We start from the raw sequence: 72,089 nt of genomic DNA on the forward strand, positions 1-72,089 counted from the left end.
ATTTATAATTGTGTCTACAACTTATATGGTAGTTTATATGCATACATTTGAAGATTATTTATTAATAAAGAGCTTTAAATAATAATGTACAAGATATTATTTATATTCTTTCTTGTGGTATATTTTTGGTACCTAACGTTTCTTAATTAACTGAATATTTCTCTTAGATTAAATAGAAAAGGAAATTTTATATAAATAATACATTGCGGCAAAAGGATAAGTTTTTCAAAAAATGCGAAACGTGTTTCTAAAATAGTGTCTAATGGTAGAAAAATTTAACCAAATAATTGGAGTACAAATCAATTAGGCAAAACTTAATTTGTTCAAACATTCAAGATAATTAATAAATACACTAAAAGATAAATCAAATATCTATTAGGATATCTAAGTTAAAATAATTTTCGTATATTTTTCGCGTATATAGTACTGACTGACTTACTGACATTTCTGTCAAACTAATCAGTGAAATAAATATGTCAATACCTATAGTGATCATACGGAATTTAGTGTAATTTTAAATAAAATTGGAATTATGATATTTATTTCCTTATTTAGTATAATATAATTCTAACGATTTGATAGCTTTTACATTAAATGATGTTAAAGTTAAACCATCATTTTCATGTTTATTTTGATTTTGAAAACAATGGTACTATACAGTACCTAGCAATATAAGATTTAACAATCAATTCAATTCATTAACAAATTCGTATTTTTAAATAGGTATATCTATTGTATCTATTGCTATAATACTTTTCGAGATATATTGAAAAAGCCGTCAAATTAAGGTTTTGAAACTTGTTACTTGCTGTAAATGTAGCTCTCGGCAAGCAAAAGAGAGGACCTTTTCATAATTGAAAAATATTAAAAATTTTTCGAGTTATATCGATTTTTCGAAGAAAAGGTCATTTCGAAAATCGGCTCTTCTTGCTCGACGAATAATCGTAGAAAAATGAATCACGGCTCATTTTTTTCTTTAAGAGTTGTAAAGAAGAGTGATAACGATTTTATTCATTTCAAGCCTCCAAAAATGACTGAAAAAAAGTAAAAATTTTTTGGTCGCGTTTTTCTTGAATATTTTTTTCGATTTTCATTTCTCGATTATGTTTATTACAGGAATTGATTGCTGGCATTTTTACACGATTTAAAAAAAAACTGTGGTTCATTTTAGCCACTTCTGCATTTATGAGGGGGATATTTTTTGTTATAAATAATTATTAAAATGTTAAGAAGACGTGAGAGAATTTCAGACTAAAGGAAAATTCCATTTTTCAAAGCTAATTATGCTTTTGAGACCGTCGTAAACGTCATATTTTGGTTTATCTCGACGAGCTAACTCGAAAAGTTTTTAATATTTTTTTATTATAAAAAAGCCCCTTTTTTGCTTACCGAGGGCTACATTTACAGCAAGTAACAAGTTTCAAAACCTTAATTTGCAAGAGATACAGCAAAAACAAAATAAATCGATTTTTGATTTTTTCGATATATCTCGAAAAGTATTATATCAATAGATACATTTATACGAATCGATAGGTTTTTTAATAGCTACAACTACCTCATTTAACTTCTTTCGATTGGAGTTCAAATTTTTTTTATTAGCGAAAAACTTTTTTTTTATAACATGTATTTTTTAGGTTAACTTCACCGTCTATGCGTCACAGGAAAAAACACTATCTTAGAATTTTTTTTCTTATATCACCATATTTTTTATTTCCAGGTGGTATTTTTTGTAAGCTCGTCTAATCTATTGATTGTAAAATTCAATCTGAAAAATGAAGTAAGTTACTCATGACAGAAAATGTTGAAGTGACATCTTTAATATCTATAATATTTTTAGGTAAAATCTTATTTATACAGTTGTGGTGAAAAGAACGTCTTTTCATGCTTAAAAGATAACAAATACGGTATATTTTTATAAGATTTGGTTTTGAAGATATCCGAAATTTTTTATTTAGTCAGAAAATCAAGAATAATGCGTTTTTCATTTGAAAGAATCGAAGAAAAATGGGAATAAGTATCGACTACAATAAATGCTTAATTTGTGTTTTCAATTAATAACTGATACCTATCATGTCAATATGGGGAGATGTACCTGGATTTGTTGAAGAACAACATTGATCCAGCGTTGAATTAACTCGAAGACCAGTTGATATTCCAACAGGATGAAGCTCCCCCACACTACGCCCTGCCTGTTCTACAGTATCTTGATCGTAGGTTTGCGAATCAGTGGATTGTGTCATAGAATGACCAGCACGATAACCGGATTTGTCTGCTTTGGACTGTTTCTTGTGGGGTCACTTAAAGTCCCAAATTTATTTCAGTCCACCTACTTCCCTTCAAGATCTGCGCCAACGCGTTGTCACCTGTAGTCATTTGCAAATAAAATTAACAACCTGTATCTCCGAAACTAGTAGGTGAAATTAAAATAAAACACGATTGTGTAGAGAGTTAGATGTGTTACTTAACCCGGAAAAATAATTTTCCTGAATGTTATTCGCTCTGTTTCATTTTCAAGAGCCCACCCTGTATATACATTGATTAAATATGCAGGAGTATATGCCAATGTGGAAATAACTGGCATGTATTTCATGTTAGGTAGACGAAATTCCTCACGATATAGTTGTCGTGATGTAAAAATTGATTTTCGTTAAAAATTTAATCTTATCGGAACAGTATCTCCCCTTAAATCGTTTAAATGATGAAGTTTAAGTACCTTTCGTAGAAATTACTTACCATTTTTGAAAATGTATACCTTCTTGATGTATCGCCTATGGCTCATGCATGATAGAGCAAGGAAGCAACAATTTTTAAGTCAACATTTCATCATAGGATAGGAAGAGCTGGTCCCACTCTGTGACCACCTGGTTTTCCCGATCTGACCCTACTCGACACATTATTTCGTTTATAGACATTAAAGCTGTGGTATATACAAAAGCTGTTAACGACTTGACTTGAATCAGGTAACAGGTGAAAAACGGTACTCAAACGATTCGCGATAAGTTCGTTTATAAAGTGTGGTTTGTCCAGAATTTGCTGGTGGACATATTTACGTTAATTACGATTATTTGTCAGTTATTTGCCATAGAATTGGCATCAAATCCAATTTATCCTCAGCGAAATATAAAATCAAGCATATCTCTGAAATAATTAAGTTATAGAACATATTATTAAGAGCTATTTGTTTGTTTCAATTAGTATTTGCTATAAATGAGTGAAGTGCATTAAATCATAATTTTTGAAACCTTGTATACAAACATTATTTAAAAATTACTAAAGTGACTTTGACTTATTTGAAAAATCTTTTAATATATTGTCCAAACCCTTTTTCCACTCACAAAAGCTTGGAAATTTTCAGTCAATTCCCTTGCATATTCAATAGATGATTAATGATACTACCGTAGAAACCGTAAAAGATGGTAATTACTTTTTAATTCCAAACTTTAATATCAAATGAATTATAAAAACGATTACCTATAAAAGTCTTTTCGAAGCTATCTAAAAATCATATGAAATATGAGTTGTATAATTGCAGTGGTAATAATAAAAGAAACATTTCCATTTTAGTATTTCAATGATTCTACTTTATGTTAATGTACTTACGTCGAATTGCCCAAACCACTTAACATTGTCTACTTATATACTCGTTTTAGATGAAATATTCGAGACACAGGAAATATTTAACTCACTGCGAGTCAAGTACATTTGTACGCAATGTTTTGGCGAAATTAGTGCAAGGTAACCCACAATGTGATGTTTTCCCATCAGTTCGGCTTCAATTGCTGAAAGTAATAATTTAAGGAGAAACTGATATTTTATAGAGCCCGTTGTGTAAGAAATAAGTGTCTTATTATGACACAAAGGCATTTACACAATACAATATAAGTAGATCTAGTTTTGTCAAGAGTTTTACTGACCTCAATACGTTTCGTCAGTATAATGACACGCGTAATAAACTACATTAATAATTAAGTACATGAACCGCTCGTGAAAAAATATATTTCATGATTTGAAAAAAAAAATCATTTTCAAGCGCCGCAATGTACAACACCATGTCTGGTCTTCTTGGAAAGGTAATAACTATAATTTTCTAGCGCGTGACCCTCACGCGATGCTAGACGGACAGCGTGATGGTGATTTATTTCTGACCATTCTAAAATTATATTGAGCTCTGATCTTGAACGTTTTCCTATAAGGCTATTATATGACCCTGTTATCCCACATAGGCAGGTATTTTGTTATATTTCAGCAGAACCATTTACACACATTGGTTTCATATTCAACAAAATAAATATGTTTCTATTATTCAATAAGGTCCTGAAATTTGAATGCTTATGTAGTATATGTTCCAGTATGAATATATTCATGAAAGTATTACATTTTCAGATGAATGTTTAAAAGAGGAATTATGAAAATATTTTTAGTTCTAGAATCTAGTAGGTACCTATGTTCTTTCCGTCAGTTGAACATGTATAAAAACGCCTAGCAATAAAATTTAATGAGTTTCATAGGCGTCCCTAAAAAAGTTTTCTGCGAAAGGTAAAAGCTATAATAATTTGTATATAATGTGCAGAAAATTTCTATTATAGTTCATTTGACCAACAACATATTTTAATTAATTATGTCTTCAAACAATTTTATTATATTCACGACCCGTGACAATTTATGGTAAATCTCGTTTTGTTCTGTTTCAAAAGGTCTCCAAAATCCCATGTTGTAATAATATTAGTAAACAACATATCCCTCTTATTTCTCCCTTTCTCAATTGTGATGAATGATTAATAGTCAGATGAAGATGCCTATAATTAATTAAAATTACCTCAATCACACCATATTCCGCATTGCTGCACTGCACTGCTAGGCCATTTATTGACAACTGAATTTATGGCCACCGTCACTCAGTGCGACTGTGTTTGTGCCGCGTTTGCCCGCACGCTCATTCTTCAACTGGGCGACTATACCTGTAAATGGGTATGGCTAAATAAAAATATTGGAATAAGTTTTGAAAATGTTTCAATGCTGCGTCAGCGACCGAATCTGATACATACTGCCAACCTCCTGGTTCTTCAGTTGAGATCGGAAAGACTATACAATTTGATTGTTTTATCCTCCGCTTTGAATTTTTCCGCGAAAACGCCAGGATTACCACAAAATTCGAATTGGGACACAAAACTGAGTTGCCTTACATAAATCTACAATAACAACTAGATTCCACGATGGGCAAGTCGACAGCTATGAAGCACCCGAATCTGAAGAGGTCAGATATCAAAATCCGAACCTAACAGCAATGCCCAAGAAAGTGTGATCCAAAGATGACTCTGGATATTGCAGTTCAATAACCAGAGGATAAACCTCTGGCTAATATGAGTACACGACCCAAATTCAAGAATATTTATTAATTAATAATATTGCAGGATACAACCATTCTAGGTTAGATATGGGTGAGATTATAATATTTTTACTAGATATTGTAGACATAATGTATGAGACGTTAACCCGCTAACTAGTTGTCTCCTATAATATTATTAGTTATTAATTAATAGCGTATTTTTGAGGTTGCCTTATGACATACGCAGATGTAGTTGTGAAAGAGATTTCGTTTAAAATTTCCGTGTAATCTGAGAATAACCCTATTTGAAAGATTTTGTTAATTGTTGTAATTGTTGAAACTGTTTTCGATTGCTCAACTTTTTTGGTCGTCAAAATTTTCATTTGCCAGTTTTGAATTAATAAGTACCACGGTTTTGAACAATAAAAAAAATTTCCCACAATAAAAGCTCCATATTTTAATGGCACACGTGTTTATCACTTCTTATCCCTAACTTTTAGTAAAGCGCAAGTTCCTGTGTTATATATTTTTATTGCCCAGTGTAGTTGTAGTTGAGTTAATCATTACGTACGTTTCTGAAAATCTGTTCAAAACTAATAACTTATGGGATTCACTCTATTCCCTTGTTTACTCGATTGCAATAACCTTTCCACAAAATTTCCAGTTCACACAAAATGAAATAACAAAAGAATATTTATAGTACTTACGTTTTGATTGGATCAAAACAATGTATCTGTATTAAATAAATATAGTTCTTAAAATCGGTTCAAATTACCGCTAGATTATATAAAGTTGATAAGCAATAAACTGTTACAAATTATTATTTTTTATGATACATCTGTGGGTAAGGTTACTTACTGTGCACCGAATTGGTAACACAACAAATAAATTATTTTGCAACTCAGTATTAAGGCAAACCGTGATATACAAAAAGAAATCGATGATAGCAGATAACGAACTGTACTCTGCAAAGGCGCCATGAGAAGAGTACTACAACACTTCGCTATCTCACATTGTATATCCCAAGAATTACCTGCCCGAGTGTAAATTCCAGTGATTTTGGTCATTATTCCCGGATTTAAGGCTTAATTACACCGACAATGCAGGAAAATATGCAAATGTGCAATGCGGCAATTATGAATATTATTCAAACTGATTTAAATATACCTAAATATTTACATCGAGATACTAAGCTTTTAACTGACTTCGACTATTACTTTATTATTTCCGTAAAAACACATCACCTTTGGCATTATAATGTCTAGCGAAATAATTTTACTTCATACAAGATTTTATTAGCAACAGGTAGTAAATATAAATCAAACTTTCACTCTACGACTGAATGGAGTCAGAATGTTGGACATAGGAAAGTGGTATACAGCTCGAGCCCTTCGAGTTTGTAAGGGAGTGTACAAGATAAGCGAGAAGGATATTCATTCGTTCATTGTGCAACGCATCATTATTAAATTCTTAACAAAATTTAGGTTTTGATAAAAGTGCGTAAACGGTTCAAGAAAGGGTCTCCTTCAGTTATATAACGATCCGGAAGTAGCTGGCATATTTCACGATGTACCTTTTTTTTTGTCCTCCTTGGGAAGATGTAAAACTCAAGAGCTTAAACTCTGCTGTTTCCAAGCTCATCCTGAATGTTTTGAATACTACCATAACTGATACGAAGTTGTGTAGTGGTTTCGGTGATTGTTGAGGAACGGTCGGTGTGTAAAAGATGACCAACTACAAAAATGTTGTCGTCGATCAGACTCGTCGTTTATGCTTATCGTTTTCCACTCCTTCCTATAAAGTGTTTTGCCTAAAATAAAGAATACATGGGACTGCCAAGCGATTGCGTAATAATCGCAACATTTCTGCTAACCAAACCTTTACTTCATGAGGAATTTGATAATGTCAATGTAACAGTACAACTGAAAAGTCTTTATTTCCATTCTTCGTCAGAGTAATAAAACTTGAATGTTAGTGTTTATTTTGTTGCTACAAATAACAAAGCAACTTAGACAATTACAAATAATTTACCAATTAATTATTGATTAGTAGAAGGAAATAGATTTTCCTTACAAATTCTAAGAAACATTGAACAAATCAAACGTTATGTTGGCTGTTTATCTAAACTAAAACAATTGCGATTATTAACGTTACTTTTTGTTGGAACCAAAAAATTGATAAACAAATAAGGAAACTGTAAAGCATTCTTAGCATTTTCAAATTAAAACAGCGATACCCAGCGGCAATATGCTTTGAACGTTAAAACATGGCTCCCACAAGTTTAATCAACAATCATGTGTTAGCACAATGTAACCTTATCTTTCATCCTTGAGCATCTAAATATAGGAAAAATGAGAATCACGACTGAGTAAATAATAAATAGATATCTATGCAATGTCAAAGTTTAACAATTAATTATTTTAATAATCTTGACTTTTTAAGTTTGATGTTCAAGGCTATTTTTATATTTTTTCAGAATTTAAAAAATTTTCTAGTTTCAAAGTAGGTAGGTACTTATCAAAAAACTTCCTCATAATCTTAAAAAGGTCCAAATATATGAGGATATTCACGTATTATGTTTATACTACAAGAGATATGTAGGGATAATTCTGGTATTTTTTTATTGGCCACAATAAACCTTGGATATTGTTACATATTTCTCATAAGCTTTTATTTAGATTACAGTGATATACAGTTTGCTAGACATACAAGGTACGTTTCAAAGTAAACATGACTTTTTAAATATAAGAAAAACAAAATCGTTTTATTTTATTCAAAATAGTCCCCTTCCGACACAATACAGCACGGTCTAAAAGCATGTCGAATAAGTTTAGTTGGACCTTGGCGTTTTAGATGTCTTCTACGTCCACAAAATGCTTTCCTTTCATTCGGCAAATGCATTTTTCCGAAAAGGTGAAAGTTGCGCGTTGCCAAATCAGGCGAATACAGGGAGTCGAATACGATGCACCAAATACTTCAAACCGACAAGATAGAATTGTGCATTAAGGGTGGTACAACGAACTCTTTGTAGACAATGCCCTTGAAATCGTAAAAGCAAATCAACATTGTCTTCACTTTTGACTTCTCCAAGCGAGATTTTTTCGGTTTTGGCTCATCTGACGTTTTCCGGTCGGCATTTTGGCTATATTGAAAACATCACATTTCATCACCAGTCACAATGTTGCAAAGGAAGTTTTTGTTCTTTTTGGTCTCTTTGATAATGTCCTAATTCTGAGCAATGTTTGGTTGTCAGTTAACCGGAATAAACGGTACACACTCTTTTGGGTAGCCCAAATGTTCGGCCAAAATGCGATAAATTTTTTAACCGGGTATACCACTCACAAACTCTGCCACGGGATTAACAATCACTTAAAAAATACTTAGTATTAGCTCTTTGTTTGTAGCTCATTTTTGTACCGATGCAATTGCTCCTCTTCTATTCGTCCAAATCCAAATGTCACGAAATTTTGACAGTACATCAGTGAAGGACGATGGGTGTTTTGCCGAGGCATTTTGGTGTACACATTGCCGGTATTTCGAGGCATTTTCTCGAATTCTGAGGCATTTTGAGATATTTGGAGGCATTCTGTGGTATTTCAGGGCATTTTGAGGCATTTTCTGGAATTTCGAGGAAATTTGGTGCATTTTCGAGGCATTTTGAAGGAAGTTTTGTATTGTGCGCATGCGCGTAATAGTTTCTATACGAGGTTCTCGATGAGATGCATTTTATCATTCGCCATCAGGGCGTCAGGGTGGCCAATTAGGCTCATGGGTGTTGAAAATTGTAACTTAATACCTCAGTGGAATTTCCTTGACTCAAGTCAAGAATCAGGTAAGTAAGTAACCACTTATTTGTTTATAATACAATAATAATAAGACATATCGAAGTATTTCCTGGCATTTAGAGGCATTTTCTGGTATATCTGGCATTTCGGAGGTATTTCGGAAATTTTTTATCGTATCGAGGCAATTTTTGGAATTTCAGAGGCATTTTATTTTAGTGCATTTTTCTCGGGAAGGCATTTTGGTGTACAAAATCTGGACCCTCGGTGAAGGATCTACCTTTCCGATACCTACATAATACGTAATTGCCAATCGATGGAGGTCATCTAGAAATAAATACCTATTTTTGAAAAGTCGAGTTCGTTTGGACCGCTCATTATATATCCAATAATATAAGAAAGGTATGGTCAAAACAGTCTGCCATAAGCTAAATGAGTTACAAAGAGATAATTTTTGGTTGACCGGCGACCAAGTCTTTGTTTAAAGCTACGGTCTAGCTAGAGCAGCGTGCTCAAGTTTAGCTGGGCAGTCTATAATTAATCTAGACTGATCCAATAGTTGCAAAGTATCGTCTAGTTAGATTACAGTGGAACACATTAACCCTAGTGGTCATATTTCCTTTACAAATTGCAATTAAACCTTTTGTCACTGTACACCTAACAAAACATTCTACCCAATGTATCCAATGTACAAGGCATGCAACATTCAAATGTTTTTCTAAATCTTGTTTCGAAATAACAAGGAAATGCACCTACTACAATTTTAGCCCAAACAATATTTTTTTACTTAGTATAAAACTAAACGACATAAAAAAGTAGATGTCAAGTGAATATTCCTGTTTATAAATTTTGAGAATTATTTTTAACAGAGGTAGAACCTTATAAAAAAGACAACTGCTAAAAATGTAAGTAGAAATTCGTAGAAATGGTACAAACATATTTTTTAATTATCTATATTATACCATTCTTCCGCTTATCTATTTAAAAACTAGCACCATAGTGCCACCTATTTCTATTTAGTCCAATATCTGAATCAGTTTGACTGATAGGCTAGATATTTTGTGGAATGTTTTATTTTTCAACAGCACTTCTAATACGTGTTTAATATACTGTTTCTTCAAATCTAAACGTCTCTTCAGTGTTAGTATAGTGTGAGAAAAATTGCAATTGCATGTTATTTTTGTTAATGATTAGTATTTTATTATTATTACGCATAGTTACCGCAATCGTGGATTGATAGATATGCTATTGATATACGGAGAATGTTGACAAACCGATATGCCACAGGATAATTATACACAAATCGTTTTAAACTCGCTATGCATAAAGCAAAATCTTTAGTATTCATTAAACAGTACTGACCAAATTCAACTCCAGATAGCAACATCAACATTTACCGTCATGTCATTCCCTCTCAGTTCCAGAAGTTCTTAATATGTTCGCACTCTCTTGTCTAGTAAATTTGATATTTATTTAGTTTTATTACTTTTTTGTGTCATATACCTAACTTCATATAACAAGAGGTTGTCTTTAAAAATTATTCATAAATATTTAAACTGTTATTTTCTATGGAAAATTATTTTTTTATTAACAATTTCAGTACAATTTTGAAATTATTTCGACATAAATAAAAATGGGAAAAATTAATAATTAATGTTTATTTACAAAGGTTTGTTTTAGCACTAACAGACATAAATTAATGGATATGTGCAATTGGAACATGCGCTGTCTTTACTACAAGAGGGGCAGCAACAATGGGGGCAGAGTGAACTAGGGGAGCAGCGTGTACCACTGGAGCGGCATGTACGACTGGAGCAGCGTGCACTACTGGGGCAGCATGTACCACTGGAGCGGCGTGTACGACTGGAACTAATGGGGAACCATGGTTCACTACGGTAGAGTGGGCAGAGATCGATTTGACTGCAGGGGCAGTGTGGACGGCTACTACGGGGGCGGCTTTTACAACTGGCACTACAGGGGCAGCTACAATTGAGGCAGAGTGTGCAACCAAGGCAGGGCTAGCGATTAAACCGGCAGAGGCGTACGCCAAGGTGGCGGCGAGAACAACCTGGAAAAATAAATTTAGGATTACATCGGAAAACCAACTAAAACGAACACATCATTGGTGAAGAATGAAAAGAATTATATTTACATATTTTAATTTAATTTTATTTTAATTTTCTTTAAATACCTCCTCAATACGAAATCTTTTAATTTAATGTTGGATACACTATTTCTATAATATGTAAAATAAATTGATATAAAAACTAAATTTAAATAATTTTTACTTTATGTATGTTTCCTCTATTCGTAGTTTCTTGTTCCTTCCAATAATACGTCTACAAAACAAATTTATGGATATTTCAGATAGTACTGGAGCTAAATTTTGATTTTTTTAAATTGATTTTAGCTCCATTTTACAATTTATATTATTGTAACTATTATTATTACTACTATTATTATGTTTTCAAAGAAGATTTGCCGTATTAAGAATTGAAGTATCTGATGCAAGAAGACCAATATGTAAATTGCGAGAATGACAATATGCGAATGTGTTGTTATTTTTTTTATATTTGGACCAGGTGGAACAAGTGGTTAAGTAGTACTCAAAAAGTTTTTCTGTATGCAAGACATTATTTCTGACAAAAATAAAAACTTTAAACAAAGTATCTGATTAGAACAAATATAAATTGCACATATGTGACGCAAGGAAAGATTGGAATAAGTGACGTAACTTATCCCACTATTGCACCACTCTCTAGCAGGATGTAAGTGATTTTATTTTATAATTCAGTTTCAATTAAACCCGCAAGTTTTATATTTGCATCAAAACAGTTGGTAAAACTAATAAATAAGTTCAATTTGCTTTGGAAAGATTTATTCCGGGCGTAACTAAAATGCTTAGTAAAACTTTACTGTGAGATTTTTACATTACAAATTTAAAATAAAAACGAAAAATATGAATCCACAAACTCTGTGTTTGAATTATAGGAAGTTGAAAATATTTGATATGTAATAGTTTATTTCAAAAGTTGCAAACAACAATCGGGAAAGATCATGCAAATAATATTCTATTTTATTCATGGATAGTGTACCTAATTACTTAAATTATTATTATCATCATTATTGAAATTTAGAATATCTTACTTACTTAAAAATTATACCTCTGAATATAAAATAATATCATATATTTGCCTACAATCAAATTTGTAATTAAAAAAGACACACATTTTTTTCAGAACCTTTAACACACTGTATATTAGGGTGGGCCAAAAATCCGCTTTTTTGAATTTTTATTATTAATATCGAAAATATTGTTCATTAAAAAAAACTATGCGAAAGGAAAAAATTTTAGGTCGGTATCTTAGGCTCGTCAAATTTCGTTAGGTGTCAGATTTTTTTGTATTTGCCTTTATAGGAAATTTAATTCTCTACAAAAAAGGTCCTTAGACGAAATTTGCCGAATTAATAATAATTAGTTTGACATGATTTCTTCTAAGGACCTTTTTTTGTAGAGAATTAAATTTCCTATAAAGGCAAGTACAAAAACATTTTCTTATAAGTACCTACTTTAAACTTTGACGAAATTTGGCGAACCTAAGATATCGACCTAAAATTTTTTCCTTTTCCATAAATATTTATGTATAATAAACAATATTTTCGGTATTAATAATAAACATTCAAAAAAGGCGGATTTTCGGCCCACTCTACTGTATATTGACAATTACCTAGACGTCTTAGAACACGTATTTCTAAGAACTTATTTCGTTAACTTGTAGGCACATAATTTACAATTATCACGAGGATTATAGATGCCGTTTGTAACATAGAGTCAAACATTTAATACCCAAAAATACAAAAAAATATGTTATATAAGTTTATTTAGTTTTGAAGATGAAACGATAAAAGTCCAAAAATTTCGAGGGGCAATTTCGCCTAGGGTAGGTACCAAGAGAAAAATAAAAAAAATAAATTTCTTGATTGCAATGAAATTTTCAAGATAATTAATTTAATTTCCTGATTTTGATGAAGATTAGCATATCTTAATCCTACACCATGTACAGAGAAAGTTAATTTTCAAACAGTTAAACAAGTCGTAATATAAGGAACAAAAATACTTACAAATTTGTACATTTTGAAATAGGTTGGTCAGTTGGTTATTGCTGAACGTTTGGTAAAGCTGTACTGATTTTTTTCGGCGGTGTGAATTTATAGGCAGCTTTACTCTTAGATTTGTTATTACGACCCCTACTTTCCACCCGGCGCACCTAAATCTAGCCTTGGTGTTGAAATCAAATTTAATAATTCCTTTAGTTGGGAGAAGAACGAGTGCTGTAAAATTCGCGAGCGCTGCTGTTTGTGTTTAGTCAATAAAATATTAACCTTTTGAACCTTCCGGCGCCTTGTAAAATTAATCGAGTTAAAAATTTTTTGTTCTCGTAACGCAGAAGTTTGTTCATTTATAAATTCGTTGTTGAAACAATTTGGATAATGAATCACATTCATAATGAAGTTGGAAAAAGTACATATATTTTTTTTAAATTATGCTATATTATATAAATATGAATTAAAGTATTAAGAATAATGATGTTTAAAGTTCAGAATATTTATTTTATTCAATGTTAAAATAGGTGATCCCGAGATTAGGTACATAAAAAGGGAGAAATTTAATATTTTAGAAACTTGGAGATATGATTGTAAACGTGTATACAATTCAAAGAGTTTCGGCCAAAATTGTAGAAAAAGATAGTACTCTTTGAAGCAACATAAAACAAAAAATGGAAAACATGAAAAGATATATTAAAATTTTTCTGTGAATTTTGATTTTTGTTGGCTGTCAGTACTAAAAGATGTACGTACTCATTAGTAATAATAAAATAGGTATATTTCAAAAAAAGCACAAACTATTGGAAGCTAATAAACGAAATATAAACATTTATTTAAATACAACTGTCAATTATGTTAAAAAACTTATGTTAAATGTAGACAGGAAAAAGATTATGCTTTTCAGATCAAAACTTTGTAATATATCTTTATTTGACGGAATAACAATAGCGAATAATTATATGTAATTTTCTCACTCAGCAAAATTCCTCGGTATGTATCTTGATGACAAACTCGATTGGTCTTCTCAAATTAATTATCTGTGTCAATAATTAACTTCATCTTGTTTTGGCTTGAAATCCGTTTCTAAACAATGTAGCCAATATGTTTTGATCTCATTATAGGTATTATGCAAGTTTTTATTCTTATTTACGTTACGGCATTATTCACTGGGGATTATGTGGATCCATTAATAGGGTATTCGTTATACAGAAATATGCCGTTCGTATTCTCGCAAATTTAAGGTACATAGATTCTTGCAGAGAAGCTTTCAAAATTCTTACTGTTACCGGCGTTTATATATTGGAGGTGGTATGTTTTGTTTTTCGTCATTTAGACTTATTTACGAGAAACAACTTAAACCGTTTATATTGCACGCGAAATAAGCAAATTCTGTGTTCCGAACGGCATCATTCGCAGTTATATCAGAAAGGGGCTTACTTTAATGGTTGTCGCCTATACAACTCCTTATCAATCGATATTCGTAATGCAAAGAATATATACACATTTAAAAAAAAAGTTAGAGAATATCTAGTTGCTATCTGCTCCTACAATTTAGAGGAATATTTACAGAATAATGCTGTACAATAATTTATTAATCTATTATTTTAGTTATACAGATTATATCTCTCTGTTTTTTTCTTTTTTCTCCATCCAGGATTTTGTATTTGATTTTGTATTTGTATATGTATTGTACTGTACTGATGTTTTTTATATTTAACTTTGACCTGTGTTTTTGACCTGTTTTCTATGTATGTAATGCATATGAAAATAAAGCTTTATTATTATTATTATTATTACTAATTATCAAAAAAAAATTGATTTTCGAAACGTAAGGTAACTTAAACTGAGCCATAAGTGATGTTCTATTTATCAAATATTTTCAGAGTGAAATATTTGGTTAAGCAAAAATAATCCCATTAAAACAAAACTGTTTCTATATTAACAAATATTGAATTCTATTAAAAACTTATATTATGCCATATTTCAAACCTAAGTATTTATTTTTCTAAGAATAAATAATTGGATTCTAATAATAATAATACACTAAAGTTAACAGAAATAATTGAATGCTTCGACTAAATATAAAAATAAAAATGTAACTGGATATTAATTTTATAACTGCTCTGCTTAGTGAAGTAAATTTTTTATGTTAATTGTGAACATTGCAGATATTACCAAAATAAATAACAGAAAATACAATAAATTAAGGAGAACTTATCAATTTTGGGTTATGTATGGACGAGATGAGGTTCTTCCTAAATCACGAAATAGACGAAAATTAGCACCTTTGTAACTTCAAACATAGAGTATAAGTGGCTCTTCCCCCATCAATCTGCGTAATGCGGGCAGCATTGTGGTGTGTAAACAGATAGATTTTCTGGCCACAGCATAATGTATTTCTGCTACTATCAAAATTGGGCACATACAGTAATTGAATAAGATAGATAAATTATTGTGGAAAAAAGATTTTTTTTTACTACGGTCATTTTCAGAAATACGTTTTTCCGCACCGCTTGCTCTGCGCAAACTAGTTCACTTTTCTCTAAACTTAAAACACGACGAAAAACAAGTGTGCCTCAAAATGTCATAAGTCTGCCACAAAGTTCTTCTGCTCGTTTCTATATCCAATTTTTGTAAATGTCATCATAACTCAGACAAATGTCAATTTGCGTCAAATTAATATACGCAAAAATGGATAGCAATTATTCTGATATGAAAAATACAGCAATTAAGTAAGTATGAATTTCTGTAAACGTGAAAGAGTATGACCATAGAAAAACTATAGTGTACAATTTGTTCAGAAATGTTTATTTCTCACACTTTTCTGCATTTATTACACACTTTTAATATATACAGTGAAAAATATATTTATATACCTTAAAATAAAAAAATATATATCAATACAATAAGTTAATTTCTATTTATTTAAAATATCTTATATTTGACCATTGACAAGATGCTCAGTTTTTGCAAATAACAATCTCGAATTAATTTTGTCATCAGATTTCGTTATAACTGACTCTGAGTATATCTGCGAGGTCTGTTGACCTACTAACACTGTTTGGAAATTATGAGGTGATCTTGCCCAGAAAACTTTGCGTGCCATAGAGTGGCCAATCCGATCACCAGTCTTAACACCTATCGATTTTTTCTTGGGATGATGTTCAAAAGGCAAATTTGACGACATCTTTTCGACGACATAGGATATGACATCAATGCTGAGGTAAGACAGATTACTTTCGAAACGATTAGTAATTAATAATTTGTTCACCGCTTAAATTACATCCTAATGGCAAATATTGGCCAATTTACACATTTGTTATAATTATTCTTGTCAATTAATGTTTCTTTGTAAGGTTACATTCAATTAGAATGAAATTTTTCTGAAATTCCTCACTACAATTACTGAAAAAAAAATCTAGAAAATTACTCGATAATTTCCACTTTCTAATAAGTGGAGTCACCGTACTCAAAAAAAAGCAAACTCTAATGAACTCTGATGAAAAATTTGAGCTTGCTATTTAAAGAAATTATCATGTAATAGTGCAAAAACCATTGATCATCAAATTTAACAAAATTGTTTTGTTCTTCACATAATTCAACATAAAATATTTTTTCTGTATAATCTAGGTATATTAATGTACATTTCTACTGTGCAGACAAATTTCTAAGGCAGAATTACGCCATAATAGAACTTTTGAATATATTTCAAAATAAAAATTGTTCACATCAGTATGTCCATGTCTTCAACGGATGTAAGGGATACCAGGATACCATGTAACAAAACCAATATTAATATAATTAAAGTCTACAAACATATCTATGCGTTAGTATCTGAAAGGGACTGACATTTTTTTTAAGAAAATGGTAATTCGTATAGAAGCCGTGGTAGGAGAACTCATTACAAGTGAGGGTTTTTTAGCGTATGATAATATATTTAAGAGTTTGAACTGTTAATTTGTTGTATATGATGCAACAAAGAGGATAATAATGACGGTTACCTATTATAAAAGAACATTTTAGGAATTTTGTATTGTTTATCTTACATACAGTAAGTAATGATACTGTTCTAAAGGCGCCTTTCCAAGACGCGAGGTTCGACAAGTATACTGGCTCATAAATCAAACTGTTATAGTTCTACTGTGACTCCACCACAACTAGCGGAACCTCAAGCCTCTTTTCGAGCTAGAATGGAAACATTCAGAAAAAGCTGAACAAATAAACAGTTCTATACTTTTTGGAATACACTAGATGCCCGACGTCCTTCTCGAAAACATATATTTGCATTGCAATAAATCTCCTGCTCTTCATATGGTGTTTGAGTTCTTGTATGCATGCATTGTTGTGCTAATCATCATGTCTTTGGACTTTTAAAAGTCATTTTAGAGATTACCGATTTAGAATAATGCGAAAGTTATAGAAACTAGTATGTTTCTATTTGGAGCACATCAAAACCATTTCTTTCTGATTTAATAAAGAGTTGTACAAAGTCGTGAATATATTGAAAAAGAGGGTGACAACTAGAATGACATTGTAGGTATAAAAATATCGTACCCGAAATTTACTATTATCTTCTGAAATGCCATTGTAGTTATTTAAAATATGTTGTTATTTTAATTTCCTTCAAAACTATTTGCTTAGAACAAAGCATTAAATAAACTTAAGTTTGTTTATTCATTATGAAGAAGATATAATTACCAGAGTCACAGTTACTTTTTCTTTAAACAACATTTAGCTATATTTTCGTATATATTATAGAAAAACCATTTAGACAACATATCTATAAATCATATTATGGTATACGTATGTGAAACTAACATATGTCCCGTATTTGCCATGGTCTAAAATTATTCTTACTCATAACGTCTGATACTTACTACTCGAGATATTGATCTGTAAGTTGTAAAAGGAAACGAACATTTGTGAAATAAATATTATATTCCTGAATAGTATGTCAAGGCTAAAGGGTCACAATGCCTTACCTTAGATGTAAATAATTTGGTCTACGCATGATTGATCATCTCATCATATTCAGCATAAAAGATTGCGTAATATGCATTCCAGAGACACGGAAGGTCTATAATACGTTTCATTTGATTTTGAAATTGAAGTAATCATTATTCAAATCTAATAACGGCGAAGAGTGTTTCATCGATACTAGAATGCACTATTTATACCTAACATTTAAATTATATCTACAAAGGAAGTTTATATCTAAAGCAAGACACTGAATTGCATAAAAAAAATGAAATGCATTTTATTTTCTAATTTGAATTTATAAAAATAATATAATTTTGTATAAGGAAATTGCCTGTCTAATACGAAGCATCTGTTTACAGTAGAAGCATAAGCAGTTAAAAAAATGTGACAGGTTTAATTATTATTAATTCATATAACAGAAAAGATTAGGTTTTGTTAACATTTTAATTGTTAAAACACTGAAAATACACGGATTTACACTCAATTACAGAACAGGAGGGTGGAAAAATAATAATTAAGTGAGAATACCACCTAAGTAGTTTAGTTTTAAAATGTAATAGTTTCAAATAATTTTCGTTCACCATTTTCTAGAATGTTTATATGAATGCCATAATTGAATACCATACAGGTAATGTATATTCAAGTTTGCTCCTAACAAAAGCATAGTAAAGAATTTTCGAAGTGTTTATGTTAATAAAATAGCGAATACTTTGTCCAATGAAACCCAGTTCAAAATGCCTCACCGGCAATAGTTACGATATCTGAGGAAAAAACTAGTTTCAGATTAAATATAACACTGAAATCACAAAACGTGGCTGGTCTTTGTAAGTTTATGTTATTTAAATTTTATTTAAAATTTAGAAGAGGTAATTTGCTAATAAATTAGATAACGCTGTAAGGATATTGCAGAAGTTGTAAATTGTACAAACAGGCCTAAAATTAGATATGTCTGATTTATGGACTTTTTTATACAGGTGTTTCTAAAGTAGAGGTTAAAAATCCAGGGACGTATTCTGTGGTCAAAAATAAGGGTTTTTTATTATATAAATGGGGTCTTAGGACAGCCATTGTCCAGCATGTTAAAAATTAAAAAAAAAAAAACAGTTTTTAATATTGATTCCGAAAGACGTTGAATACCATTTCTGAACATTCTTGGATTTGGAGTTGGATGATTTGGACATCTTTCCATCAAAATTCGCCTAGCCTCAGCACAATTTCAGCATCCCATGATTAAAACTTAATCTTTTTAAAGAATAAGCTTAATTTGACAATACACAATGATGACGACTTCTTATTATTATTGTTTTGCGTGACCTCTCTAAGATATGTTTAAGTAATTTAAGTACCCATGTAAAAATGCACTTGATCGAATAAATCATTTTTGTTGTTAATCGGTTTGGAATACAAAGCAGTGTAAAGAAACAAAAAGTGAAGATAATACAATGGCGCATATGATCACTTGTTTTATTTGTAATATTATACAGGGTGATATAAATTTTTTTGACAAATAATGATCGATAATACCCACACCTCCACCACTGGTAAGTTTCCAAAACTGGTAATTTCTTATTTCAGATATCTAATATCATACTAATTATGCATACCGAATTAGGTTAAATTATTTCAAGCGGTTTAGAAATTAAGAAATTAAAAACTATTTATTTTTTATTTTTGACACACTGTAGCTGGACAATCGCTGTCCTAAGACCCTACATTTATATAACAGAAAAAAAACTTACTTTTGGCCACAGAATACTCCCCTGGATATTTAACCTCTGCTTAAGAAATACCCTGTATATCACACAAAACTTGATATATATTCGATAATTAATTTAATTAAATTACTGAAAAACTTACATTTCGCACAACGATAAATTTCACGTCATTTCTACACATAATGTATATTTAAAAATGAAAATGCTATTCTCATAAAATCAAGATTTTGATGAATTTCTTTTTTTTGTCAATCTTGTAAAATAAAAACATTACGACGATAACCTAGTTGTATATCTAAAAGAAATACTGATATACCTAAAATAATTCGAACTAAACTTAGTTTTTATGTGTATCTTCTTGTTTCTACGATGTTTGAAAATTGTATGATTGGAGCGACCATTAGTAAAAACTACACAGTAGAAAAAAACCTTTTTTCTACGTGACTGTTTCGATTTCAGCCAATCGTGAGCTATTACAATAACATAAGAACAGATCCTGCATAGAAAAATTCACCTTTCTTGCGCATTAAATTCAGAAACTCCTAAATCCCAAGGCACACAGCACTCGTGGAGGCTCTATATCCACCACCTAAATATATAAGAGAAGAGATTAGGTAAACTGTGAAAGATATACGATTTTATTATACGCTGTTCTCTCCTGAATTACAACACTAGAGAATTGTACTCTTATAGTGAGGAAAGGGCAGGAGAGTTTATATCATAGCCGACACGTTTTATTTGCTTACTTGTATTCCGAATTTCTCAAAAATATTAATAAAATGAGAGCAACTTTAATTATAACTATATTGGTGTTTATATTATATCTTATTACGTCTTTAAGTTGACAGTAATGGTGACTAATCTCTTATATATTAATTTATAGTACGTTGAAATGAATCGCAACCAAATATCACAACTTAAATTTGTCACATTAAAATGTACATCAAAAGGTTTACAATAGTTTGATTTAATTAAGACATCGAATTAGAACACAATCTGACTTCGAGATTGACAGAATTTCAAGTTTCTTTGTTAAAAACTATTGTATAGTACCAATGCAACTGTTATTTTTTAACAGTTTGACATTAAAGTCTTACATTTCTTAATATATATAAAGTTGCTAGAAGCATACCTATTTTCAAGAAAGATTATCTAAATGTTGTGGAATTATAGAATCATATCAAGTTTTTTAAAATTATGATGTATCCTCAGTATGTCTATGTACTAAGATTTATGTCAAGCCTGATCAACAGGGATTTTTAAAAAATGATCCACTAATTTATGTTCATTAAGGTTGCTGTGTACACGTATAGTCAAATAACATTTAATCAAACTGATCTATAACTATTATTATTATTATAGTGCCCGACAAAGATCTAGTTGGGACCATTTTATCATATTTATCAATAATATTACTGTACTACTTTCACTTTACATATTCCAACTAACTAAGTAAATAATGAACAAGCATGATATTGGATCGAGAAATACCGATCGATCCGTTTCCACCAATAGTTTTCCAGCTTCGTTATTATCACGAATGAAGCATATTCGATTAATGTTTACTTCGTTAAATTATGTAAAGTGGTAGTAATACAGTACTACTGTCATAAATTCATATTTGCCTATATTTAAATTTATAGTGTAATTACTTCCATGTCATTCAGTTGTTGAATGGTGTGCAGAATAGTTATTTGCACGTCAAGCCTAGAGTATTCAGGTTTCAGAAGAATAAGAGTTCTTTAAATACATTTTCTGAGTGTGTCATGTACCATATTTTTTACTAATAACAGAACTACAACACAGAATATTTACTGGTGATAAATTTACATGAAAAATATAGTTTATTAGTTATTAATATTTATGTTGAAAGTGCTTTATGTAAAGTACAATTATTAAATGATGATTATCCAGTCAATAGATGAATTATGGCTTTGCATATTTTCCATATTAGCAATGTTACATGCTGTGTTTATTTTATTCTCAATAGACATAACTTTCTGCCACAGTAAATTTCCATCCCCATGATGCTTCAAACTTCTGAAATTTCCACTTATGTCTATCAGTAATGTGGTTGAAGTCCTGTGGTAACAGTGGCCGTTGGATAGAATAATTTTAGATATTGCACGGAATATTTCCTATTGAATGCATTCCAATGGATTGGGTAGTAAATTTATTGTTTTTAAATAATGTAAATAATCTATGTGTGATGTTTTTTGGACGTAAGGCCAAATATTTATTTCTATATGATGCTAAACTAAATTTGTCGATAACGACAAATATTCTGTGCGTATTTGTTTTTGTATTATATTAGAAATCCGCCCACGTCAATTGTATAATCTACAACCACCAAAAATTATCGAAGAAATCTTTATGGTAATGTACTTCTTGTCTATTCAAAACTTTAGAGTTATTTACGCTATATCCTACAATTTTTTTCTTCAGAAATGTTATTAATTTCGAAATTTAATTGTAAGAGTTTTTGGGTACTGACATTGTTTTTAGCATTTAATACAGACTCCATACACTTGATGACTTAAGCTTGTTTGGTTTTTCAGCTAAATAAGCTAACAGAACAGCTATATTCACTATCATTGCCTTTTTTGTTTCCATGCCATTTTTTGAAAAATTTATTTGCTTTTTCCTAACTTTTCCTGGATTTTATTGGTGGCAGCAGTAGTTACTGAAATATCGATTTGGATGGTTTTTTCGTCACTTTCATCACTCTTTGAACGACTTGGAGATTTGTAAAAATATAAGCGTCAAAACATCAAAAACTTCGGCAAACAGACAATTGTGATACGCATCTACTTTGATTTTTAATGCGTTTTGACGTAATAGCTCGGGAAAGTCCCTTTACTGAGCTACAGGAACGATGCTCTTTCCGTGCTAAAAAGTGATGGGAAGCAGACATTTTCTAGAGCAGCAACACAAAAAATCATTTACAAGATAATATTTCAAAGTGTACTGTAATTTATTATACGAAGAACAATATTATTTGACTTCACAATTAATTGATGGAAGCGATGGACAATGAAAGACCAAGGTATTCATATTGTAAAAAAAAATTATTCACGTAAAGTGTAATAATTATAATACAATTTCTAATTATGATATTAGTTATTCATCTTTAAGAGAGTTTATAGATTTTATACTATATTATTTAATTTTTGTCTATTTTTTAAAGTTTTCTGTGCATGGATTATTATTAAAGTTAAAGTCACTATTTACATGGCATGTAATAATATTATTATATTCGTTCGGAAATCTAAAAACACCAAAATAGTTACAATAGTCATGAAAAACAGTTTGATTCTAGGAGTGTAATTTGACTTTTATCTAACTGACATGCAATCTAAAAGTTAGTACTAACTATGCTAGCTTTCGACATCTTAATCCTAGTAGTAGTGTGTCCTGGATTAAACAAATTAAAAAAAATGATCTACTTTCTCATCACCTTAGTAAATTTTTAAAAACAAACCTTGTGTATCAAAAGCGATAAACTATCCAAATACATACAGGGTGTAACGGATGCTGATGGCCAAACTTCAGGAGGTTATTATACAAGTATTTTTCAACAAAAAAGTATTATAAGATTCTTTTGGAAAATTGATAGTTGCACTTTTATTTAACATTTTTTGATTTCAAAAAATTTTGCTCCTTTTTTCATAAAAACAAAAATATCTCTGTTATTCTTACAGCCACATCAAATTTAGACATACCATCGGAAAGAGCATTAAATTTACTACAAGACGAGCATATATGAGTGTTTAAAAAATCTTCTATACCAGGTGCTGTAAAAAGTTAAATGTAATAATTGTGAAATGAGCAAAATTAGTGGTATCTCCTTATTGGTGGTAACGCCAAAAATTTGTTAATGAGGACGTGTTTTTTCTTCAGCAAAAACTACTGTATTTAGTAAGCTCTTCAACGATATATCAACTTTTGAGTTTGCTATTTTTTTTTGGCAACAATATCGAGGGCAAAGGTAATAAAACCGTAAAAATTGAAAATACACAAACTTTATAATACATTATTTTTATTTTAAATCTGTTCGTATTACTCCATGCGTGTAGTTTTTGTGGGAGTTTCTTCAAAAAGCTGTTTTTTAACTCTCCCTCTTTCTTCTGTAATCCGCAATATTGTTACAAATGTGTTTTTGTTTAGAATGCGTCTTTCATGATAGATAAATGCCAAGGCGGCTGTGAAAAACAATATTGACACAACTGTCAAAGTCATAAAATTACTTTAGTGTTCTTGTTAATTACCTACTTAAGTATCTAAATTGAAGATGCCACGTTTTTTCACAAATAACGAGTATCGAGATATTTTATTTGTGTATGGTGTTTGCAATGGAAATTCTAGAGCAGCAGTTGCAGAATATTCTCGCCGCTATCCTGAAAGACGCATTCCAAACAGAAAAACTTTTGTAACTACATTTCGGGTTTTGGGAGAAACAGGCAGTGTTCCAGGACCTCATCGTCTAAATGCCGATCGAGTAAATCGTCATCAAGACCAAATTATAACAGCGCTTTTTGAAGAAACTCCCACATTAAGTACACGCAGGGCAGCAATACAACTTGGGAGAATTTCGCATACGTCAGTTCACAGAAGTCTCAGAAGGAACAACCTTCACCCTTATCATTTGACCCCTGTTCAAAGTTTACTGGATCGTGATAGGGCAGAATGTGTTCAGTTTTGTCAGTGGTATATCCAACAAACTAACAGAGATCCGCAATTTTACAAGCATATAATTTGGACTGACGAGTCAACATTTACCAAAGATGGCATATTTATTTGTCATAATGACCACACGTGGGCACCTGTGAATCCTCATGCTGTCAGGCCCTCCAATAATCAATACAGATTCAAAGTTAACGTATGGATGTGTATAATTGGAAATTACGTTCTTAGACCAATTAATTATACTAGAAAAGACATTAAATGCAGAGGCATTTCTTGATTTTAAGAACGAACTGCATAATATATTAGAAGAGGTTCCTTTAAATTTTCGGATTAATTCTTGGCTTCAAATGGATGGTTGCCCTGCACATAACAGCAGGAAGATTCGGACATGGCTAAACGAGCATTATGAAGATGATGGATAAGACGCTTTGGTATAGTTAGGTGACCTCCTCGAAGCCCTGATCTTCTTTTGGTGGGGGAGATTAAAATCTTTGGTATATGAACTACCAATTGAAACTCGAGAATAGCTCGAACAAAGGATTTTTGCTTGTTGGGAGCTACTTCGACAGCAAAATGGAGAAGTGCGTCGCACAGTTGCTTCCGTGCGGAGAACGTGCGCTCTATGTATCCGTCAAGGGGGAGGCTACATCGAAAATTATTGTAAATATGTTACTATGTTATAAATAATTTTTTCGACAATTTTGTTACTTTAATTTAAAAAAATCTTAAAATAAAAATAAAGTACTATAAAGTGTATTTTCGATTTTTACGGTTTTATTACCTTTGCCCTTGATATTGTTGCCAAAAAAAAGCAAACTCAAAAGTTGATACATATATCTTTGAAAAGCTTACTAAATATATTAGATTTTGCTGAAGAAAAAACACGTCCTCATTAACAAATTTTTGGCGTTACCACTAATAAGGAGATACCACTAGTTTTGCTCATTTCACAATTATTACATTTAACTTTCTACAGCACCTGGTATAGAAGATTTTTTAAACACTCATATATGCTCGTCTTGTAGTAAATTTAACGCTCTTTCCGACGGTATGTCTAAATTTGATGTGGTTGTAAGAATAACAGAGATATTTTTGTTTTTATAAAAAAAGGCACAAAATTGTTTGAAATCATAAAATGTTAAATAAAAGAGCAACTATCAACTTTCCAAAAAAATCTTATAATACTTTTTTGTTGAAAATTACTTGTATAATAACCCCCTGAAGTTTGGCCATCAGCACCCGTTACACCCTGTATAATTATACATATTAATCATGCCAGAGACTTCTATAAAATGATCCTACTTGGCTACATTTAGAATATTTTACTTACGACATATGTATGGAGATACTTTGAACTTGATTCAGTTTACAAGTATCTTGTAATAATCATTGATTTGAATAAATAGGTAATATACTGGGTGTAACGTAAAGGTTGGGAATAAATTAAACGGTAGATTTTTTGGTTTAAAAAATAAATATTTGTCATATAAAGTTATGCTCTACGGTTTTTCTTTTTCAAGCTACAGGGCGCTAAAAAGTTTCAAAAAATTTAGTTTTTCTCCAATAACTTTCGAACATTATAAGACAATGGAACGAAATTTTAGCCTTAGCTTAATTTGATAATCCCCTAGTAACAGGAAAATGATTGACTTTGAAATGATCCACTTTTTATTTTAAACAAAATTATCCTCTCGCGTTTTATTTCTAGCTCTTGTAATTTTTCCGTAAACAAAACTTTTGTAAATACTACTGACATAGGAAAATAAAAATAACAAAAACATTCTGAAGTATGCTTTGACTCAACCACCGAACATAGTCAAATAATCATTGAAAAAAGATCATTGCAGATTGGAAAAGAAAACCCGTAGAGCATAACTTTATATGATAAATATTTATTTTTTTAAATAAAAAATCCACTGTTCCATTTATTCCCAATCTTTACGTTACACCCTGTAGTTATTATTCCATAATAAATTCATAACAGTAAAGTGTAATTTGAAAGTGTTCCTAACTTTTTAAATATTGCCCCGTGAAGCATAAATAATATGCTTAGTTTGTTTAGGCAATATTCATCTTTCAAAGTTTCCACTGAATTTATAATTTTCTCATGGGATTAATTGTTGAGACTCTTTTGCCAACAAATTTATGTCTATATTAACATATTCCTACCAGAGTAAAAATACGAAAGTTACCTTGATGTATTTATTAAATTAAACTTTCTCATCTAAACAAATATTTCGCTAATGAATATCTTAACATAGAGAAAATAACAAATATGTTTGTATAACCGATCTTTTAAATTTAAAAAATACAATAATTTAGACTGGATTATCATTTTTATGTTAACATGTCAATTTGCATTGTTGATCTTTCTATTTTATTAGAGTTTAATTTCAAATTGACAAAATGCTAAAATAAATCAATTAATCAGGAAGAAATGAGTAATTGTCGTAGTTAATATTGCAGTTGTAAGAAAATATTTTTGATAAACTTCTAAAAAATACTTCTTAAGCCGGCTCCAGATGATGCGTTCACTTGCCGAATATTTGCCAAATATAGCAAATGCAGTACGGTGTGGACGACTGAATAGTCGAGAATGCGAACTTCTGTGTAGATTTGCTGAGTATACATATTTATTAAACGCAAATCAGTGCTGTATTGTGTGGATGGTGCATGTCGATTCATTCGAGATATTATCTTCGTTTGTTAAACGTTCGCCAAAGCTGCACAAATGACACACTGTTACATTACTTCGCGTAATGTTTCGCCCGGGGGTAAATAAAATATATCGAAGAAAACGAATTTGCCTGAATGCACGAACATCACTGTCAACACTTTAAACAGGAGTCCCAATTTTTTTTGGATAAGTTCTGAATCACCCTGTATATGTCCTCCTTAATTTTATACGTAAATTGTTTACTATTTTGGTTAATGTTTAGAAAGGAAAATTTATAATTCAGTACTTGATAAGTTTCTGACAAATAACTTAACTGTTATAAGCAAAAACAGAATTGCAAGGAACTAACCTTCGAATAAAATAGTATAGTATTTGTACTTAGACAATTCAAGTATAACTACTTAATAAAGTGTCATTGGCACAATTGTTAGTTAAAAGATAAAATCTTTGCTTACAAATAGCTCAAATTTTCCTTCAAATAAATATGAATAAAACAAATTTCCTGTAAAACTAATTTAAACAATCAAAATAAAGAAATAATAGCAAGCAATCATAAAAGTATAATAACCAGTTTCTAATTATGGTATAGTATTAATATCTACATAATGACGGTCACTTACACCATTATTCATAATCAGTATTATATGTCATTAATCACACCACTTGCCATTGAAATTTAAAACCGATTGATTGACGCTTATAAAGAAGTATTTTTCTCTACGTATTTGAATTAAAAATCATCGCTGAATTTACTAGGTGTACAATGCAGCAGACCTCGTTGACCCAGATCTTAATAGCTATGTTAATCAACTGAATAATACCAAGATGATAACTAAACCACTTATGAAATAATCCGTTTGCAAAAACTGGTTCTCATAATTTTGTACGATAAAAATCTGCCAGAGGGAAATTTACTATTTCTGAATAATTTAAACCAAAAATAAAAACAAAATGAAATGAAAATACTATCTTTATTTACTTCATCGCACATACATTCAATAAACACTCATGAGTAAGTATAATAAGGAGCAAGTGGTTCGAAAACCAGACAACTTTAAATTAGTGATTACCTACATTAATTACTATTTGTGATATAGGACAGTACTAAAATATTTTTAGTGTCGAAAAATTACATAGATGAAATTATACTTTACAGACAAATTGTTTGCTGTACATGATTGTAAAATCTTACGTTCAGATATTATATCACATCATACCATTTGTCTTTCATCGTATTGCTCTTAGTGAATATGTGATTGTGAAAACAATGTTGTCAAGAATTTAATAGTTGTAAGTTTTGCGTCACTGATGAAGTGATTTAAAAATGTGTTAAAACTAGTTCTACCTGATTTTCTTTCATTTATATAGCCACGTTTCTGCAACTACTGTAATTGCTGTAAAGAATACAGTACTGCCTTGACTTCATTTAGGCATCTCTCAAAAGTCATGACATGATTTCGATCACCCGATGTAGGTACCGACACTAAATGTATCGATGAAATAAAATATATGCAAATAAGTCATGTGAACAACTTACTTAAAATTAATTGACATTTCACCGATCCAATGACCTAATAACAGTATTAAGAGCGATTAAACTGATAACCATCACCTGATTGACCGAAATGCAAGATATGAAAATTGGTATTCCAATATATAACACTTAGATAGGCATGTAAATTGAAGGTCTGGTTGTCAATTCCTCAATAGTAGGTAGTAATAGCAATTAAACAAAATAAATATTAAGGTATGAAGCAAACATTTATATGATCTTGTTGAACAGTCATTCAACGATGCGTCTTTATTTATTAAAGTGTAATACTAGAATATGTAGAAAATGACATATAGAGTGTTATTTTATTTTTTTGGATGCGCAGCCCCTTGACAACTTTTTTGTATGCTCGTCTGTGACATCTAAATTTATTTTCCAATAGAAAATTCTTTAAAAAACATATGCCTTGTATAATTTGGTGTCTGCTTTAAATTTTGATTAAAACAGAAAAATCTTCAGTCTTAAATAATAATAATAATAATAATAAAAATAATAATAATAATAATAATAATAATAATAATAATAATAATAATAATAATAATAATATCTCTACTCCTCATTCTAACTACGAGAATTAGCCCAGAAGTCGGAGACTTGTGCGGGAGAGGAGGCGGCATATTATTATTACGCAGGCCGCATTTGCGCCCAGGAACGACTTATGTTGGTAGGCCCTAACCACCATTCAGTGCAGGAATGAGGGAAACCTGGAAAACCTCATTAATTAGGGGGGTGGTCAAATGCCAACCGGTATCAATCTCTCACATTGACCCAAGCCAACACTCTTCCACCCTACCATACCTACACAGAGGGTGCCAATCCTCCGTAAAACCATAGCTAATCTACGGTCTAGCGGCCGCGGGAATCGAACCCGGGCAGAAATTTGCACACAATTAAAGGACTGACGCCTTAAACCATGCGGCTATCGACCGCATGAAATGAACTGAAATACAGAATATCCCAAAATTTTGTTTTTATATTTTTGAATTTCATGCAAAACTAATGGTAATTCGGTTATTTTAAGGATGCAATTTAAAATCCATATTTGACCTTAAGAAAGATTTTTATGAACTGTTTTATTAACTCAATTCATATTATTATGTATAGAATCGGTCCTTCAAATATGAGAAGGGATTGTCGAACACTCTGTATTTCAGTGTATTCGGCAGTAGCCAAATCGTTTTTTATTCAATATGTATAAAAAATTCACGAGAGTCAAAAATACTTTAACAATGAATAATTGGAAATGCAATTTAAATAATCTCGCGTATATATAAAAAAAATTAGAGGCCACAAAACAGCGGTAATCCCAAAAAAATGACACCCTGTGTTAAAAATCGTAGTTCGCTTGGTTTTGTGGTTGAAATTAGAAAAAAATTTTAGGTGCATTTTTTAAATATTTCTCAGATGTTTAATCACAGACTGATGAAACTTTGGCACTAATTTTTTTAAAATTACCTTGAAAGTATCCCCAAGTAATTTCACATATTTGTATGAGTTGAGCCAGTGTTGGATTTTACAACTACTCTGTTGACTCTTTCCAGCGATAATCGACCATCTGTACTTTTAGAATCATAGGGACCATCATATGGACATAAAAGTCAATTTAACTGCGTTTAACGACGGGAAACTCCATGGCGACTTAGTTATAACAGAGCTTTAAACAATTTATTTGGCTGATGTGTCAATTTTGAAAAGCTGAAGAGACCGCTCATAAAAATTAAAGAAAATTAAAAAAAAAGTCTTTCTTCCAAATCGAAATTAAGAATAAACTAGGTGGAAGAAGAAAAACTCATTTGGACATTTTTTATATGTATTTTTTATAAGAACTGAAATACAAGAGCTAATAAAGCCAAATTAGAGGAATTCTCTGTATAACGAAAACCAATCAAGTTAGTCAAAATTTAATGTATTTTAGAAGTTTTAAATATAGCTTTAATAATAAAATTGACCGATACAAAATCTAAAACTCCCAGAAATTTTAGTAGCCAGTAGCTCAGGCGAAGTAGGTATTTATCAAATTATTGAATGACGAAGTTAAATCTAAACAAAAATTTATTGTATCATTCGAATAGACAGGGTTAGAATTCTGTGTTTCAAGTAACCCTTTTATGGAACCAGAACCGTCAGTACGCCGCCGGTGATCCAATCCCAAAGGTTTAATCCAGTTTCTCCGGGAGAAATTAAACTTGAACCTTCTGACCTATAGAAAGTCTTATTGACACAAGCACGGTTTGGAATTTTCAACGTCTATTAACGTGTAGCCAATCTGATTAAATTTGCTGAACGAAATCAGACGGGCACAAAGGAAAGTAAGTTTAAGGTAAGGGACAAATTGATGCGTCGAGTTAAATTTTCCTGCAGGTAAATGACACGGAAAATGAGGCGCGGCTTCCTTCGATTTGAAATTGGATGTCGATAAGTGAGAAAGTCTAATGGCCTTTAAGCTGCGCCTTTAGAAATAATTTCAGTTATATTTTCTGCTCCCTAATATTTTCTTCTAGATGTGCAATGTTACATAAATAATCTGAAAATCTTTAATGAATTGATCTTCAGAAGTAACGATATTTTACGTTTTTCTGAAGTAAGATAATACATTTATTATAGAAATAATTTAGAATGATGACAGCAGCACATTGTATGTATGTATGTCGGAGGGTGGTGGAATTGTTTTTCCACCGCGGCACTTAGGCCTTATTAGGCCCCTTGTACACCCTCCTTCATTACTCGAGTACTTTTCTTCAAACCATCTTATTTACTACACGGGTGGTTTGATGGCAAAGTCTCGTACAGTTTATGTATGATAGCATGGTCTTGAGTTACAGAGATGTTCTTTGCTCTGTTCTCATTGCCATTTATCGGGGACCACACGCATGCGGAAAATGTTGCGCGACCCAGGTCTCTGGTAGGCTGCCACAGCCACGTCCCCGAGCCTGCCTTAGGTCACCCATCCAAATTCTAGCCTGCGTCCGTGATGCTTACCTCGGCAGATCGAAATCCACCGGCCAAGACACCCGGCTAGGCGGTCCCCTCAGCAGCACAATATTGACAGTAACATGTTTCAAATATGCATAATATGAACAACAAAAAAGGAATCATATGTTATACTAGTTTATAGTTACCTTATATGTGTTGACACGTATTGCTTGTTTGTAACGAGTGTTCCAAAAGTAACGTAGGATTTGAATTGTGCGCCATTTTCATTCCGAAGAGTTGGCAGCATTGCACAAGTCACATAAAGTTAACACGTTGGGGTTAGACAAAATGGAGCGCTATACGACGGATGAGCGAATGAAGATTGTGAAAATTCATTCATTACAAAAAAGAACGAACCAATCGGCGTAAAATCCACACCACACTGTCACTCTATGGGTATACAGTCGTCATGCTCCGAGGATTGTCTCTGCCTCACATTCGACAGCTTTGCTGGTTCACTAACCTTCTAAGATGGAACTGCACTTCATCGCTAAAGACGATTTTCTTAGCAAAATCACCGTCCACTTGTTAATTCTCCAACATCGAATCATCGAATGTCCCGCTCATTAAACGGTCCTCGAGTTTCAATTTATGGGTTAGCTGAGTCTTGAATGGATGCAGATGCAGATCTTTTGTTAAAATCCGATGCTTTGGGGTTTTTGAAATGTTTGATTGCAGTGACTGACGGCGCACTGATATTATGGGAATTTCCACCACACTATCACTCACCGTAGTAATATTTTTGGCTCAATGGCCAGTACAAGGCCGGCATGTTTTTTTCATTTTCTGCAACCGAACCAGTTTGTGCATATTTGGCAACTAATCTTTTCACAGTTGTTTTATTATCAGCATTATTTCTACCGAAGGTTTCACGTAATTTTCGCACAGTCGCAGCTACATACTCTCCGTACGTATAATTAATACAATCTTCACTAATTCATCTGTCATATAGCGCTCCATTTTATCTAACTGCAAAATGTGATCTTGCACAATGCTGCCAACTCTTCGGAACACCCTTTAATTGTGTCTACATAAATAATCTTAGGCAATATACAAAAAATATACCAGTTGAAAAGTGGAACTATGACTATGCCACATGTTTTTGATCTTTGTTTGTAATAATTCAGTGATGGGAATAACATACGAATTTCTGGAAAATATGTGTACAACATAAGATTAGATTCCTTTGTTCAAAGTCAGTGTAGACCAACTCAACTATGGAGGGAAACTTTACTGGGTGATAGAACACATCATTTTAAGTAAAAAGTTTATATGAACTAGGTCTTACTTCACTTCGTTTTTTAGATACGGGGTGTTGGATTTAGAAAAAAAAATCCCCTTTTCTAAAAAATAGCTGTAAACCAATGAAACTTTGGCGAATTGATTTATGTAAGTAGAACTAAAAACCAGCTAAGTTGACTTACAAATATGTCAACCAGTAGCTAAAAAACGAGGAGTGAGTACTACTAGGAGCCTTAGAATTTCGACACCAATAGGTATTATACAAATGACCCCGCAGGTTCCTTATGGAAAATGGCTTCCAGCCGATAGTTCTGAAAATTTAGATTTGAATAGTCCTCGAAGCGTAGATACAAAGTTGTCATAGGCACTAAGCTGAGAAAATTATATTTTTCGAAATATAGTCGCCGAAAGGTAGGAGTCATAGTACCGCGAGATATAAATTGAAGAAGACTCATTTTATGGTCAAATGAAGAGAAGCCGTGCAATCTGTCCAAAACACAAATTTCTTAGATTGTCGGGGTTACTGAATCCGAATCAGCCATCCATTCGGGTATACAGATGCTGTACAGGGTATAGAGTATACAGAAGGTGCTTAGGGAAAATTATGATGAATTTCAATTGGATAAACATATAGATGAACCAGGACTTCTAAGAGTACGAATTTTCTCAAGATTCCAAAATGCTGCAAGACATCAAATATTCATTAGTTATGTCGACGTGGATGAAGACTTAGATAATTATGGTGGTGATCAAGATAATGGTCCAATACAACATATTATTGCACGTGTTACTCAGGGGCGATAGTAGTAGGAACTTGTGCTCATGTGGCCAATGTTTTTTGGTTTTATTGCTATGCCCGCCATCAACCACATGTGAAGTACCCAGATGATTCGCTATTAAATACTACAATGAATGCAAATAATTCATTGATAAATTGAATTGCTTAAATTATAATTTATGTTATACCTTTTATTTCAGACAATATTGTATGTATGTATGTTTGTATGTATGTATGTATGTCGGAGGGGTGGTGGAATTATCTTCCACCACGGCACTTAGGCCTTATTAGGCCCCTTGTACACCCTCCTTCATTACTCGAGTACTTTTCTTCAAACCACCTTATTTACTACACGGATGGCTTGGTGGCAAAGTCTTGTACAGTTTATATATGATAGCATGATCTTGAGTTACAGAGATTTCTTGCTCTGCTCTTATTACCATTTATCGGGGACCACACGCATGCGGAAAATGTTGGGCGACCCAGGTCTCTGGTAGGCTGCCACAGCCACGTCCCCGAGCCTGCCTTAGGTCACCCATCCAAATTCCAGCCCACGTCCGTGATGCTTGACTCGGCAGATCGAAATCCGCCGGCCAATACACCCGGCTAGGCGGTCCCCTTTCAGACAATATTATTTCTCATTTGAAAATGATTCAATTCATTACGATGTATAGTAAAGTCAAAAACATATGTATTCATCAACGATGTTTGATAGGTGTGTAGTACATACAACAAAAATAAATAATGTACTTTAGTTAAAAAAACCAGGTTGGCCGTGGAACATCTTATAACCTGTTATCCTCTTAAGACTTCTCACTGTATGCTTTATATTATATAATATTACTTAATATTATTATAATATGACATAATTATATTTGGGACAGATTACATTTACAATGATCTTACAATGACCTTCACCTGATCTTGATGTGACCTTGAAACCCATCCGCAAAGTCGAATGGATGGCAGATTCGGATTGAGTGACCCCGATAACGTAAGGAACATGTGTTTGGGACAGATTGCACGGCTTCTTTTCATTTGATCTTACAAGCTAAGAGTCTCTAATTTATACCTCGCGGTGCTATAACTCCTAGCTTTCATCGACTATATCTCGGAAAATATAATTTTCTCAGCTTAGTGCCTATGATATTTTTATCTGCACTTCGAGAACTATTCAAATCCAAAGTTTCAAAACTATCGGCTGAAATCCATTTTCCATAAGGAACCTGCGGAGTCCTTTAGTTTCGTGTAACTCTCTTGGTTTCAAAAATACAATACCTATGTATGTTTTCAGCCACGAACCTTGAATAATTCCAAATATTTCGAATTTTCACCACCAAGAACGGCGGTGATGACATTTTTAACTTTAAGGCAATGTTTCGCATCGTTTTAGCTATGTCCTGTACAAATTTAGTTTCGTGCAACTCTCTCGGTTACAAAAATACAATATGTATATAAGTGTTCAGCCACGAAATTTGAATAATTCCAAATATTTCGAATTTTCACAACCAAGAACGGCGGGGACAACATTTTTAACATTAAGGCGATGTTTCGCATTGAATTAACTATGCCTTCTACAAATTTAGTTTCGTACAACTCTTTCGGTTTCAAAAATACAATACCTATGTATGTTTTCAGCCACGAAATTTGAATAATTCCAAATATTTCGAATTTTCACCACCAAGAACGGCGGTGACAATATTTTTAACATTAAGGCGATGTTTCGCATTGAATTAGCTACGGTTTCTACAAATTTAGTTTCGTACAACTCTCGCAGTTTTAAAAATACAGTACCTATGTATGTTTTCAGCCACGAAATTTGAATAATTCCAAATATNACAATATGTATATATATTTTCAGCCACGAAATTTGAATAATTACAAATATTTCGAATTTTCACAACCAAGAACGGCGCCGGCGGTGACAACATTTTTAACATTAAGGCGACGTTTCGCATCGTATTAGGTATGTCCTGTACAAATTTAGTTTCGTGCAATTCTCTCGGTTTCAAAAATACAATATGTATATATGTTTTCAGCCACGAAATTTGAATAATTACAAATATTTCGAATTTTCACCACCAAGAACGGCGGTGACAACATTTTTAACATTAAGGTGATGTTTCGCATTGAATTAGCTATGCCTTCTACAAATTTAGTATCGTACAACTCTCTCGGTTTCAAAAATACATTACCTATGTATGTTTTCAGCCACGAAATTTGAATAATTCCAAATATTTCAAATTTTCACCCCCAAGAACGGCAGTGATAACATTTTTAACATTAAGGCGATGTTTCGCATCGTATTAGGTATGTCCTGTACAAATTTAGTTTCGTGCAATTCTCTCGGTTTCAAAAATACAATACCTATGTATGCTTTCAGCCACGAAATTTGAATAATTCCAAATATTTCGAATTTTCGCCGACAAGAACGGCGGTGATAACATTTTTAACATTAAGGTGATGTTTCGCATCGTTTCATCTATGTCCTGTACAAATTTAGTTTGGTGCAACTCTCTCGGTTTCAAAAATACAATACCCATGTATGTATTCAACCACGAAATTTGAATAATTTCAAATATTTCGAATTTTCACCACCAAGAACGGCGGTGACAACATTTTTAACATTAAGGCGATGTTTCGCATTGTGTTAGCTAACTCCTGTACTCTCACCAGCGCTCTATTATTGATGAAATTTCTGAGAAAAAACACAAACACGCAACAAATCGAAAATAATTCTAAAATTAGTCGTTCCGCAAAAAATCATCGGCGTAGAAAATTTTGGGTGCTATAGGTACCCAAAAAGTCCACGCTAATGATTTTTTAACTTTCGTACATTACTTCTGTATTTTAGTATTTAAAAAATTCGCTGAAGGAACTTCCTCTGTAACGAATAGTACAAGTATTTACCAAACTAATAATCCAGATTTACAAAGATATCCTCGTATAAAGTGTTTTGTAAAACTGAAGGAGAGGTTTGAAAGAACAACAAATGCAAATTATGAGAAGACAACAAGAACACACGCATGCAGTATCCAAAACAGTAAATTAACATCGTGCATTTCTAACAAAAGTAATAAAGACCTATTTAAATGAGTAATTAACAGGTAACCGCTCAAAATGTCTGCCAATTATCTCTAGACATTGAGCAATTACACTACGACGAAAAGTGGTAAATACTTGTCAATAAACAGTTACCATGAGTTTTACTAATTATTCTATTATTTATTTACTAATTCTTCTTTAGAGTAATTCATTTCACTATTATTACTGTCGCTTTTCTATTAAACCAAATGTGAATCGAAAATTTTCCAGATTATCCTTTGACAGGAGCCTACTACGTTATTTTACATATAAGCTATTTGTAAACTTCGCATTTTTTCATAGAAATGAGATTTCATGGAAAACTAATGAATTTTGGTATAGGAGCGGGTATAGCAAAGTTGTAGAGAATTTAATTCTGCATCTCATGGTATGAAAATATACAGGGTGTTGCATTTAAAAAATTCGAGATTTTTCAATTGGCAATTTTGACATGATATTTTGGTCACCCTGTATAACGCAGGCCAGTTTTTGGAGCATGATTCGGAAGAGTCATCCTTACTAAACATCTGATAAAAAATGGGCTTAGTAGCTATTAGTATAACCTGTCAGTATCAGAAAATGTAAGCAGCCAATATCGACTAGAAAAACCTTTCAAGCGAGATATCTCAAAAACTGTGAATATTTGAATAGAACTATTCTACACAAAGTACCCTTTATTTTTTATGTAGAATCCGAAAAAAATATAAAAAAATGTGTGTTTCCATTTAAAAAACCAAAGTTGGTGTCTGGCCAGGAAAAGTGGAACACCCTGTATAGTTGAATATATTTTTAATTTGTACATTCCGAGAAATGTGGCAACACAGTAAAAAGAAAAATCCATATATTCCTCATTTTAACATAGATATTGGACTTTCCCGAACTAGTGGGACACGCTGTATGTTGTGTTATAAAGACATTTGTAGTGTTTGACACGACCCCATTCAATGCTTATTTTACAATTGCCACAATCCCGTTATTTGAAACTGACCTACAACCTAAACCGACACCAACGCATCACTGGAGTCTCTTCAGCAGTTAAACCTGATTATTACAAGAATCCGTTGTTACGTCGTTTGTTAGTCCCAAAATGTAACGTGCGTGTTTGATTAACACAAGAAATTAACTTATTTTCTAGAAACTTAATCATAACTAATTGGAAAACACAATGAAAGTGATTATCAGACAATTCAGTTTGCTTTAAATGTAGAAAAAAGTACCAAAGAAATTCGTCGAAAACCTTTTATATTTTTTAATGTTGCAACAATAATAAAATATCATGTTACTGTGGTATATACCAAACTTTCGTTTTTTTTTTAGTTTAATACACTAATATTTTAAATATTGTATTGTATTTCATTATACCAAAAAGCAGTCACTAACAGCTGGCAGAATCACAATGAAGCGGGATCGAATGTCTGCCCTGGCATCATGCAGTTTAATAACCAGAGCAAAAGTATATGGTCAGTGTGTATACAAGACCCGACTTCAAGCGTATTCGTTATCTTTCGACGCCTGGTAGCCGTTCTTGCTTATTTAAAGAGAAATATGCCCCTATGTAGGATTTCACATGCCAAAAACAAAAGATCTGAAAAATAAATAGTTTTTTCAGAATTCATTGTAAATATTTAATAATAAACTTACAGTGCTAAACATTCAAGCTCATCGCTCGAGATCCAGATTATAAATCTAGCATTCATCCTTTCCCGGATTTTCTGTGTCTTTGACGCAGATCCTAAGGGATAAAGCCAAACTTAAAAAGTGCTGCTAAAAGGGCTTAAAGACTGTAATACAGATAGAGGAACAGCGATATAATTAGCAAAGTGTAAAAGAATTACTCATAATTTCGGCTGAGCACTAAATAGGTGCGGCAATGTAGTAGATATAGTCCTGGCCTCGGTCCTGGCTTTAGACAAAGGCTCAGTATGCTGAAAACTGATTATCACATTTTATTTTTAATGCTTACAGTATTGTCCTTTGGCTGGATTTCATTTATTATTAGAAGTACCTATACCAAATCTAACTGAAATATAGTCATAAGAAAGCATTCTATCCAAATATGTAAAACAGAAATATGTAACATAAATACATATGTAACAGAAATAATTATGTAACATAAATATCTAACAGAAATATGTAGAAGAAATATAGTCATAAGAGAGCATTCTATCCAATATGTAAAAATATATCTGGCTTTCCAGTTAAAGGACTGTAATCACAGTAATCTCGATTTTTGCAATATGTGTAGCAAAAAACTTACACATGTTCCTATAACTTCTATTATTAGTATATCTCAAACTCAGAAAATGGGAAAATTACATAATTTTCTTATGACCGTCCTGTACCGGATAACAATTGTATTACCTGTAAAGAAACAAAGCTGTACTTAAAATGTTATTGTAAAATATACATACAGTTTTTCCGACACATAAAAGCGATTATTTTTAAATAATAAAATCCTTCTTCATTTAAGATTTCTTTATTATAAATAATTTATTTATATATTTTTTTAAATAACGTACTCAAAATTAAGCAAATTTTCCTTATCTTTGGTCCAATTTATATGTCAAAATGTTAAAATCATATTTTCTCCACAAATAGTGTACAATACACACAAATACATACTACTTTTGATGTTCTTGTCCATTACCTGAATTCCATTTTTTTATTTTATCAATCAGTAGACCGATTTACTAAGACATGTCAATAGTTCCATTAACCTTATCTCCAATTAAGCTGTGTCTTATTTCTAATGAAATAGACTGTAAAGGTGAATCTTCCTGTAACTGAATTAAATTGATACAAAGTTTCGCTTGACACGTACCTACTTACTCTTAAATTTATAGCCAATATCCTGCATTTGCCTAAAATCTATTACTTCCCAATTTATCCATAAAACGCCGAATGCTCTTCTGGGTCAAGGATTTCGGTCAGAGTAGCTAATAAAGTCTGCTTCCTTGGAAAATGTAAAATTTAAAATTCAACATTAATTTAGATGCTATTTTACATTTCTAAATTTCACTTCTTAATTTAATCAATAGCATTTGCTGTATTAGCTCATATTGTAGTAGACCCACTGGCCCACATTTTGAGTTTCATTAATTGTAATGTATTTCTTCTTACCGTGACTTTAAAAGCCTTTCCTTAATTATCGTACTGATTTAGCCCCTTTTTAAGATATCTAGATTTAGATGAATTTACTTAACTTTTTTTACAACAGGATACAGTTGCAGCAAGTCATACAAGCACAAAGTACATACTAAAACAATAAATATAGGATGTAATTAATTAAAAGCGAAAGGAATGTAGACACTAAAATATAATAACAGCAGAGCAACAAGATATAAACATAGAGAGCGACTATTAATGGTACTCACAAAAAGGAATGGTACTACACCTACATTTATTAAATAGATACTACTTTTAAATATAAATTTTTTAATAATTAAATTAAGTAAACTTAAATCTCTTACACCTTCAGATACAGATAAAGATTTAACTCTAGAGCATTTTTGAAAAGATTATGTTTGGCGGAATCGAGACATACGCGAATAACTAACATTTCGAATGTCATGATAACAAACGCTAGTATTCCACACATACACATAAAACATACATACATATCTTAAAAAGCTGATAAAATTTAAAAAGACTAGGCAAATGCATTACCGACAACTTTTTAAGTGAGGCTGACAGTGGTCCAGAACTTTGAAGGCATCTTTTGCATTATAAATATCTTTATTGCAGACAAATTTCTCCAGAGATCCAGAGAGGAACAACCCAACAAAGATTGGAGTGAAGCAATGAGAAATATATTTTCAAAAGTATATTCTGATTAAGGGACTGTAACAACGGGTATATGTGAATAAAATTACAGTTTTTTCCTAAAAAAAAAGGTAACAAACACGACCAGTCAGTGTAAGCGAAACCCAATAAATAAACTGCAGAACAATTTATAACATTAATCGGTGGAAAAAAGTATGCGTTGAGTTTTATCTAAATTTAATTTAAAATTGTCATTTAGAAATCTTTGTATTTGTATCTTCTCATATGCTTTGTTTTCCATTTCTCTTTAACTTTGCATTTTAAGGAACCACATTTCTATATCAACAAATCAAAGATATATTAGCGTATAGAATACTTTTCTCAGGAAAAAATAAGAGATAATATCATTTATATACATTAGGAAAAGTAGGGACTCCAGTATGGAACCTTGAGGCATCCCATTTTCTGTTAGCGTAAAATCAAATATGTCGCTTCTTAAATTGACACATTGCTTCCTGGAAGATAATATAAGATCTAAAATGGTTTAATGGTACACCTCTAATGCCGTATCTAAAAAGTATCTTCATAAGAAGGTCATAGGGTAACTGCGACATCCAGGTCTTCAACCAGATAGTTCATGACTTTGGGAACAACATCCACAGTTAAGCCTCTCTTCCCAAAAAGCCAATGTTGCATATTAATCCTCAAGCAAAAGCAAATTTGTCAGACTTTTCTTAATTATTATTTTAAATATTTTCCCAAAAATTGCCGCGATTAAAATAAAACCACTTTAGTGAGTTTAAAAATATTAAGGAAACCATCAGTTGATATGCATTTATTTAAAAATACTGAAAAGCTTTATAAGTTCATCCGCAAAATGTTTAACAAAAAAAGCTAGAATATTATGCAAATTAAAATGAATTTGAGTTGGTTAGCTCTCTTACGTAACATAAGCATCACATTCAAAGATTGCCAAAAATACGAAACAAAGAGAGCCTAATTCACTTTTCGTAACGTTTTTAAAAAACGTTGAAAACAACCCTGAAATTTAGATCCGCCACAATCACGGCAAATGATGAACAGAGATGAGAGCTGATCTTTCTTAACTTTAAGATTGTCATTAAACCAAATAAATAGAGTTAAAACTCTGTTCTTACATGTTAGTTGACTCATTTAAAGGAAAAACCTATAAAACATTATTAGTCGTACCTACATATTTTATAAATTTTGATACTTAATATAAACTTAATTGACCACAGTTTTCTTTTCAGGTTCCTAGCAATCTGGTGGCCCCTGAAATGCCAAATCACAAAGAGGCGTGCCAGAATAATGATTATCTTCATATGGTTAGTAGCCCTAACCACCACTATTCCATGGGCGATATTTTTTGACTTGGTGGTAATATTCAGCGACGCTCCAGATGTACAACTTTGCATCGAAGTATGGCCCGAGCCAATGAACGGATCCCTTTATTTCCTTACGGCTAATCTTCTCTTCTGCTACATCCTCCCGATGATTCTCATTACCATGTGTTATGTCTTAATTTACATCAAGGTTTGGAAGAGGGATATCCCAACAGACACCAAAGATGCTCAAATGGAAAGGATGCAGCAAAAGTCCAAAGTCAAGGTCGTCAAGATGCTCGTCGCGGTTGTTATTTTATTCGTTATTTCCTGGTTGCCATTGTATGCCATTTTTGCTAGAATTAAACTTGGAGGAGACATCGAACCATGGGAAGAAGAAATTTTACCCATAGCGACCCCAATAGCTCAGTGGTTAGGAGCCTCGAATTCTTGTATTAATCCAATTTTGTATGCCTTTTTCAACAAAAAATACAGGCGCGGTTTCGTTGCTATAATAAAAAGCAGAAAATGTTGCGGAAGATTGAGATATTACGAAACTGTGGCCATGATGTCTTCGTCTACAAGCATGAGAAAGTCCTCCCATTTTTACAACAACAATTCTTCCACAAGAAAGATACCACCATCACAAGACCACGCCGTATCTTACATTTACAATAACACTGGGGTCTAAACCTGGAAATGGTACCCTAGTGGTTTTGATGTAACAAGAATTGACATAATCTTTGTCATTTGCTCAGACTTGCTGAGATTGTTTTGGACTGAGTTTGTAATTGTGTCGAAGACACAAAATAAGAATTGTCAGTGTTATAGTTAAGAAATAGTTGTGAATTATTGAATTAAGTAAATGTTTTGTCTTGACAATTTGATTGTCATAGAAGTCGCACAATAAGCACAAGTCAAAGTTTATGATCGAAACTAAGGCAGAAATTTTAATCAGAACTCTTACATGTTCAGCAGTTACTTACATTTCAAACAAATATAAGCTTGTGGTAACTATAAGCTTTAAAACAAATTGTACCAAGAATGTTAGGAAACTCACAAATTGTATTTTATTAAGCATCACCTGAAGCGTGTCTTAAATTAGGTACTACAAGTAAATAATTTGTTTATAAATTTTGAACCGCATTACGCTTACTATTAGACGAGGAGTGAATATATTTTTTCAAATGCTATGAAAGTGAACTTTTATTTTTCCCAAATAATTTTCGGTTTGGTTTAGGTGTTAGAATAGAAAATATGTCTTCTAATCTGTAGAAATGTGTAACATAATATTCAAACTGCTGACGTACTATAAGATAAGGGATATTGCATGAGATACATCTTAGAATTGTACTAAGAGGCGCTTATAAGAATTGTTTAGATTTAAAAACTGCCCCTATAGAACAATATCAGTTACTACGTATTGAGAGTACAATAATAAACAAAATTATTATCAGATTACGTGGTATAATGTGTTTTAATGTTAGGAGTAATTGGCTTATTAATATTTAACAAGTTTATTGGAACGTAAAGGATAAACTTAGGTATATTTTCGAAATGTATGTGTATGTAGAAGTAATTATAAGACAAAAAATTACAGTGTTTTTGGAATTAATCACGAAAGGAGCTAATAATAATAACGTGTCTTAGACAATCAGTACCAGTTATTAATTATCAATAAAAGTAACAATGAAACAAAGTGTGTTGATATAGAGGGCAGTAAGTAGTATGGATACAATAATATTTTATTACATTTCCAACGATTTTAAAAGGAACAGAAATTGCCTTTATTTAAATAATTTTTGGCTGATTTCAGTAAGCATGTTTATATTTAAAAAATATGGGTGTTTGTGGAGAAACATCTTATACTTCAATGTTTTTTTTTCAAATTATTGCCAAACAAGTAAATAAATAAAATAATGAAACAATAACTAAACGAATAATAGGTACATAGAAAATAAAATGTCATTTACCAAAAAAGTATAAAGACATCTGCTAATTTATTTTTATAAGATTGATGTTTCTTGAATATCATAATAGCAATAATAATAAAAATAAGAAGTAATATGCAACTAGAAAAACAAATAATCTTAGCTATAACCAACTATCAATATCCAATGAGCACTTTATGATTAAAAATGTCGATGTTTACATGTTCTGCGTGTATAAATATGCATCCAGTACTATCTACATTTAAGATATACAAGTAGGTACAAGTTTTTAATAATTGAACTAGAAAAATTTTGTAGGGTTTTCTGTTATTCTACTTCTTACTTAGTGAACTGAAATGAATATTCCGAAATAGGTATACAAAAATAAATCTATGAAAACTCTGTTTTGCATTTAGTAATTCAGATACTTCTATCTTTAAAGAGAAGAAAACTCGCACCTATTTTATACTAATATGTACTGATTTAAAAGATTATGTTGCTGCCATCAAAGTCAGAATAAGCAGTAAAATGTACGAATGAATGTGTTTTTAAGAGATAAGTCCACACTGCCAAGAATGCAGAATAAAAAAGTCTGACGATTACACTTTGCACTTGCTACTGTAGTCATTAATTACGAGTATATCCAAATACTGTACCAAATACCTACTACCAAATTATTGTTCATCCGACCTAGATGTTGATAAATACGTATTCAATTTTAACAATACAGAAGAAAATAAAACTACTTTATGAAAAAGGATACTTTAACTGAATAAAGTTCTACGTATTGTGTTTGAGATGGATATAATATCCAAAGTCCGACATAATATTTTAAATTAGCTTTATGAATTGCAAGAAATATATAAAGACACAGGGTACTACAGAATTTGAACTTTCAGATTACCTGTACCAAATAACTACTATCAAACATATTTTATTATAATAATAGTTAGTGTAATACGATTTATAAACCGTTCCATTTATGGATAGCATTATTGTTGTTAGCTCTTTTCTCAATGAACTACTTGCTAAATGTGTAAAGTGTGAGTTATTTGTGTCTTGTGATATTATCGATAGTATTAGAACGTACCTTGAAATGGAAATATTTTAATATTGAATCAAGATTGTTGACGTTAATGTAAGGCAAGTAATATATTTTAAAGTATTTAGATGGAAACAAAATATTGTAAAAGTTTGAGCTACAAATTTCTAGTTACAAACTTGCGATAAATGTATGTTAGGAGTTGTTATCATATTAACTGTACAATTTAATAATCTCCGAATACTGATGTTCCTATAGGCAATAATCTAAAGCTGCTTGCGTATTGCTGAAAATACATTCTATCCAGAAAATATTTTCGAAATTTTAGGTACCTACTATACATATTTCATTGTAAAAGGTCATTCACATAATATTATATCCCTTTATCTTTTTTCTTTCTATTTAGGAAAAAAGGTAAAAATCAAATTTGTAGGAAATTGTCTTGCAATTTCATAGAAATTCATAAAAAAGCAATTAACTGTTGTGTTTCGACCATATAAACGAAACTATTATTTTTTTGAATCAAACGCCCTATACATACATTTGTCGCTTTTTGGAATTTACGTTTTTTGAAGTTACGTTATACAGGGTGTCCCAGAATAACATGTATAACAGAAGTACACATATTCGTGGACTCAAAATAGACCGATTTAGGCTAACTCACCTATATCCCAAATCGCTTCGTTTGGCCGCTAGATGGCCTAAAAGTTCGTGAAATTTTTTTTAATTTTATAAATAACTGGAATACATATTATTCGATTTTGATTATTTTTGGGGTGTGGACTTTAGCTCTCAATCTACACATTTTGGTGTTATACAAAGTGTTTTTTTAAACTTACAACTCCTACAAAATTTATGTATGGTGATAATATTCGTTCATATTTTTTTCCTCTTTAGGGCAATAACGACAGCTATTTTTTATTTAATAGGTGATATTATTTGCAAGTTTTTGGGCCTTTTATAGATTTTTTATTAATTGGGCGGTTTGTGTACAAAAAATATTTTTTAAGTGTATACGTCATCTTGCCACACATTACATACATTATCTTAGAAGCGGAATACCTAATAAATATTTACAATGATCGTGTGTATGCTCAAAAAAGTCCACATGCTGTCAAAGTGAAACATTGTCAGCATGAATTTCGCAACAATGTTTGATTTGGGATCATTGATAGCATTATATTGGCCCTATTAATCTACCCAACAGACTGAATGAGGAATTTTAGTTCGAATTTTTGCAAAATCCGTGTTATTGGAAGATGTGCCGTTATTACTCAGAGCTAACATGGTTTTTGCATGATGGCGCTCCATCACATTTCACTGTAAATGTCCAGCTGTATCTAAACCAAAGAGTCCCTTGTCGATGGATCGATAGAGGGGATAATACTCCAGTTAACTGACTAACACTGAAGAAGAGTTGTGGAGTCATATCCAAAATGCCATAAATGTTTTAAAAAATAGCCCTTAAGAACTGCAAAAGGTGTCCTTCTTCTTCGCCGAATTAACCTTTGTTGTAGAAACAACAGTGGTCATTTTGAACAGTTTTTATAATAAGTTTTACTAAATTTAATAACCTCAACTTTGTTACTTTATCTTCAGCATTTTTTTTATTGTATTTGATTGTTTTTACGATTTATTTTAATAAAATTAGGCACGTTGTAAATAACTCTAATTCGTCGTATCTGTGTATTCATATAGAAAAATTAACATGTGGTATATTTTATCATAGAATGATACAATATCATTAATAATTGGCAGATACAATGACTTGAAGATCAAACTGAAATTACAGTCAACCTACAAAATCAGTTATAGCACTTTGTTAAGTATTATAATAAAATATGAGTGTCAAGAAAATGTAGACATTTAAAAAATATTTTTTGTACCCAAACCACTCATTTAATCAAAATTCTATAAGAGGCCCAAAAACTTCCAAATGGTATCACCTATCAAATAAAAAATAGTTGTCGTTATTATCCGAAAGAGGAAGAAGTTATGAACTGATATTATCACCATATATCAATTTTGTAAGAGTTGTGAGATTTAAAAAACACTCTGTATAACACCAAAATTTGTAAATTGAAAGCTAAAGTCCACACCCCAAAAATAAACAAAATCGATTAATATATGTTTGAGTTATTTACAAAATTCAAAACATTTTCACGAAATTTGAGGCCATCTAGCGGCCAAACGAAACGATTTGGGATATAGGTGAATTAGGCAAAATCTGTCTATTTTGAGTCCACGAATCTGTGGTCTTCCGTTGTATACGTTATTCTGGGACACCCTGTATATACATGTCTTATATCTGCTTTGACAGTTTGCACAATATTCTGATTTATTTAGTGACCCTCTGCAATGGAAAAAGTCAAGATTGCCATGGAACTAGTGCATGTCCATCTCTCGGCTATAAACATTACTAAACAGATCTTTAAATGTTTTATCAAGAAAAAATGCTATATTATAAAACAGATTTTATAATAACCCCCAGGTGTTCCAAACCAGGAACATATAAACGAATTTTCCTTTTAAAGGAATAATTTTATGAACCGCAAAATGTGCTAATTTGATCCCCATATAATTCTTTCTTTCGCTAAATTTATATGATCCACTGGAGAAAATATTGAACGAAGTTAGTACTCTCAATGAGGTGGGTAGCAGAGCATTACAAAAAAAACTTGACTGGAATTGATATTTTTGTCTAAAATAGGGCGAAGGAATTATAAAACACAACATAATAATAACAAGAATACAGAACTTTCATGAATGATTACAAGCCACGTGATCACCGACGTTATATAACCAACACTGCATGATTGGTAATGCCAACTAAAAATCCCTAAATTTATATTTATTATTAATATTAATGATTCATTTACAACGAACAATGACAAACCGTTGCGTGTACGCTGAAGACAATGCGATCGTCGATTGGAGAAAATGTCATGAAAAATTACCCCTGTCACCAACTGGTGAAACAAAATGTTGTGTTTTAATGAGATCTTGATCTTACTGTTTTAAAAATTTTTAATTTTGAAGGAAACCAAATTACTGTTCTAATTAAAGTTACTGGTCACATGGCTTGTAATCATTATGAAGGTTTTGTATATATTCTTAATAGATAATTTAAAGGTTTCGTTAGTAAAAGCAGCAGAGAATACCCACGCAGTCCTACTATGGTAGTTTTGACTATGTGCTGGATCAGTAAATAAACCAAAATACATTATGCAAATTATAAAAGTAAACATAGACATGTATATATTATTGTAATCGGAAAAAATAATGATAAATGTACAAGGTACTCTATTAAAAAGTTTGGTTTATATCTTCAAAATGCAATTGTTTTTTAAATATATCTTTGAAATTGTAAGAAATCATTTACTTTACTTTCATTTACGTTCATTTTTTCATAGATATAAAAGTAAAAAAGAAGGGTGAAATGTTATATGACGACCCTGCAGATTATACTACAATTTTTCTACAATTTACAAAATACCCTAATTAATGAATGTCTGTACCATGTATTTATTCTCAAAAAAAATTGTCCCTTTCTTGAGCTATAGATGCCTTTATAATACATGTATTTGGAGATACGCGAACACTTGTATTGATATAGAAGTAAAATCACCCAATAGTGGATTGAATTGAATGATATCATTTTTCTAAGAGCTTGTAGGGTTAACTTCATAACTCATAATGCCTATAGGTACTTAGTTGTTTATATTTAAGCGCTGTATACTTTAAAGGGTACTATATATTTCAATTGAATGTAAGTTTAGCGAAAAATAATTAAAATGCATTGTATTAGGTTCATTTACCAAAGTTGTCTAAGATAGATAGAGGTAGATAATATATTTTTGCCATAGCTCAAAATCTTTCGAGACATCTTATTCATATTTTAAACTTGAACGGCAATAAATTATACAGTATTATTCAATGTTCTATAACTAGCCAATTCCTTGAAATGTCATATATTTCGATCAGTTTCCATTCTACTTTAATTGTGTTAAATTTGTTTTAAATGAACTAATAAACTGCAAAACTTTCAAGGAAATGTTTGAAACCCAGAATACGTTATCAGTTCAAATATTTAATTTTTATTTTTTTGAACAGGAAATATAACCATAGAAACCCTACCTAAATTGTTCGAAGTATGTAACACTTCAGTGAATATGAATTTCAAATATATCGTTATCGCTAAAAGAATTTATATTTATGGTAATTAAAATGAATGGAATAGATCTGATTGATTTTTGTAGTTTCAAAAAATTTTGAAAAAGTAGATATTTCATAACAAATGGTTTGCGTGCAACAAGCATTTGTAAAATTATAAAAAATGCACTGAAAATTATATTTGTCTACACTTTTCCTAGTTCTTATATGGACAATGGTTCCCCATTATCCTCTAAACTTAAATTTCTAGAAAACCATTCGATTTGTCAAAATTAACAAGTTTTCTTAGATAGTTTAACAATTATTAATATTATCATATCCTTTAAGAAGGGATAAGTATAAGAAAGTGAGAAGTAAGATAAAGACAGTGATCCCCTAAAACTATTTCTTAAGTAACATGTGGAGTTTGTATAATACAGGATAAGCTGTATCCTTAAGTCAAATTTCAAATATGAATGGGATATCTCGAAAGACTTCTAAAACACACCAAAAAATAAGATACCTACCTTTCTGCCATTTTTTTTAAAGGTATAACTTTCTTATTCATTTTCGGAAGAAACTTTAACTTCTTGAAATATGTTATATTATTCCTTCCATTTCCGTCTAATAAATGAAATCATATATTAAATATTTAATTTAAGCATAGAGTTGATAAATTTATTTTAAGTACCGAAAAAATTAGAAATACATATACCAATATATCAAATTCTGTTGAATACCTACTTACTTTTAGGGACTATATGTCTTATTCAAAATTAATTTGGTACCTTTTAAATGTACGTCTAACTATAGAATACCTAATGCCTATGATCGCAATGTTTTGTGGCTGACTTTATCGTAAAATTTTATCAATTCGGTTTTTTCGACTCCAGGATTGCGCAGTCGATTGTATGAATTTGTGATTGTTCGGAACTATAAATAATATTTTAGGGGGAAAATGAAATGGTGACAATTATGTTACTTGACAGGATCCATTATCTGTGTTTAATAAATAAGTTACGAATGTTTGGTAATAGATATAAGAATATTCATAGAATGTATGTAAGTTAGACCTAGTTAGAATGTCCTATTTTGAAACAGCAACGATGGCAGAAATACACACATCGCGGTAGAAGCAAGAACTCAGATATAATTATATATTGAAATGTTTTGTCATTTAATATTTGTATGATAATGTAATACATTTTAAATATAATAGACTAATTGAGCAAATGTTTTATTTCCTCCTGCAAACCCATTATTTTACATATATACAGGTGTAATTTTAAATGGGGGTCATACTTACAGAGAAGCTACCTTTGACCTTCAGAAACACGTATCAATATTTTATTTTTTTCAAATTTCGTCTTGAAAATTTATTTTCCTTTCACTTTCTTTTGTAATTTTCATACCCCGCTGCATGTTAAAAACGTTAAATTCAACATTCCTGAACTCGGTTAGGAAGCTATTTAGGTATGACAAATGTTCACATAAAAATTTCTGTTCTAAACCAAGTCGTCCATCAGCTATATTAAAAATAGTACATTTAAAAAGATAAGTTCCTGTATTATAAACAATATTCAATGCTAAAACAATTTGTGCTATGTCATGCAAATATCACAGTTCACAGGCTCCTTAATTTATGCTCATTCGTAAACATTGAAATTTAAGTAGGTTTAGTAAAGAATTAAACCGGGTAGTTTAANCTGTAGTCATTAATTACGAGTATATCCAAATACTGTACCAAATACCTACTACCAAATTATTGTTCATCCGACCTAGATGTTGATAAATATGTATTCAATTTTAGCAATACAGAAGAAAATAAAACTACTTTATGAAAAACTGAATAAAGTTCTACGTATTGTGTTTGAGATGGATATAATATCCAAAGTCCGACATAATATTTTAAATTAGCTTTATGAATTGCAAGAAATATATAAAGACACAGGGTACTACAGAATTTGAACTTTCAGATTACCTGTACCAAATAACTACTATCAAACATATTTTATTATAATAATAGTTAGTGTAATACGATTTATAAACCGTTCCATTTATGGATAGCATTATTGTTGTTAGCTCTTTTCTCAATGAACTACTTGCTAAATGTGTAAAGTGTGAGTTATTTGTGTCTTGTGATATTATCGATAGTATTAGAACGTACCTTGAAATGGAAATATTTTAATATTGAATCAAGATTGTTGACGTTAATGTAAGGCAAGTAATATATTTTAAAGTATTTAGATGGAAACAAAATATTGTAAAAGTTTGAGCTACAAATTTCTAGTTACAAACTTGCGATAAATGTATGTTAGGAGTTGTTATCATATTAACTGTACAATTTAATAATCTCCGAATACTGATGTTCCTATAGGCAATAATCTAAAGCTGCTTGCGTATTGCTGAAAATACATTCTATCCAGAAAATATTTTCGAAATTTTAGGTACCTACTATACATATTTCATTGTAAAAGGTCATTCACATAATATTATATCCCTTTATCTTTTTTCTTTCTATTTAGGAAAAAAGGTAAAAATCAAATTTGTAGGAAATTGTCTTGCAATTTCATAGAAATTCATAAAAAAGCAATTAACTGTTGTGTTTCGACCATATAAACGAAACTATTATTTTTTTGAATCAAACGCCCTATACATACATTTGTCGCTTTTTGGAATTTACGTTTTTTGAAGTTACGTTATACAGGGTGTCCCAGAATAACATGTATAACAGAAGTACACATATTCGTGGACTCAAAATAGACCGATTTAGGCTAACTCACCTATATCCCAAATCGCTTCGTTTGGCCGCTAGATGGCCTAAAAGTTCGTGAAATTTTTTTTAATTTTATAAATAACTGGAATACATATTATTCGATTTTGATTATTTTTGGGGTGTGGACTTTAGCTCTCAATCTACACATTTTGGTGTTATACAAAGTGTTTTTTTAAACTTACAACTCCTACAAAATTTATGTATGGTGATAATATTCGTTCATATTTTTTTCCTCTTTAGGGCAATAACGACAGCTATTTTTTATTTAATAGGTGATATTATTTGCAAGTTTTTGGGCCTTTTATAGATTTTTTATTAATTGGGCGGTTTGTGTACAAAAAATATTTTTTAAGTGTATACGTCATCTTGCCACACATTACATACATTATCTTAGAAGCGGAATACCTAATAAATATTTACAATGATCGTGTGTATGCTCAAAAAAGTCCACATGCTGTCAAAGTGAAACATTGTCAGCATGAATTTCGCAACAATGTTTGATTTGGGATCATTGATAGCATTATATTGGCCCTATTAATCTACCCAACAGACTGAATCTGTCTATTTTGAGTCCACGAATCTGTGGTCTTCCGTTGTATACGTTATTCTGGGACACCCTGTATATACATGTCTTATATCTGCTTTGACAGTTTGCACAATATTCTGATTTATTTAGTGACCCTCTGCAATGGAAAAAGTCAAGATTGCCATGGAACTAGTGCATGTCTATCTCTCGGCTATAAACATTACTAAACAGATCTTTAAATGTTTTATCAAGAAAAAATGCTATATTATAAAACAGATTTTATAATAACCCCCAGGTGTTCCAAACCAGGAACATATAAACGAATTTTCCTTTTAAAGGAATAATTTTATGAACCGCAAAATGTGCTAATTTGATCCCCATATAATTCTTTCTTTCGCTAAATTTATATGATCCACTGGAGAAATTATTGAACGAAGTTAGTACTCTCAATGAGGTGGGTAGCAGAGCATTACAAAAAAAACTTGACTGGAATTGATATTTTTGTCTAAAATAGGGCGAAGGAATTATAAAACACAACATAATAATAACAAGAATACAGAACTTTCATGAATGATTACAAGCCACGTGATCACCGACGTTATATAACCAACACTGCATGATTGGTAATGCCAACTAAAAATCCCTAAATTTATATTTATTATTAATATTAATGATTCATTTACAACGAACAATGACAAACCGTTGCGTGTACGCTGAAGACAATGCGATCGTCGATTGGAGAAAATGTCATGAAAAATTACTCCTGTCACCAACTGGTGAAACAAAATGTTGTGTTTTAATGAGATCTTGATCTTACTGTTTTAAAAATTTTTAATTTTGAAGGAAACCAAATTACTGTTCTAATTAAAGTTACTGGTCACATGGCTTGTAATCATTATGAAGGTTTTGTATATATTCTTAATAGATAATTTAAAGGTTTCGTTAGTAAAAGCAGCAGAGAATACCCACGCAGTGCTACTATGGTAGTTTTGACTATGTGCTGGATCAGTAAATAAACCAAAATACATTATGCAAATTATAAAAGTAAACATAGACATGTATATATTATTGTAATCGGAAAAAATAATGATAAATGTACAAGGTACTCTATTAAAAAGTTTGGTTTATATCTTCAAAATGCAATTGTTTTTTAAATATATCTTTGAAATTGTAAGAAATCATTTACTTTACTTTCATTTACGTTCATTTTTTCATAGATATAAAAGTAAAAAAGAAGGGTGAAATGTTATATGACGACCCTGCAGATTATACTACAATTTTTCTACAATTTACAAAAGACCCTAATTAATGAATGTCTGTACCACGTATTTATTTTCAAAAAAAATTGTCCCTTTCTTGAGCTATAGATGCCTTTATAATACATGTATTTGGAGATACGCGAACACTTGTATTGATATAGAAGTAAAATCACCCAATAGTGGATTGAATTGAATGATATCATTTTTCTAAGAGCTTGTAGGGTTAACTTCATAACTCATAATGCCTATAGGTACTTAGTTGTTTATATTTAAGCGCTGTATACTTTAAAGGGTACTATATATTTCAATTGAATGTAAGTTTAGCGAAAAATAATTAAAATGCATTGTATTAGGTTCATTTACCAAAGTTGTCTAAGATAGATAGAGGTAGATAATATATTTTTGCCATAGCTCAAAATCTTTCGAGACATCTTATTCATATTTTAAACTTGAACGGCAATAAATTATACAGTATTATTCAATGTTCTATAACTAGCCAATTCCTTGAAATGTCATATATTTCGATCAGTTTCCATTCTACTTTAATTGTGTTAAATTTGTTTTAAATGAACTAATAAACTGCAAAACTTTCAAGGAAATGTTTGAAACCCAGAATACGTTATCAGTTCAAATATTTAATTTTTATTTTTTTGAACAGGAAATATAACCATAGAAACCCTACCTAAATTGTTCGAAGTATGTAACACTTCAGTGAATATGAATTTCAAATATATCGTTATCGCTAAAAGAATTTATATTTATGGTAATTAAAATGAATGGAATAGATCTGATTGATTTTTGTAGTTTCAAAAAATTTTGAAAAAGTAGATATTTCATAACAAATGGTTTGCGTGCAACAAGCATTTGTAAAATTATAAAAAATGCACTGAAAATTATATTTGTCTACACTTTTCCTAGTTCTTATATGGACAATGGTTCCCCATTATCCTCTAAACTTAAATTTCTAGAAAACCATTCGATTTGTCAAAATTAACAAGTTTTCTTAGATAGTTTAACAATTATTAATATTATCATATCCTTTAAGAAGGGATAAGTATAAGAAAGTGAGAAGTAAGATAAAGACAGTGATCCCCTAAAACTATTTCTTAAGTAACATGTGGAGTTTGTATAATACAGGATAAGCTGTATCCTTAAGTCAAATTTCAAATATGAATGGGATATCTCGAAAGACTTCTAAAACACACCAAAAAATAAGATACCTACCTTTCTGCCATTTTTTTAAAAGGTATAACTTTCTTATTCATTTTCGGAAGAAACTTTAACTTCTTGAAATATGTTATATTATTCCTTCCATTTCTGTCTAATAAATGAAATCATATATTAAATATTTAATTTAAGCATAGAGTTGATAAATTTATTTTAAGTACCGAAAAAATTAGAAATACATATACCAATATATATCAAATTCTGTTGAATACCTACCTTTAGGGACTATGTCTTATTCAAAATTAATTTGGTATCTTTTAAATGTACGTCTAACTATAGAATACCTAATGCCTATGATCGCAATGTTTTGTGGCTGACTTTATCGTAAAATTTTATCAATTCGGTTTTTTCGACTCCAGGATTGCGCAGTCGATTGTATGAATTTGTGATTGTTCGGAACTATAAATAATATTTTAGGGGGAAAATGAAATGGTGACAATTATGTTACTTGACAGGATCCATTATCTGTGTTTAATAAATAAGTTACGAATGTTTGGTAATAGATATAAGAATATTCATAGAATGTATGTAAGTTAGACCTAGTTAGAATGTCCTATTTTGAAACAGCAACGATGGCAGAAATACACACATCGCGGTAGAAGCAAGAACTCAGATATAATTATATATTGAAATGTTTTGTCATTTAATATTTGTATGATAATGTAATACATTTTAAATATAATAGACTAATTGAGCAAATGTTTTATTTCCTCCTGCAAACCCATTATTTTACATATATACAGGTGTAATTTTAAATGGGGGTCATACTTACAGAGAAGCTACCTTTGACTTTCAGAAACACGTATCAATATTTTATTTTTTTCAAATTTCGTCTTGAAAATTTATTTTCCTTTCACTTTCTTTTGTAATTTTCATACCCCGCTGCATGTTAAAAACGTTAAATTCAACATTCCTGAACTCGGTTAGGAAGCTATTTAGGTATGACAAATGTTCACATAAAAATTTCTGTTCTAAACCAAGTCGTCCATCAGCTATATTAAAAATAGTACATTTAAAAAGATAAGTTCCTGTATTATAAACAATATTCAATGCTAAAACAATTTGTGCTATGTCATGCAAATATCACAGTTCACAGTCTCCTTAATTTATGCTCATTGGTAAACATTGAAATTTAAGTAGGTTTAGTAAAGAATTAAACCGGGTAGTTTGCAAAAAATGCCCTAGTTTAATTTTGGAAGAGGAAGAAGAACGAACAAATAGGGTTATATAACTATGTTTTGTTATGTTTTGTGCTTTTCTATTAACCTCAAATTTTATCAGGACCGCCAAAATAATAAATTATAAAATCTGTTTTTATCTATGATTTCTATTAAAGAGTACACAAAATGAATATATATCATCGATATTTTGTTCAGTATATGTTGCAGAATGGAACATCTACAGTTAATAATGCCATTACATATTGTAGACATGTCAGTCAAGGTAAATATTTATTATTTTTAAATACTTTTTACAATTAGTACTTTTTTATTTTAGGAAAAGTTGATAGTATGACTCATTTGAAAACATTGGTTATAGAAATAAACAGAGAGATATCAAAGCAATTTTACAAAATAGTTTTTTTCGTTTGTGAAGTGACAAATCAAAATGTAGTTATTTGGTTAAATACTAAAAATGACGATATCTCTAAACATCAGATATCCTTTTCAACTATAGAACTGGAATATTTTGATTCTATCCTTAAAGAAATTCTTAATTCTGAAGAACATCGAATTACATTTATCGTTTGTATAAATATAACTTCAACATTAACTTCACAATTTTCCAGAGACAGTGGACAAACTGTTCTCAATAAATGGTTAAAAGGAGGATATTATGTTAAACGGGGAGACTACATTCACTTAGGACCTAGAACAATATTAGAATTTACTGCATATTTAAGATCAAACTGTCCGGATTCATTATGCAATCTCTGTTCGGAAATAGTTTTTACGGTTTGTAATGAAAGCATTCCAAGTTAAAAATATGAACTTCTATTTATTTTAGGGAAAGAAATGTAATGAGTGTAATAAATTATTACATTCCCATTGTTTATCTACATATTTGAGTAATCAAAATGTATGTCCGTGTTGTCGTAACGAATGGACGCAAGCATCTGAAGAAGAAACTCAAGATGAATATATGGATACTAATGGTGTCGATAGTAATTCATATTCTGTGGAAACTAATGGTACACTGCATAATGGTAATATATTTTTTTTAATCTTTCACAAGTTGATTTTTGTTTGTATTTTATAAACTGTTAATAATTATTTTTTAATTTCATATTTTGAAAGTATTTAATTTTAATATTTTTTATGCACAATTAAATAATTTTGTCACATATGCATACTGGGTAATGTAATATCCATAGGTTCACTTGAAAATGTAACAATTTTTTTTCATTTATATTCCATCAAAATTATGTTTTAAACGCTTCTATGCTATCTTAGTTAAAATTTGTTTGATCCAAGCCAAAATTTAAATTTTTTTTTATTGTATTTATTAAATTTTTCTGTGGTTGTGGTGTGCTGATCAATTCATAAGAAACACTTATTTTAGTAGCTTTCCATTATCTTTTCAATGTTAAAAATGTAATTTTCAAAGAACTCACTTCAGCAATTTTTAAGCCATAAAAACTAAAATTTTTGTTGGCTGCCTGAAACTTAAGTTTTCTGATTCTTTAAATAAAATAAACTGATTCGTCATTTTCTCTAGATGGACAAGAATAAAAATAAATAAAATAAAATATATTGTCTTTCCTAAAATAAATTTTTACTTAAATTGGAATTGGATTTGATAGAAAAATTATGAAATGAACTGGTAGAAAAATGTTTTGCTCATGAAATAAGTTTTTTATCTATTTTATTCACTATTCAATATGACGTCACTAGCACTAGCACTAAATTAGAAATGAAAGCTGTAGAAGTGACTTTATGGTTTGGGTCACCAAACCATAAAGACACCAACCAACATGTCAACAAACACCAACAAAATGTCCTCAGATGCANAAATAATTTTGTCACATATGCATACTGGGTAATGTAATATCCATAGGTTCACTTGAAAATGTAACAATTTTTTTTTCATTTATATTCCATCAAAATTATGTTTTAAACGCTTCTATGCTATCTTAGTTAAAATTTGTTTGATCCAAGCCAAAATTTAAATTTTTTTTTATTGTATTTATTAAATTTTTCTGTGGTTGTGGTGTGCTGATCAATTCATAAGAAACACTTATTTTAGTAGCTTTCCATTATCTTTTCAATGTTAAAAATGTAATTTTCAAAGAACTCACTTCAGCAATTTTTAAGCCATAAAAACTAAAATTTTTGTTGGCTGCCTGAAACTTAAGTTTTCTGATTCTTTAAATAAAATAAACTGATTCGTCATTTTCTCTAGATGGACAAGAATAAAAATAAATAAAATAAAATATATTGTCTTTCCTAAAATAAATTTTTACTTAAATTGGAATTGGATTTGATAGAAAAATTATGAAATGAACTGGTAGAAAAATGTTTTGCTCATGAAATAAGTTTTTTATCTATTTTATTCACTATTCAATATGACGTCACTAGCACTAGCACTAAATTAGAAATGAAAGCTGTAGAAGTGACTTTATGGTTTGGGTCACCAAACCATAAAGACACCAACCAACATGTCAACAAACACCAACAAAATGTCCTCAGATGCAGTGGGAAAAAGGAAATATTTTTTTGCATTTCTTTTTGGGCCCACAGTCTGTCCTGGGTTCAAACATTTCTTTCAGCAGCCCTGACAGGGCGCAACTTTAAGAATAATTTTCCTAATAAATTTCTCGAAAATGGCATGTTACCTACACAAAATATATTTTTTTCTTCTTAACAAGGCCTTTATTTTTTAGAAATAAATTTGAAATATGCTCTAATTATTTTTTAATTAAGCTAGGCTATTTCATAAAAATAAATGCATCATTTTCAGTTCAGTAAAATAATATGCAAATGCTTTATGCTAATAACCATGATATTTTCGGATTCGTCTTCCAATTTTCGACAAATTACTATGTTTTTCGAGTAAAACTTAAAAAACGAACTGAAAACACACTTCGGTATTTGAATGTAATGCTTTTTAAAATTACATAGTGGGCTGCAAATACGAACAACATAAATAAGGCCTCATGGAAACTAGTAAATTTTGAGTGCAATAAAATATTGCGTACTAAGGTTAGTAATACTCTAACCCCAGATGACTTTAATATGTATTTTAGTTCGATAGCAAACAATATTAAGAATATTCAACTTGCCTCAGATACACATTCAATGTTTTTCAAATTTCTCCCCCAAGTGAGTTGTAACTTCTTTTTGTTCGGTACAACTGTTGACGAGGTTCGTTCCATAATCCTTAGGCTAACAAAATCTACAACAACTGATGCATATGGTCTAAATGATGAATTTTTAAAAGAAACGATTGACTACTTGGCTGAGCCACTGGCATGTCCGATAAATATTTGTTTTAGTCACGGTGTTTTCCCTGACATTTTTAAAATATCAAAAGTATTACCTATACATAAGAAAGGTGATTTAAATGAAATTGGTAATTACAGACCTATTTCCATCATTGTCATATTTGGCAAAGTCATGGAGGTAATGCTAAAAAATAGGTTACTTGAGTATTTTGAAAAATACAAACTGTTGCATTCTGCCCAATTTGGATTTCACAGTAAAAAGTCTACTACCAAAGCATTATTAAGGGTTGTAGAGATGATTGTCAGTGGGTTTGAGAGGCATGAACAATCCCTCCTGACAATGTGCGATCTGTCGAAAGCTTTCGACTGTGTTTCGCATAAAATTTTATTAAACAAGCTTTCATTTTATGGAATCAGGGGTACACCTCTGAATTTGTTTAAATCTTATTTAGTAGGTAGACAACAATTTGTTGATCTTAATATTGGTCATGAGTCAATATTAGAGAGTGTTGAACATGGGGTGCCTCAGGGTTCTGTCTTGGGACCCTTACTCTTCATTATTATGCTATTTTGGGGAGAGAAATTGCAACATTGTACTTTTTGCGGATGATACCACTTTTATAAGCTCATATGCGAATGTTGCAGATATAAATCAGTCTGCGGCTCACTTGCTAGCTAACGCAGAAACATGATTCTCGACAAATGAATTGCAGCTTAATAAAGCTAAAACCCAATATTTGACAGTCTCCAGCAATAGGCGTTTTGTGAACGGCAGCCATTGCAGACTGCTAGGAATTGCTCTAGATGACACTCTAAATTGGCATCAACACATAACCGACCTTAGTACAAGACTGTCTAAAGTGCTTTTTCTCTTAAGACAGTTTCGTAAATTATTGAGTCCACATATTTTAATAAATGTATACTTCGGTTTGTTTCATTCTCTGATCAGCTACGCCACTGTCTTGTGGGTCAATGTAGTTGATTCTAAAAAAATCTTTTGTCTCCAGAAACATGCAGTCTTGCAAACGTGGGTAGCAGTAAATATTGCAAACCACTGTTCAAAAAATTTCGTATATTACCACTGCCCTGTATATTTATATTACAAACTTTAATGGAAATACATGCTCGCAGGAATATCGTTCCCCGGGTGTCTGACCGCCATAATTATAATACACGAGTTGCTGTGGCGGGTCATCTACTTGTACCTCGATCCAGATTGGTCAAATAGGAAAGAAATATTCTAAACATTAAATTATATAATAAACTACCGTGCCATATAACGGATATGAATGAGGGATGCTTCAAGATTAATATTAAAAAAAGTCTTTTATCTCACTGTTTTTACTCTGTAGATGAGTATTATCAATCTAATATTTTCTAGATTATGTGGGTCCTGCAAAGTTCAACTATCTTTGGTATTTTGTGTGCTTTTATATTTATATTTATTAGTGTTCTAATTCACTTCACTGTTGACTGCTGTGTGCTATGTGTATACAAACTATGCCTTTTGTTTTCTTGTATTGACTTGCTATAAACCATGTACTTGTGTAAAATAGCTAAATAAACTATCTATCTATCAATAGCACCATTCTGAGCAGTTAGAGGAAAGAATAAATAATGCTTTTCATCAGATTCAAGCAACGATAAATTTCGAACAAATTACATTTTCGTTACTAAAAAGATGTCGGGCCTGTGTTTATGGAAATGCAGGTATTATTGAGCATTTACTTACTCAAATAAAATAATTAAAATGATGACTAATGTTATTAACTTCTTTATTCGAATAAATAACAGAATGATTAATGCTTGTCATGTCATTTAATTAAAAGTGTTTTCACAGTTGGTTTTTAAGTTTTAGAAAATCAGGCTTTTTTAGAAAAAGATAAGGAAGTAGTAATTTGTAGAAAATTGAAAGACGAATCCGAAAATATCATGGTTGTTACCGTAAAGCAGTAGCGTACTCTTTTATTTAGAAAAATATGCCACCAATACCCTGTATCTCCACTACTGGAGCATGTAAATTTTAGGAAAAGCCTTCAGATTTTGGACAATATTTACATAAATGTATGTGACCAATTTCAAATTATTTCACTTACTAGTTTTTAAATTATTTAAAAAAATTAAAAATATTTTTTGAAGTTTAATACCCTGTATCTTTTTAACGAAGCGTCCTAGATAAAAACTTTATTGGAAAGACTTCCTTTAAAATTCACCAAAGAATACGAGGTTTCATTTTTGGTCACAATATTCCATAAAATGAGAAATAAAAAAATATTTTCTTGTCCACTTTATTAGTGGACGTCCTTTGTTTTAAAAAATGTATTTTAAATTATTTAGATGAAGAGACCTCACAAGACAGCAGCACTCAATCCGAGCACATGTCACAAGTACTTATTTCAAACAGTACTAGACGTAAGTGTAAAAGTTAATATCTTTTGGCTAGACTAAGAATAAAATTAGATGACATTTCTATATTGCTGATTAATTAGTAATTCTCCACTTTTTTTTTCAATTTTGAAGGTAACCAAAGAACCAGACATTCACAACAAAATGATATCAGTGATATTGATGAACCAGGCCCAAGTACACGAAAGCGGCACAGGAGATATGTATCAGCTAGAACTAAATATTAACAGAAATATTTGAAGTACAAATAATGTTATGTTGTTTGTCTTAACTGTATTTTTAAGAAATGAATTATATTAGAATATATTTTTATATAAATTGTTTTTTTTTTCTTTTTCTTCAAAACCTTGTACCTGATATATTGTTGTTTAAAGACATCACTACCCATTGTAATATTAGTCTCTAACTAAAAAAAGCTACGTTTGATCTGCTAACGTACTGATATTATTTCGTCAAAAAAACAGATGTCATTTCATCATTTAGATTAAAAAAAAGTACTCACAGTGAGTGTATTCTAAAAAACAGCTTCACATCAAATATTAACCTCTTGAACGCTTATGATGTATACAGGGTGTTTCAGTTCGAGTGAATCAAACTTTAACCACAAATAGAACTTAATAAATAATTCAGAATTGCCTTATAAAGCAAGGGTCTAAGTCTCACCGTTTTCACTGTACAGGGCCGTATTGGTCGGTTTTTAAAATAATATTTATGAAATCTTTGCTATGCTTATAACAAACTGATTCATTTGGTGTGGTGTTAACATTTACATATGTGCATAATTTACTGTAAAATTTACAAATTTTTGTAGGTCAGTGGTGTAGGAATGGGTAGTAAAGCGGGATTGTTTTATCCCAACTTCTACGCCAATGACCTAATAATCATTTGGGATTCATTTTTAGATTCCGTGGACAATTCTAAACAAAAAAGGTATATGTACTTGTTGAATAACGGTATAGTGTATCATTTTATCGAAAATTTCAGTTGAATGGGAGACCATTCTTCTGATAAGAAATTTAGTTTCTTAAAGGATCACCTTAGAATTCAAAACAATATTATATAATGTCAGCAATACGACTAGTAAATTTTAAATATAATCCCTTGTGTATTATTTATTGTATTCATAATGCGGTGAATTCCTTCTCTGAGCTCATCTTTTTGTTGCGCTGCAGTGCGGTGGACAGCATGTTCAATGGCACCTACTCTAAAATTTCATTTGTATCATTCTGGAGCAATTATAGGTATCCTTGCTCATTCAACGGTCCGTTTGTTTCAAACAGATATAATTCCTTTAGAAAATTACACCTACATATTAATTTTAAATCTGCACTGTGCCTCCATTATAGTATCCGTACACAATGATTGCCATGAATGAACAACTAAGCAACCATAGACTTATGTCTCATCAGGAACTGTCATTTTATTGTTAGTGTTTGTAAAATAATGGATGAATATTCAAGATTTTCTTATCATTCAACTGAGATTTTCGGTAAAACGACACCATATACGGATTTTCAACAAGTATACCTTCTTTATCTAAAATTGTCCACGGAATCTAAAAATGAATCCCAAATGGTTATTAGGTCATTGGCGTAGAAGTTGGGGTAAAAACATCACGCTTTACTACCCATTCATATGCCACTGACCTACAAAAATTTGTATATTTTACAGTAAATTATGCACATGTGTAAATGTTAACACCACACCAAATTTTAATCAATTTGTTATAAGCATAGCAAAGATTTCGTAAATAACATGATTTTAAAAACCAACCCGATACGGCCCTGTACAGTGAAAACGGTGAGACTTAGACCCTTGCTTTATAAAGCAATTTTGAATTATTTATTGGGTTCTATTTGTGGTTAAAGTTTGATTCACTCGAACTGAAACAACCTGTATAATTGTCATGAGCAAAGTCAATGAATAGTGATTATTTCAGATATATACACTGTAAAATAATTTGTGTATGACGGAAAAGTTCGGTTGCGCATATATATTGTATACTAAGGTATATAGCGACTAGCTTGGTGTAAGTTGTTTTACTTCTTTGGAACAGTGGCACAGTGGTTATGGAAATATTATTGTATCTCATGTATTTCACGAGTTCTACATACATATCTATAACAATTTATAACGATTTAGCAACTATATTAACTCACGACATGGGGTCAGAACCAATGGATGTTACGTGGATGTATTCAGGTAATGCACATCCCACTTTTCCATTTACTGGTTCCAAGGTGTTGAAAGCAGAATGCGCCCTCAGTCAGTTGAGGACTGTCGTAGTAGCATATTGAAATAAGTGCCGCTATTCCGAAACCCGCCAGCTGCAAGCTGAGGAGTATAGTCCGGTTTCTTCTTGCAAAGGAAAAGGCGCAGTTCCAGATTTTTAACGAAATCAAACCCTTAAAGGGGAGGGTGTGATGTGCTAATGTGTACAAGTGGTGTCGCGAGTATAAATCTGGTAGAACGCCTTTTCTTTACATTGACCTTGAAATGATCTTGACTTGGCCTAAATGTGACCTTGTAGGGCTAAGCTATCCCCAAATTCAGTTTCCCCCCATATACACATTGGTTGAAATTCAATACAAGCCTTTTCTTTAGTTTCATACTGAAATGACCTTGAATCGACTTGAAGGTGACTTTCAGGGTTATGCTATCTCCGGATTCAGATTATGCGAGCCCAGAACCCTATACACTCACTGATCAAAATTCAATACAAGTGTTTTCTTCAATTTGACCTTGAAACGACCTTTACCTGACTTCTAGCTAAGCTATCCAAGAATTCAGGTTCAGCGATCCCAAAAGCATTGTACCTACTGATCAAAATTCATTACATGCCCTCAGTTTTTGAATCCATCAACTTGAAACTTCGTGAAGCTTACTCAGTCCTACAGCCAAAATCACACACTTCCTCCCTCTATATCTCTGAAACTATCTATAGGATCACTTTGGGCCCGTGACAACTTTTTATCAGAATGCCGAGAACTATAACATATCACAATTCCAGTCAAATCTAGCAGGACCCAATTTCCAATCATTTTGTGCGGGGTCCTTTCTAGTTTTCGGAAATCTTCAAATGCGTTTTTCTCAAAACGATATTTTTTTGATTCACAGAAACTCTAGCTCAATAGGTTAACAACCGATCGTTATGAAAATTGAAAGTGTGTTTCTTTATGAAATTACAAAGGACATGGAAAAAATTGGGATGATATAATTTTAAGGCTGTTTTTTATTCAAAATAAGTAAATGTAAAAAAAAATGGTGAAAACGTGTCAAAACTTGAATTTTCACAAAGTATACCCACAATGAGGTTCATATTCTTAGAAAACATGCAGGAAAATAACCTTTTGCTTTCAGATCAAAATTGCAACCTCCACATTTCCTATGAACAACCAACTCGGACGACGACCATCAGTGGTCAACAGCTCATAACTTCAGCATTTTCAACACAAGTTACTTGAAAAAATTTGTAAATGTAGCTCAAAATATTGATAAAATAATGTCAATATGTCATCAAATTCTAATTAATTTGTCCCACTCAAAAAAAATCATGAAAAACGCCTGAAAATCAGCCTCTTAATTTGGTTTTCCCCCTTAATTTCACTGAATATTTAATATGCAAATGCACATTGTTACGTTTTATCGCTTGTGTTAACCCACAAGATAATTATTTTAAATATTGGTTTCGCTGGTTTCGTGCATAGAGGGAAGGATATAATAAAAACAATTCAAACAATTAATATAATTTATTGTCTATTTACAACTTGTACTTGATGAAAATTGAATGAAAACACAATATAAAATACAATAAAGGAAAAATGTTGAGTATACGCGAGTTGGTAAGTTGTATAAACAAAATGCGTGGCAGGACTGACAACAGATCAAGAACAAATATTTGCCAAAAAATATATATTAAAAAAATATCAAACTGGACATACTTTTTAAAAATGTGCCTTAATTAATAACAAATCACAATCATATTCTTGCACAATGTTGATATTACACAGAAGCAAAAAAAATTATTTTAAATAGCATGATATAAAGTGTATAAATAAAATATAATCATGTAAATGTATCACTTTTCTCTGACCCACTACTTTTAATATTTATGGCAATAATTTCTCTCAATCTGAAAAGGAGAATTAATTTTTATTACTTAACTTTTAAAAGTTTCTTCGCCGCCTCCACCACATCTTTTGGTTGAGGCAAAGCAATAATTTCTAAACTTCTCGTATATGGCATGGGGACGTCAGCACCAGTGATTCTAATGGCAGGTTGGTCAAGGTGGTAAAAGGTTTCGCTCTCCATTATCCGGGCTAGAATTTCTGCCCCAATGCCACAGGATGGCCATCTGTGACATAACAGGTATTTCATTAATTAGTTTTGCAATCAAAAATAGCATTGTTTTCAGATTCAAATTTACAAATTTTAGTCCAAACCTAACTTGAAAGACGAGCATTCGGAAATTTTGTGTTTGGAAATACTTTCAAGAAAAATACCAGAGGAAATACTTTCAATTGTCAAATTTCCCACAGATTTATAATTAAAAAGAAAAAAATCAGAAAATTATCGCATACAAATCGAGTCTTACACTTATATAAATACAGTGTCCCAATATTTCATGTACAATTTAATTAAACTTACCTATACCGAAAATGGCTTTGATTAACCCCTAGAAGCATCAATGTTCACAAAATATGCTTTATCAGATTTAAATAAAATTTGTTATGCTGTTACTTGTGTGTAAATATTACTTTTTGACGTAATAATGTAGCGTTGGAAGAACTTTGACTATGATGGACACTGTTTAATTCTTAACTCATTAACGAGCTGTACTCTTCACCTCAACTTTGTCATGTAGTAAAGTTAAAATTATTTTGACTAAATTTATGTGTGGTGGCTACATTTTGTGAAAATACGGTTAAGATTAGAACTGTGAAATAATTATTCTTGACTGGATATTTAACTTAAGTTTTTATTTATATTCAGATGAAAATTAATTAACTTCATTAAAAATGTGTAGAATTGATTCTGTGTGTAAAACTATTTGATACCAGAATACAAATACTTGTATATTTATTTTGTTTTTTATATTTGTCAATATTTTTTTTATTCTTCCTTTTTTTATTCACCATTTCCCAAAACCGTTGAATAATTTTTTTTAATTCATTTCAACAGGACAGTTTATTAGGTAAATTTTGCGCTCAAAATATGTAGGACTACAACACACTAAGCTCCAATGCAGCAGCTGTGTTTTTGATGATTTTGAGAAATCCTTAATGAGGATTTGTAGTAAACCACAGTAGAAGTTCTATAAATGCCACATAACTCGAACACCATTTCACACCAAATCGACCACTTTTAACCCTGACCTGTTTCGATTTGGCTGAAACTTTTTTATTGTTTTCTACACCATTGAAAATAGATCAAAATTATCTGGACCTATCCTTCACTTGTTTTTTTTTCTTATTAAAAAAACTGACATTCATGTTTTTTCGTTTTCTATTTTTTATCGATTGAAAAATTTTTTTTTTTTTCAAATTTGGCTTATTTCACAATACCATTTTGAAAATTTTTAAAAATGTATATAGAACTCCAAAATTGAAAAAATTTATTGTATGCAGCGATTGATGACAATTTCAAAAAGTCAAAAGAGGATGGTTTCAAAATGATTTATTTGAGTTCCGATGTTTTGCTTGTCTTTTTTTAAAGCCCACTGTTCGTCCAAAAATGGACCAAATAACAACTTTTTTTCATTTTCTTTGTTTTTGGATGTAGTTTTCGAAAAAAAATACAAAAAATTAATCAAAAAGAACAAATTTTTTCCTAAACTTAAAAAAAAAATTATGTTTACCACTCAATTATTTCTTTCATATATATTTTTTCAATTTTGGGATTCTATTTACATTTTCATAAATTTTCAATGGTGTGTGAAATTTTTTTCAATCATTAAAAAAAATAGAAAACGAAAAAACCTGAAAAAAATTTGAGGATTTATAAAAATATCAGTTTTTTATAAGAATAAAAAAAAAATTTTAATGGTAATTATCGAGAAATTTTCTTTTTTTTTTTCGAAAATGAAAAAAAAACAGTGAAGATAAGTCCAGATAATTTTCAACTATTTTTTTTCAAAAAGTACATTTAAAAACAAAAATTTTGAAAAACAAAATGTCCCGATAACTCAATTTTTGAAAAAGTTGTTTATTTAAAGAAAAGCTATTTATTTCAAAAATTCATCTTTTTTGTCGAGTGAAAAAATTTGAAAAAATTCTCAGAGGTTTTCTATGGCAATGGTAGAAAACAACAAAAAAGTTTCAGCCAAATTGAAAGGGGTCGATTTGGCGTGGAATGCAGTGACGAAAATAGGAGAAAATATTCCCACTGCTAATTAAATTTGTTCATATTTCTCTTGTAGATGACCTTAAATTTTTGCTCTTTGTATATTTTTGTATTCCTTAAGATTTTCATACACTACACTGTTGTGTGAGTCACCATCAATTAATTTTCTATACAAATCTTATTTAATTATGATCAAAAATATGATCTACTGGATAATAAAAAAATATTAATACTTTGTAGAGTTCAGAAATTTGTAATTCCATGTTCATTTATGATTATTGCTATTTTTAATAACACGATTTATTTTAAAAAAAATTAATTATACTCCTCATTTCTCTCATTCTGTAAATTGTGACTATCAAATTTTACACCCTGTGATTATTGTAATTGTGTTATTAAATTACATGTATTCTGTGAGATGTAGTATTATCTTTTAACTAGTTTATAATTTGCGGAATGACGAAACTGAAAAAAAAACATCAACATGTTTTTAGCATTCTCAAAAACTCCACTTGTAAAAAATTTGGATGCAATATATTTACATTGTGAAAGATATAAGAATAAATTTGATTTTAAAACCATAGAAACCATGATGTGTAGGAAAAAAGTGGATTAAGGGAATCATAAAAAGTTACTTACCCTTGTTCCACGGAAATTAGATGATTCGTTTTAACAACAGATTGTGTAATAGTATCAATATCAAGTGGTCGTAAAGATCTTAGATTGATAACTTCAGCTTCGATGCCTTTACCAGCCAGTTCCTTAGCTGCTTCCAATGAAATTTCAACTGCCTTAGAATGAGCGACTAATGTTACATGTTTACCTAAAAAGTAAATTCATACCATCTTAGAAAATAACAAGTTGTTCCTTAATTTTTAGATGACACTATTGTGTCTTTTTACTTCTGTTTATCATTACATTTCCTGAATTTTACATGCCTGTTGAATATACAGAAAATCGAGTACGGTACTATAAAAATAATCACACCCTGCAGAATACTTTTATGAAACTGTTAACACATAGATCAAACATAATTATTGAGTAGGTTTTTTTTTAAATTCTCGACAAAACAAGAAAGGCACATTGCGATGTTTACATGAGTGCCTATGACTTCCATGTTCTTTCACTGTGAAAAATTAAACAAATCTGTATTTCAACATTTTTATAGCTTAGATAGATTTTCTTGTTCTATCATTGTCTTATTAAAAGTGTGATTTATTGTCTATAAAATGCCAGCCTTAAGGACTAACCACCTCCTTAATTATATTATTTATTGACTAACTTTATTAAACATTTGTGTTGCCTTCTGTAGAGTTTCCAAGAAAATAGTGGTCATGCAGCAATCACATATTCCTCACATAAAAATAATTGAATTTAAATCAACTTCCAGAGTATTCAAATTTTACTTTAAAATAATTTTTGATTAATAGCTGAAAACTGATATAGAATATTTAATTCTAATTTGGCACACGTTATAACGGCACAGGAAGAAATAAAAGTCATCTTCAAACATTTCACTAGCTGCTTCAATGGTATACACGTGCCCTTTTTTTAAAAATATTTTCCCTGCTTTTGAATCTATTGAGAATATCAACTGCAGTTCTAAATATTCTGATTTCTCATAAAACATACCTCTTCTCTTAAAATTGCTAATTTCAAATAATAAGAGAAGATTCAATTTGCTTCTCCGAAAAAAAAAGTAGAAGCTTAAGATATTAATTGACTGGGAAAAACATTTCTACTGTTTATTACACCTTTTTTTTGTTCTCTTAAGGACATGAATCGATTGTGAGTTTGAAAGTTAGGACAATATTATCTTTTGGAATCCTCTCAGGCTCTGCTTCTGAATGAACTCATTCATGTATATGGACCCGGAGTAAAGGATATTTTGTAACAATCGATCCGAATCGATCCATCTCTTTAGAAGAATAAAATATAAACATAGATGCTAAAATTTTTCGTTTCCCAGATGGTAAATTTGATATTTTAGACTTGTTTTGCTTTTTCAAGGTAGCAAACAGATCTTGTTTTTATTCAAAAGCAATTTTTAGAGAAATTGCCAAGATGGATTTGTTGTGTGAAATCAACAGATAATTCAGAAATTATGTTAATTTCCTGAAGAGACCCATAGGTGGGAAAAATATTTTCAACTAATGGACCCATCTGTATGCTACTAATGTGGGAAATGAAATGTTTGATGATGATTTATACTGCTTCCCATTCCCATGTGAATCAAATTTGAATCAGATACCTTATATCAGCGGTATTCAAACTGTGCTCCGTGGAACCCTGAGGTTCCCAACAACCTCTATGGGAGTTCCACGACTGTCAAAAATTCAAAATTTTTAAATTAACAATACCAATGCTACAAAATTCAAAAAAATTTATACTCTTCCTTAAAACTAGTATTTATAAATATATTATATAATCAGTAAAAAATATTTTTCTAGATGTGGGGGTTCCGCAAGTCATAAAAGTTTGAAGACCGCTGCCTTATATTGATACTCGGACAATAACGAAAAATCATTTCAAAAATAAGATTTTAATACAGTCACTTTTAAACAAAGCATTTTTAGACAAAGTTGACATATTCAATTGTTTTATCTGAAGAAGCTGTAGTTACTGTACGACCACTGTTTTCTGTACACTCTTTATAGTTCACAGCTGTACCAATTTAATTTTTCCTGCTAAAACTAGAGAAACAGTAATAGGGACTTGGGAAAAATTTGAACAGAATATTACTCAGTGTGATCTGAAACACCAATTTTGTAATACCAATATACAGTGTGTTCCAGGTATTTGGATACTCACAGCACATTTTTAAGTAAATAGTTTTAAATTTTTTGATGTGGTGGTTTTTCTCCATATCCCAATTACTAAGTAATACTTACTTGATTTGTTATAAGTGATTTAACAATATTATTATACAAACACAAAAACAACTGTGTTCATATAAAAACTAATTTTAAACAATTTGCTATCGATACCTAAAAACTTTTTCATAATTATTTGAAAGTTACAATATTCTGCTGCTATAAAAATTGGTATATTTGTGTTTCATCATTAAAATTAGTTTTTTCTTACAAAAATCCTTAATACTACTTTTATATTTTTTTGTAAATAATAAAAGGTTGTTAGATTAATTAGATTAGATTGATAAACAAAAAAGTTGAACAGAACAAACTGTACATATATAAACAATTGACTTCTAAACAAATTTTAATTCTATAAACAATTACTTATTTGTACTTATCTGTAAGTCAGGCAATAATTTAAAATTATAAATAAATAAGCTTCCACTTATATCAGAAAATAAATACATATAATCTCAACAGAATATTATTTAGTCTTCTCCTAGATACCAGATTAAGTTATTTGCCTTAGATATGTATATTATTTATTTATGAATTTCATTATCACATATAAACAGATAAACGGAAAGCCATGAAAGTACTGCTTTGTAAGATATAAAAGTGTAATTCGGGATTATGACAACTAAATCAAAAATTACTTAGGTGCTAAAATAACTTACCAGGTCTTTCTATTTTTGCTTTACCAATTGGTAGGACAAAGTCCTTACTTAAAGCTTCGTCCGAAACGGGATATTGAACCCCATACAAAATTTCATTTTCTAGGAACACTACTGGGTCCGGGTCTCTAATGGCGGCTTTTAAGAGACCTCTGCAGTCTTCTGAATTATATGGGGATATTACCTACAAATGAATGAAATAAATGTTGGGACAAAAGTTTTATATAATTTAAATACAGTATGTATAAGTAATTTAATATAAAAAATTATAAAAACAAATTTTTCAGTTGCCCCTAATTTATTCCATTTTCCCATGTAAAAAATTAAAAAATTTTATAGATACTGAATTGTTAACGTCATCATGGAAATAGGTCTTTCTACCAATACAATAATTCTAATATTTTGTAACACTTCCAACACAGATAAGAAAAAAACAATGTTAGAAATA

The 72,089-nt window shown here is 30.9% G+C and overlaps 4 protein-coding genes across 4 annotated transcripts in view; 2 read left to right on the plus strand and 2 right to left on the minus strand.

Annotated features, from left to right (window-relative positions):
- Nucleotides 1–10,804: 10,804 nt before the first annotated feature.
- LOC108903158 (A-kinase anchor protein 14-like) lies at nt 10,805–13,303 on the minus strand. The gene is made up of 2 exons (XM_018705244.1): nt 13,231–13,303; nt 10,805–11,176 (listed from the first exon to the last, which is right to left on the minus strand). The coding sequence occupies exons 1-2, from the start codon at nt 13,240–13,242 to the stop codon at nt 10,805–10,807; spliced, it is 384 nt and encodes a 127-aa protein (XP_018560760.1). The 5' UTR covers nt 13,243–13,303.
- A 2,603-nt stretch (nt 13,304–15,906) lies between these two features.
- On the plus strand, nt 15,907–42,698 carry LOC108918020 (neuropeptide SIFamide receptor). Its single transcript, XM_018724857.1, has 2 exons — nt 15,907–15,947; nt 41,936–42,698. The coding sequence occupies exons 1-2, from the start codon at nt 15,907–15,909 to the stop codon at nt 42,696–42,698; spliced, it is 804 nt and encodes a 267-aa protein (XP_018580373.1).
- A 13,470-nt stretch (nt 42,699–56,168) lies between these two features.
- On the plus strand, nt 56,169–62,082 carry LOC108918025 (non-structural maintenance of chromosomes element 1 homolog). The gene is made up of 5 exons (XM_018724863.1): nt 56,169–56,363; nt 56,418–56,875; nt 56,928–57,126; nt 61,702–61,776; nt 61,885–62,082. Exons 1-5 carry the CDS (start codon nt 56,267–56,269, stop codon nt 61,995–61,997), a joined length of 942 nt encoding a protein of 313 aa, XP_018580379.1. The 5' UTR covers nt 56,169–56,266; the 3' UTR covers nt 61,998–62,082.
- A 3,422-nt stretch (nt 62,083–65,504) lies between these two features.
- The window catches only part of LOC108918024 (pyruvate dehydrogenase E1 component subunit beta, mitochondrial), a 9,431-nt gene continuing 2,846 nt past the window's right edge, over nt 65,505–72,089 (minus strand). Inside the window, exons 4-6 of the mRNA XM_018724861.2 lie at nt 71,645–71,825; nt 68,752–68,935; nt 65,505–66,124 (exon numbers count right to left, since the gene is read on the minus strand). Coding sequence (XP_018580377.1) covers nt 65,926–66,124; nt 68,752–68,935; nt 71,645–71,825 — 564 coding nt within the window. The 3' untranslated portion in view covers nt 65,505–65,925. The remainder of the gene's footprint in view (nt 66,125–68,751; nt 68,936–71,644; nt 71,826–72,089) is intronic.

The sequence above is a fragment of the Anoplophora glabripennis genome, unplaced genomic scaffold (assembly GCF_000390285.2).
Source record: "Anoplophora glabripennis isolate ALB-LARVAE unplaced genomic scaffold, Agla_2.0 scaffold67, whole genome shotgun sequence".
Taxonomy (NCBI): domain Eukaryota; kingdom Metazoa; phylum Arthropoda; class Insecta; order Coleoptera; family Cerambycidae; genus Anoplophora; species Anoplophora glabripennis.

Bases quoted from the DNA above. Each gene is read 5' to 3' on its own strand.
- LOC108918020 (XM_018724857.1), top strand. From the start codon at position 15,907: ATGGATAGCAATTATTCTGATATGAAAAATACAGCAATTAA. The intron at 15,948-41,935 runs GTAAGTATGAAT...TTTTCTTTTCAG, and splicing joins ATGAAAAATACAGCAATTAA to GTTCCTAGCAATCTGGTGGC.
- LOC108918025 (XM_018724863.1), top strand. From the start codon at position 56,267: ATGAATATATATCATCGATATTTTGTTCAGTATATGTTGCAGAATGGA. The intron at 56,364-56,417 runs GTAAATATTTAT...TTTTTATTTTAG, and splicing joins TTGTAGACATGTCAGTCAAG to GAAAAGTTGATAGTATGACT. The intron at 56,876-56,927 runs GTTTGTAATGAA...TATTTATTTTAG, and splicing joins GTTCGGAAATAGTTTTTACG to GGAAAGAAATGTAATGAGTG.